Here is a 72,089-nt window from a genome sequence, read left to right on the forward strand (position 1 = left end):
AAGCAACTGCATAATGGCACATAATTAAATTACATTGTGCCAAGTTGAAAACTTTGAGCCATTCATTCGAAGTTGTATTATGCAGCTGTTAATAGCTAACTGCACATAAAATGAAACACTACGGTAAGTTTGTTGGAATCGAGTGATTTTAGCTGTGATTTTAATGGATGAATACAATTTATTTTGTAACAGATGTTGCGGCGTTCAACCTCTTTGCACTATTTTGTGCGGCGCGGCGTTTTCGTTTTAATTTTTATAAGGCTTCTTTTGTTTTTCACTCTACCATTTTTCTATTGTACTGAACTGTCATGATTGCAATTTAGTCGTAAAAACCGTAAAAAGTGTTATAATTTAATGGCACCATTATGTTCTACGAAACATAATTTGGTGGCCCATGAGAGGAAGAATCGATGCATTAAGTAGGTAATCGTCTATCAAAATAACCTCAACAACATTAAATATGTTTTCCTTAGCTTTCCTGTTCCATTGGGTATATCTTTTTTAACTACCTACTATTAGAGGCCGGTAGATCTATTCTCATAAATAAAACACTGGATACTTAACTTTCACATTATATTGCCAAAATTTAAATACAATTTCATCACTTAGCACAAAAGCGCGGGGAGTCTTCACCGCGCGTCCCTCTATTCTGACGTTTGATTCTCGTATGACATTGACGTCAATGTCACTATGACAGTAGCTCATTGGCTATAACAATATCGCTACTGTAAAGCCTATCAAACTACTGGATCTAATCCTAAACTTTTTTCTTCCAACTCCTACTTTTTTATTTTCAACTTTACCTCGTTGAACACGCTGCGGTAACAAAATCTAATCTTTAGAAAACTGACTTCAACTAAGTACCATTAGTTCTACGGCAGATATGACCATTGAACTACGCTTGTTCGCTGTCTTACAACTTCATTTCTTGTTATATCTTATGAGTGCCTTGTATTATAGTTTTCACGATATCTCAGAAACGTTCGGCAATAACTTTAGCCATAAAATCGTGCTCGACTCTGAAATAATAGTCAAATAAAATATGATAGATCCGTCAGGCGGGTGGACCCGCCAGGCGAGTCGGGTACTAATTTGCATGCATCGCATGGGACCGAAGCGGGATGTTCTCTTGGGTATTTGTTTGCAGCGGCTGTTATTTTTAGCAATGGGTTAATTACAATCTCTTGTTTGAATGGTTCAACGATATTTTGGGGGTTGTAATCAGAAAAGGGAATATGGCGTAATATGATGTACTGTTTTCTACCTATTTGAGCGTAGGTAGATAGCTATTGTCTACAAAGATGGATATTCATGTCCTTCTATTATTCTGAGTGTGGGAACACGGAAAGAAATCAAATCTAAAATTAGACAACTATGACAGATTTTATTCACGTTCAGTAATAGGTATTTAGTTAATACATAATATTGTCTATGATTTGATTGAAATTATTATTCTTAAAGGCTCAAATAGTTAGGTAAAGTACAAACCTGATATTAAAAGCGCTAGACTATATTTTCTCGGTTAGAAAGAACTACGTAGCTTAGTAGGTACTTTTCTTCAGCCACACAGCTTTTCGTCACTCAGTTACTTAACCATTTAACAATCGTTATTTGACTATTTAACATCCCTGAAACATTTAATGAACATCTATGTAGTTTCCTCTCCCAAATTACAATCACCAGTTATGAATTCAACGCTCACCTTTGAAATAAAACATGACGGACGCCGGCGCGGAGTTACCAACTAATTTATATGCATCGTTCGGACTGAGACGCTACTGTTTGTAAAAGCCTTTATTTTTAGGTAGTCCGACTAATTTGTACCGTTTGTAATTTTTTGTGATTTGCTTGGGCTTTTTTCTAAAATCTGTTAGCGGATTTTATTCTGCTTTTTTTTTCGTTTTTGATTTTCACTGCCAATGTGTGAGTCGCGTCTTTGTTTTGTGGTATACTTGTATTTTTTTTTTCACTTAACTAATTTAACTCAATCGGTTGTTGTAATATTGTAATGCGGTATCTTTGGTAAAAGTGCTTCATCTAGATTTTAAGTATCTACAAGTTTCATACTCAAGTTTGATACTTCTCTCAATAAAATGTATAACGACTTTGACTTTACTCATATATTATTTTTTATCTTTTCAGGTAAGTCTTCAAAATATTACAGCGAATTAGTGCCAGCGACCGGCAAGTATTTTCACAATTAATTAATTATCATACATCATACATAAATAAACAAGAATCTGCCTTCTTTTATGACATTTTATGAAAATATATCGTTTTTCTTCTTTCTTGTAAAGTTACGAAAATGCAGTTTCGCTGTGTTCAAGTATAAGGGACATTATGTATTTCATTGTCTAGGTATACCTATGCGAGTAGGTATGTGGATACTCTAACCAAATGACATCAAATTAATAATTCAAACGTTCTAACCAAAGCACACTACCTTTCTTCGAACTGTACGCATGACTGATACTCGTACTATCAAGATATCTCACCCACGATCTGTCCTGTTTGTCTTCAGCTTGGGAAGCTCTTGTTAAGGGCTGCACACAGTAAATTTGATCAGGTCTGTCCATAGCATGTCCATGTTTACTTTGATAGGTGGAAACGTGTCATAGAGTAGGGAAATACAGAAACTTCGCTCTACCAAAGAGTTTGAATGATAGAAATAATGCTTCGAATTAAATTTACTGACTGAGTATGTAATATACCTTACTCACAAATCGCTCGTTGAACTGATGGCTCTTAGGACAGAAAAGTTCTCAAGTGCCGACCACGAACCGCAAAACGTAGTCTATGTCCCACTCGGTGGACCGACGACACAGTGAAGGTCGTGGAAAGCACCTGACGGTATTAGCCGAAACGATAAGACACTGAATGAGTCCCAAGTTTGATTTGTAGTTGGATCAACATGTATACAAAATAATGTTTTGGATCAAGCTTTTATTTAAATATCTAATGAGTAAAAAAGTGCACCCACAAAGTGAACCGACGACATCGTAAAAGTAGCAAGAAGGCGCTGGACGCAGGCCGGTACCAACCGGGCAACATGGAAAACATTGAGAGAGGCCTATGTTCAGCATAGGACGTCCTATGGCTGAGATGGTGATGATGATGAACAAAAATATAAATGTTCTACACGAAACATGCTAAGAAGAAATTACTATTAGCCCTTTTTATGTTGTGATTATTGTATACTATGTATTTGTCTTTTACTGCTGACTTCACTAACCCGGCAGAAGTGCTGTGCGTCTAGTTAGCGAACCTAAGTAATTATTTAAGCGGTCGGTGGGTGCACCGGGATTCCAACTAAATAAAGAGAAAGGATCAGAGTTTAAAAATGTAAACTGAAATCTAATCTTGGAGACATTAGTTAGGATTAAGGATTTTAATTACAGATAAACACTGGGAAGAGATTAAATAAGAATAGAACGGTCTCCGAAAGAATATCAACTATTTTTCTGTATCAGATTTCAGTTACGTAAACTTGTAAACATCTGTAACTTTTAATCGATTAAAATATTTATAATATCTTTATGCTTAGGGTGTACAGAAGATATAAATTAATTAAATATTATCACTTATTGAGCCCTCAACAGAAAAACAAATGCAGCGCATGCTACAGACTATGCACTGCATTTGTTTTGCAGGGACATAGCGAAACTATCAATGAAGCACTATTATGCAACCTGAAAAAAAGCTTTCGCAGATGATGCGTTTATTTCTTACGATAGTATCTTGTAGTCAGAGCTATAAACAAATTAGTCTAATTATATAGGCATTAACCATGCTCAATGACCTAATCCAGGTCACCGACAAGTTCCAACAGGTCTCCCGCATCTGTCCTCTAATTAGATGAGATTAAACATCTGCCCGCCTCAGCAATTGCGACCCGTGCGTGTATTACTTAACACCAATTACAGTGTCAAATGGGTTTAGACACCCGATTTGAGTAGCGTTATGTAGCATTTAAAATAAAGAATTGGTAGCAGACAGACATAGGATGGATACGTACTTGTTTCAATTAGGTACCAATTTTTTTTTAAAGATTATTAGCAATTTGTATTGCACAAATTACTGATAGGCCCGTTAGCCCCTCGTGTTAAGCTAAATAAGCTTGTTTTACGAGTGGGCTCACCACAATAGTCGAGCGGCGGTGGGATTCGAACCCGGGTTTCTCGGATCTCGAGTCGGCCACTCCGACCCCTTCAACGTTGGACTATCGTGGTTATAATTATAATTACAAATACATAGTGAAAAAATGATACTATAAGCGATTATTATTTAAATTATAAGAGTGCGTGGACTTTACATGCCTAGCTCGCACTTATTACGTGTCATGTAAGCTATAAATCACTGTATTGGATTGAAAAAGAGGCTGACAAAGGTGACTAAGTTTCTTCCGCCACTTCTTCTCAGCACTTGCCCATGTTGTCCTGAAGTGGTGGTAGGACAAGCTGTATTTGGGACATAAGTGCCCTGGAACGGGCCTTTGTACTGAATAAACTATTTATTTTCATTTCATAAAATATCACAGTGATAATAAGCTTGATATATTTTATAATGAGTTTTATAAAGATATCGTTACGTTAGGTATAAAAGAGACGGAATGAATTTTATTATTAAGTCCAAACACGTGGAACTAAACAGTCTCCTAGTTAAGTACTTACTTGATATTGAAACTTTTTTCTGCGAAAATACGGTTAATATGATAAAATACTTTTTAGCTTGAAGCCTTCGGTTCTTCGTCACTTTTGTCACGAAACTTTCGTTTCCTCAATACTAATTCAAATGTCAAAAAGGTTTGGTAACACGCCATACGTAATTTTATCAATACGTATGGCAATTATTACCAATTTCTTTTTCACCATTCTTATTTGAGGATAACGTTACATTCTTAATTTTAAAACGACTTTAAGTTAAAGGTCAAGTTTATAACTAGCCATGTTTTATATCCTCCCAATCCAAGTATTCCAATAACAAACTGTGCTTAATTAATCCAATAGCATCCGTACTGATCCCAGACGGTTTTTACTGACAATGACAAACGAGCGATGCAACGGCTACATCGAACAATTCCAATTACCCAAAGGTGCTGCAAAGAAGCTAATTGTACAACTTCTCTAATTAAAATTAACTCCGCTGTTATGTAGGGTAGGTAGGGGTATCGATGTCGATGTACAATCAATCGATAGTCGATATTTTGAAGTTCAGACGCATGGCAATTGTTTTATACATAAGAGAGTCACAATTTGCTTTGAAGTACATATTATTTTTGACAGTAAAATAAATAATACTTTTCAGATACAAGTGCCATGTTTCTATCAATATTTTGTATTTGTATTGTTTAGTCTTATGCCTGGTTTGAACCTAACTTTTAAGTGACCCTTATGAAAACAAAAAATCTATTATGTGTCACCATAGCCGTCAATTAAAAATTAGGGATTGGTGGTGAAAACGGGCATTAGTCTTTCTTTTTTGGGATTAATGTAGGTACGGGTATATCATGAGAAAACACAGTAATAAGTATCAATAAATTATAAATGTAAGCCAAAACTTGTCACTATTAATGTCAAAACCTTCTAAAACAATAAAAATGTCGATACTGGTTTTGTCGATATCGACATTTCTCTATCCAGGTGTAAACGTGGAAATATCTTCAAACAACGAATAGTTTCGTGCTCTGGCATGCCCGATTTCATTTCAAAGTACGTACTTTACTAAGAAGATTCGACTGAAAGAACGCTAGTTACTTTTTACTAGTACTACGCTAGAGATGAAAAAAGTTGAGTACCGATGAAATCTTTAAAATTTATTTAGATATGTTTACGGTTACTGCTTCTTAGAATATTTAGTAACAATTTTAAAAGTACACTTCACAGTCAATTACTGTTATTTGAGTACTACTTATTTTTAGTGCTAAATTTTCTTAAAGGGGTTACCTAAAGATTTTTCAGCAATTTTCAGTCTTTTAAATTTCAAGTTATTTACCACGAGTTGAACTATGAAACTGAATCTGCAAAAGCCACAATTATTTCGATGAATAATATAAAAAAAATGGATTATTTTACTACTTAAAAAAAAACATTTGACAATAAAAATCATTCCAAAAAACATCTCGTAAGAAAATTGGTACTAAAACATTTTCCTAAGCCCTAAGCTGTATTTAAAAAGTTTTAAAAGTTTAAGTTGCTGAAAACGACCTGCCTAATATTGCAAATCGTGGAAGCCATAAAAGCAAAGCATCTTAACGGTACAACTCCGGTTAACCGCTCGGAAAATATCTTACAGATTATATCAGTCCATAGCTCAGGAAAAGCAGCCAGAACACTGCCATGTCCTTGGATAAGACTTGGAATTTGACATTTCGACATTTACATGGGCAATGATGTAACATTGCTAATGTCACATTATTATGGTCTAAATTTCATTACTTGCTGAAATAATTATGACATAACGCAACATGCAAGACTAAAAGAACTTAATTAAAAGAGTATGTGAACCACGTGACATGCGGTAGGAATTAAAACAAACTAAAAAAAAAATTTTTTCACTAACCATGACTTCTCTACGCGTTTCTTAATTAAAAATGAGAGTTGAGAGTAAAAGTGGTCTATGACGTTGCACAAAGCTACATAGATTTGACTGATGATTGAGACTGGCTTATATTTTTGTGATGTGTCAACATTCTGTGGGGAATTAAAAGGCAAGCGCGTTCAATGTTCACAGTTGCAACCTTACGTGATCGTTTTAAAGTAAATCACGATTATGTTGTTATGATTGCCTGACAAACATGATAACATTCTTACAAATAATAAAGATGGCGATAAAACTTTGCAGCTTATAAACTGGTTGTACCATTAAAATAAATAAATGCAACTCTGAGCTTGCAGACTTACACCCGTATTCACAAACGATGCTTGCTTAAGTGAGCAACGCTATGCGAAGTCTAACGCATAGCTTTGAATAGAGCTCTGGGATTGGTTCGTGGGTATCACACGTATGAGACCTTATACTTAGTAATGTTTGTGAATACGGGTGTTGGCAGGATGATCAATGATAAATAATGAAAAATAAATAAATGTCTTAAATATTGTATAATGGTCGCCGGAAATACTTGCATGCAAGCAGTACAAGAATAGTTATTGTGGAAATCATTGAAGTAGACGCCATATGGTTGGAACGAATCATAAATTGACAGGTACCTGGCAGCTTATAAAACCTGACATCGAAGAATTGTGACCTGAATCGACCATATTACACGTGCCACTGCCACTTCAATTGAAATCAAATTCCCTGAGAAAAAATAATATCTCCTAATATTACCTACTCCAGACAAATCTTACTACAACGTAACAAATCACACGTCCCAGAGAAGTATGTTTTCTATTTCTACTGAAGCTAGCTCCAGATATTCCGATATACGCGTGTCAATCATTGCCCCGAGACTATAGCATGAATTTTTGATGGGTCGAAAAAGGATCGCGCTCGGCTGTCATGGTGAAGTTTATACACTGAATTATAAATTTATTCGAGCTCTAACTATGAATCTAACTAATATTCCATTTTGGCAGCGAAGTTGCAGCCATGGAACCTAATGTAACTTTGTTCCTGGGGGAAACTCGAACAATGTGATGTTGAAATTATAATTCGTGAGCGAACATTTAAATTCTTCAGTGTTATTTTATATTGTAATAATAGAGGTTAGGCGAGGGAGTTTGCGTAGGAACTTTATTACTATTTTGGAGAGACTTTTGTGCCTACTCAGATTATTAAAATATCACAGAATAAGTCGTGGTAAATTGAAGACAACTTTAACGCCCGTATTTACAAACATTTACTATGAGTTTTCACAGTGCGCGTGGGCGAACCAATTACAGAGCTCTATTCAACGCAGTGCGTTCGATTTGCTGCTCACATAAGCAAGCATCGTTTGTGAATACGGGCGTAAAAACCTAAATTCCGTTAATAATTCACTGAATATGGATAGTCTGTCTACCAGGATGTTATCTTTCAATATTTATCCCATTCATAACTTATCACCGGATCTGACTTTTGAACTAAGCCTGGCGAACTTAACAAGCGTGTAAATTAACCGAATTTGACAGTTGGCTCTTGTAACCGAGATCCGACCTCCATTGCTGGCCTTAATCTTTGCTAAGTTCAACAGTTAACTTGTAACTTTCAATACTTGGGTTATCAGGCTATCTTAGATACGGTGGGTTACCGAAATTCTGAAGGCCAAGGATCAAGGCAGACGGGTATAATGCTAGTATTATGTTGATTGTTACTTGTGTTATTAATTTATCTTCATAGAGTTAGCTTCTTTTTAATATGACTTTTTGCTAAGCATTGCAAAAGGTGCTATTGGATTACTCCAGTTGCAAGACGGTGTGCTATTTTTTGGGATGAGTTTTATTTGTTAAATTCTTAGCTTTGTTAGCTTACCTACACAACAGTTGATTCCGTACCTATGTTAGTCTTGTGTTATTGATGACATTCGATAACGAACTTTTTTATTTTTAAGGCAGACTTTAAATTATTACTCACACGTACCTATTTTTATCTTCCCTCAACCCTACTGTATCCTACTAATATGAATGCGAAAGTTTGGATGTTTGGATGTTTGGATGTCTGGATGGCTGGATGACTGGATGGCTGGATGGCTGGATGGCTGGATGTCTGAATGTTTGTTACTCTTTCACGCAAAAACTGCTGAACGGATTTTGTTGAAACTTTACAGTATATTGTTTGTAACCCAGATTAACATATAGGCTATAATTTATGCCGATCTGTGACACGCTAGTTATCTATGAATACTCTTGCCATTGGTCTATGTTCGAACCGAGACTATAGTCTTCCGGTGCTAAATATTCTAAACCCTGATTTATTCTAATCCAGCCATTTATAACACTCTAAACCTATATTATGTACCAAATACAATTTCACTACCTCGCTCAGTTTAGTTACTTAATTTCTAGCGTTCCACCCGCGGCTTCGCCCGCGTGAAAAAAGGCTGTTTTTAGGATTTACCCGGAAATTATTCGATTTTTTCTCGCCGTAAAATCCCATCCTTGGACTTCGACGAACATTAAAAAAAAAGAATTGGTATAAATGGTCCAGGCGTTGTTGAGTTATGCGCTTACCAACACAATTTGCGATATATTTTTGGGTTATTTTTTATATTACAGATAAAAGATACACTCAAACCAATAATATTGTCAGTGTGTCAAACCAAACACCGGAACAAAATAATGAATCTGACAGTTGGCGCAATAAATCCTTTCTAATAACACCATAACACGTCAGCTTATATGAGGAAGGAGACAAATGAAATCGCGAGATTACAGCCGCGTTCGGATGACGGCTGATTATGATTAATCAATGCCTACAGAGGGGTGTGAGGCGATAGTGACAATAGAGGTCAAAATTGCAAACCTTATAGCTAAAGCACATAGTATTATGCTACTTTTAGCAAATGCCTAACGCGGCGATTGGTTGCTTTGTGATGAACACGTCAAAAGCTCAGCCATTTACGTTACAGAAAATTAATAAATGGATGATTTTCCGACTATAATTTTATAATTAATTAAATCTACAGGGTGTCCCAGAATGGGTGAATCAAACTGATAGGGGTGGTAGCTCTACTAATGTAGGTAGGTACTATCCCAAAAAAATATGAAAAACAATTTTAAGTTCGGATTTTTTTTAAATAATGAGCTCTAAATTCGAAATCTAGGTAGTCATTATTTTCAAAAGTTTGCTTACAGATAAACGAAGCGATCATGTACAATTAATATTAGTAAGAAAAAAGTACAAATAAACTCCAAACGCAGCAATTATAGCCAGATACTTAGGCAAAGCTGATTTATTTTCACTTTTTCAAAAAAAATATTTTTTTGTTTCCCTAAGCGCTTTATTTTTTTTTCATATTTTTTAGGGATAGTACATTAGTAGAGCTACCTCCCTTATCAGTTTCATTCACCCATTCTGGGACACCCTGTATAAGAGTCATCTAAGCCCTCCTGAAGATATTAATTTTTCGTTCTATAATATTATTATCACAGCCCACAAGGTGAACCGACAACCTGATAAAGGTAGCAGGAAGGCGCTAAATGCAGGCCGCTACCAACCGTGCGATGTGGAAGTCATTGGGGGAGGCCTATGTTCAGCAGTGGACGTCCTGTGGCTGAGGTGATGATGATGATGATAAATATCACTTGATAGTAACGGTTGCCTTTACCTTCCGCTCTACCAAGTGCAATGGAATATGGCCCAAACCATCCTTTCAGTTGAAGTAAAGTATATGGCCTTCGACTGTACATAACATGGGTTACTTTGCTTTAACAGATCGTAGAGAAGATTCCCTGAAAAAAAGAACCAGAGTTAAAAATACACATACCGCCCATTTGCGACGACACTGTGACATCTCGACATATACGATTTTTTGTTTTACCGAAATTCTGAACCGCGATCTTGCGTTCTTTTATCTCCAAAAACAGGGTATTTGTTACTCCAAAAACAACAATACTATGAGAGAAAGAGACAAAATATTACGTTATAGCGCTGGCTCGTTCGGCGATCTAGTTGGCTTCGACACTGTGACAGTTCAGTTGCCACCTGCGCTTTGAGATGTGAGGTGCTCTTCGTTTTTAAGAAAAACGTGACATCTCGAGGATACCGCGGTATTGATGACAAAGGTAAGTTTTGAAAATATTTTTATTTTATTCGACAATGTGGCACGTCATACTTATCACAGTGTTCTTCTAAAACCAAAAGCAAAGTAAAAGATAAATTATTTATATGTCACGTTATTCTTGTAAGAAAATCGAAGTATCATCGGGACATCTTAACTAATAACGTTGTAGATGATGAAAATTTTTCCTATATTGGAAATATGTTGTAGGTCATTTGTTGATGTTCTGTTATTGCAGAATACATGTTATTGAAATTGAATGGTATATCTACTTGTCACGTTGTATACGCTAAACAGTAATACTAAACTCCAGATATCATTACAGATGGGGACTAGCAATGCAAAAAAGCAAAGGTTAACATTTGTGGCGATGCACTGCCTGAAGGAATTCCACAACCTAATCCGACAACATGACTAACAGCGCTATGCGAGCGCTGTGAAAGGGTCTCTTTGAGCTACAATAACTTCGGAACTAATATGAGTAGATATAGACTGATAAACATACATTCGTTTTGAAGAATAGTTCAAATACTATAAATACAGTGCAAATAAAACATACTTATACGACTGTCTGTTTTTACAGACACAACAAGCAAAATATTTTATATTATCATACAATAGCCTTAGATTAGCTTAATCTAAGACGATAGCTAACAAAATTATCTATTAGTAGAAGTACGCTAGAATAGCAATGCGTTGGATGACCCCAGATATATATTTATTTATTATTATGTAATTATTCAATGTTACTTAGCTGTATTGGCTATGTTTTGCTTTCTGCAAAAAAAGGTATTTTAATGTTTTAATATAATTACAGATCATCAGCAATTGATGGAATTTTATCGCATCTAGCCCAAATTTACTTTGGCGGGCGCAACATTGTTTTGTATAATAATATTGCAATAGGTATAACTATTGCAGAAAAACTACGCCAATAAAATGGCTACATTATTTATAAAAATAATAGTGGTTGTTTTTTTTCACTATTAATACATTATTTAAATATCTTTTATAAATTTAATTTTAAAATATAAATAAATAATAAATAATAAGTATAAAAAATTAAAACACCCTAAAAGGTACCAAAATGTCGCTTTTTTGCCATTTTATGCGCCGGAGACGGCGATTTTTGCGTTGATAGTTTTAGGATTAAATTGTCATAACTAGTCTGTTAAAAAACATCTATTTACTAACCTAGTAGGTACCTACAATTTTTTTTTCTGCATACATACATACTTAGTACAGTTTCTCTTACTGTGTTTTTTTGTAGTAGTTTACAAGGTTTTACTTTTGAGAGTTTTTCGTTTATTTTGATAAGTATTAGGTTTTAGAATAAGAAAACTTAATGTGAACTTAAATATTGTATGTATACAACTGTCTGTCTACTTAGATAATATTTTTATAAGTGAAATTTAACATGGCAAAGCGAAATATTCGCCTGTTCCAATAATTACCTCATTTTTACTGATTGTAATGTTAGTAAAATAAAATAAAAAATTTCAAGATCAACGTTTTATCTAAATAATGACTTATATAAATATATTTTTTTATATCATCTACAACGTGACAACTGAACTTGCCATCTTCAAAATATTATTTTTTACTAGAATAACGTGATAAGTTGTCTCTTTTTTTTTCAATCGCTATAATTTCATCAATTTAGACGCAAAGTTATGTCTTACTATAAATATTTAAATTCATTAATAGTTAATCTTTAAACGTTTCATACACAATTAGGTAATCCTAACCTTATTTTAAGAGTTATGGTCATTCAAAAGTTTAAAAGTCGATTTCTGTAAAACCACTGTTTTTGATATATCACAGTGTCGTCGCAAATGGACGATACATACTTTCACTAGAATAAATCATTACGAATGTATCGAGGTAAATTAAACTTAAATATTACCTTATTTAGATAAGTACTCGTAAAGCAAGCTCTAACAAAGGGATTGATCAGCTATTACAAACAAATAATAATGTCATTAATAAACAAACAATAACTGTTAACCACTTCAGTAATTGTAGTTTAATCTACAATCAAACAGTAAATGAAAAAGACTAATTAATTCACATTGATGTTAATTTGACCGCGTGTTTATAATGACACGTGTTTGTAATCGTTTAACAATTTAATATCAGTAGCATTTATAACTCAATTAAAACAATACATCAGTATTCAATATACAAGCTATTTGAATATTCGTTGATGAATTCTATAAAGTTATAGGTTTACGCCATGACCAAATAAAATTACTATTAGTTTTACTTATAAATTGAATGCCTTCCTTCCCATCTATATGCGTAACTAGGTATAATATGCAAACGGAAACCCTTTCATGGAAAAAATCTGAATGGATTTTGATGAAACTTAACGTAACTTTGTTTATGAATCATATTCAATTAAACGACTTTATAAATTCATTGTTAGTTACTGAACTGTAAACTTTAAAAAAAGTTAAAGGAACCCTATTACTTTTTGGGTAACACTAATCCAATTATTACATATTTATCTAATTTGGAAAATAATCTCTAAGGCTGGGTTGCACCATCTTACTTTAACTTTGACAAACGTCAAAAATCTGTCAAGATCCATACAAAAACCAGCGGTTATCGTTATACGGTCAAAGAGGTAGTGTGGTGATCCGGCTCGAAGGACCAGGAAAATGTGGTGGACTGCAGTGGACTGTATGCGTTTGTGTGTGTTCGAGAGCGCTGACCGGACGATGATGACTGCCGTTGAGAGCTTGCCCTTACTATGTCAGGCGTAGTAGGTGCTACTTGCAGGAATAAAACCACTATTTCACTTGCTGAGACTTCTCGCGTTTATTATTCGCTTCCTTTTCTCAGTTCTTGCTTCTTCAGATCACTTGTTGCTTGGAGCACTTGTTCTCTGAACTGAACATCGGTGGATTCGGTTTGAAGACGTTAGTCAGATGTTCCGCAAACGCATTGGCCTTTTCTTGGTCACTACGGGCCCATTCCCCATTTGGTAGTTTTATGGGAGGAGACGATTTTATCGGGCGATTCAGTGTCTTGGTTGCCTTCCAGAGCGAGTAGTCCGTGCTGCTATCCGGGGTAAGATTTTTTAGATAAGTTTGCAAGGACTCATTCTCAGCCACCGAGATCAGCTCAGTAACCTTCCTGGAGCAATGATTGAAGTTCCTCTTATCGTCCGGACATCGTGTTGTCTGCCAGATTTTTCTTAGGCGTCTTCTTTCCTTAATTTTGTCTCTAATTAGGTTGTTGTAATGCTTTTTGTGGTGCATTTCTTTGGTGTTATATCGTGTTGAGCTCCAGGCTGCTTGTTGAATTTTGACATTCAATTGCTCTACGCCTTCTTCAATGTCCTTGAGTGACTTTAACGGGACATTGAGGTTTAAGTTTGTGTCTAGGTTTTCTCTGAACTGATCCCAGTCTGTCGATCCATTGTACAATCCCGGAGGACTCACGTTGAGTGCGAAGTTACCACTGATACTTATGACAACAGGTGAGTGGTCGGAAGATAGATCAGCCACGCTTTCAACGGTAGCGTAGTTTCTGGATATGCCTCTCATTACAAAAAAGTCCAGGAGATCAGGGACTTTGTTTGTATCCGCCGGCCAATAAGTTGGTTGCCCGCCTGAGAGCCACTGGATCTGTTCCTTCATCAAAGCCATGTAAAGCTGTCGCCCACGAGGGAGTATCATGCGGGAGCCCCATGCCGTGTGTTTGGCGTTCCAGTCTCCACCTGCAATAAAGCGTAGGCCGAGTGTATCGAAGAATTTGCTGAAGTCTTCATGCTTGATGCTATGCCTAGGTGGACAGTATATTGCTGATACTGCAAGGGGTCCCGTCTTCATCTCAACCGTCACCGACGTCGCCTGGAGGAAATCCTCACTGAAGTGTTCTCTTTCGTGGTGTTTAATGTTGCTTTTTATGATTACTGCGGTACCTCCATGGGAATTTCCAGAAGGATGGTTGGTTAGGTAAGNCCCAACACTGTTAAACCACTCCTAACCTTTTTTATTTCCGAAATCCTATCCAATTTAGTAAAAACTTTCACTTGTGCAAATCGTGTCTACCCCATAATTTTTATTCATTGTTCAAAATATCGTTAAATCATTGTAATTTCTGTTATTTTCAACTAATTAAAGCCAAATCCTAAACACAATAACGTATCGCGCCAGTAGTTTCCCGGTTTTTAGTATTTTTTTGCCGAATATTTCAGTTGTGCCAGCGGCCGACCTCAACGAGCCGGCTAACGGGACATCAGCTGATTCAACGCGTCAACACCGGCTTCCTAGCTGCCGTCGGGGCTGAGGGCGTGAGATAGTATTCTTTTTATTATAAATTTGTGTCTTTCTGAGGCGCGGCTTTGTAATTTTGATTTGAACTACCTCGCATATTTTTTTTATCGTGTAAATTCATTAAACTTTCATAATTTATTAACTAAACGCATTTCAATATCACAATATACATTTAAAAACAATATTTTATTAGTAATTTGACACATTAATAACAAATAATGACTGATCCAGCCACTTTATCACCGCATTTGGCATCGAGGCATTCGATGTCAAAGGATTTATTAGTAAAACGTAGTTCAATTAAAGGGCAAATTGCTAGATTTAGAAATTACTTAAACAAAGTTACAAAGCAGCCCTCGCTGACGACCATTGAGATTGCTGAATTGTCACTTAAACTCAGCAAGTTCGAGGGTCAGTTGGCCAAATACGACGAGCTGCAAACTCAGATCGAATTAATAAATTCTGAAAATTTGGATTTTGAGATGGACGAGCGTGAACGCATTGAGCAAGACTTCATTTTGTGCATAGCTATGGCAAAGAGTTTCTTAGATAAACAAAGTGAATCGAAATTAATAAGTCAAGACAAAAAACGCCGCGAATCTTTATTTTTAGAGGCTCAATCTTTTGACGCAGATTCTAGTGTTCGCCTACCTCAAATCCAAATAGCCAAATTTGACGGATCATATTTCCGCTGGTTAGAGTTCCGCGACACTTTCACTAATTTAATTCACAGCAATGAACGCTTGTCATCTATTCAAAAGTTTCACTATTTGATTTCCTATTTAGAGGGAGATGCAGCTCGTGTCATTTCAAATATTGAGGTGTCTTCTGCCAATTATAATGATGCTTGGCAATTAATTTACCAGCGTTATAATGACAAAAGACTACTCATTAATCATCACCTTAAATCATTGTACAACTTGCAGCAATCGACACGCGAAACTGAAAGTTCCCTACGATTTGTAGTAGATCATGTCACCAAAAACTTGCGTGCCCTAGCCAATCTAGGTCAGCCCACAGAGCACTGGGACACATTAATTATATTTTTTATTTGCTCTAAACTTCATAACCATACTCTCATAAAGTGGGAAGAACAACGTAGCAATTTAGGAGATGTTCCCACCTTAGAACAATTTAAGCAGTTTTTAATTGACCGGGCACACATATTAGAATTTACTAGTCGTAATCAATATAATAATAATTCTAACAACACTAATAATTACGTAAAATCAAATCAAAATTCAAATTTTAATAGCAATAAATCATCATTTCAAACAAATTCACATAATGCAACTTTAAATTCCAACAATAATTATTCACACGTCTGTATTATTTGCAAGAAAAGTCATAAAATATACGAATGTTCAATTTTTAAATCAAAATCAATACAGGATAGGTTAGTAGACGTTTCTAAATATAAATTATGTTCAAACTGTTTACGTCAAGGACACCCGGCCCGCGAGTGTCGTATGGGTCCATGTAGGCAGTGTAACGAGCGACATAACACACTATTGCATTCAGTTGATGCCACTAAAGCCAACAATGCTCAAATACAACCATCGGAATCTATTGTCAACTTCTCTAAAGAAGAAAATACACATGTCATTTTGACTACTGCCCTAATAGAAGTCGCGAATCCAATAACTAAAAAGGCAACTTTAGTTCGAGCCTTATTGGATTCAGGCAGTCAGTCATCTTTCATTACAAATTCATTGCAACAAAAACTATCATTAAATTCTAATCCAACTTCCATCAATGTCATTGGAATTGGAAACAACTCAAGCTCAGTCAATAAAGGCTGTGTTGTTCAACTAAAATCCACTCGTCATAATTACCAAACAAATCTAAATTGCTTTGTTCTTGACGAGCTCACAGGAGTTCTTCCAAAGTCTCCAATTAATTTAAACCAATTAAAATTACCCAAAAATATTAAATTAGCAGACCCTGATTTTAATCAGCCAGGCCCTATCGATCTTTTAATAGGCGCAGATCTATTTTGGGATGTTCTAATATGTCAACAAAAATCATTAGGAAAAAATAAACCGAAACTTCAAAACTCTTAGTTTGGCTGGTTAATTGACGGTTCTATTAATTTATGCATAGGCAATCAACTACAGTGCAATCAATCTATAATCTGTAAAAATAACTCAATTATTAATTTATCATGTTCTTTATCAAAATTCAATTAAATTAAATTAATTAATCACATTATTTATCTAATTTTACATTTGAGAGCATTCGTGATATTGTGCATGCTAGCTCGCATATTCTCCTAGTGGCAGTGAGATAACGATCTGGCCAACAAAAGGCAGACTTGTCTCCCGGAGCACTGTGCGCCAGTGCGTTCGGTGCCGACGCGTGCAAGGTACAACATTCATATCTAAAGTGAGTGTTGCAAATCGTAGGGGACGCGATGCTCGCTTGTCGCAAGTGTTACTTTTGTTTATTCATTTTATTTTAGATACAAATTCATTTGGCAGCTGTAATTGAGTTAACTTACTATATTTTATTCCCCGCTGAGGTCAGCCAGCCGAAATATTCTTACNACTTTTCAAACAAATTCACATAATGCAACTTTAAATTCTAATAATAATAATTCACACGTCTGTATTATTTGCAACCAAAATCATAAAATATTCGACTGTTCAATTTTTAAATCAAAATCAATACAGGATAGGTTAACAGACGTTTCTAAATATAAATTATGTTCAAACTGTTTACGTCAAGGACACCCGGCCCGCGAGTGTCGTATGGGTCCATGTAGGCAGTGTAACGAGCGACATAATACACTACTGCATTCAGTTGACGCCACTAAAGCCAACAATGCTCAAATACAACCATCGGAATCCATTGTCAACTTCTCTAAAGAAGAAAATACACGTCATGTCATTTTGACTACTGCCCAAATAGAAGTCGTGAATCCAGTAACTAAAAAGGCAACTTTAGTTCGAGCCTTATTGGATTCAGGCAGTCAGTCATCTTTCATTACAAAATCATTGCAACAAAAACTATCATTAAATTCTAATCCAACTTCCATCAATGTCATTGGAATTGGAAACAACTCAAGCTCAGTCAATGAAAGCTGTGTTGTTAAACTAAAATCCACTCGTCATAATTACCAATCAAATCTTAATTGCTTTGTTCTTGACAAGCTCACAGGAGTTCTTCCAAAGTCTCCAATTTATTTAAATCAATTAAAATTACTCAAAAATATTAAATTAGCAGACCCTGATTTTATTCAGCCAGGCCCTATAGATCTTTTAATAGGCGCAGATCTATTTTGGGATGTTCTAATATGTGAACAAAAATCATTAGGGAAAAATAAACCGAAACTTCAAAACTCTAAGTTTGGCTGGCTAATTGGCGGTTCTATTAATTTATGCATAGGCAATCAACTACAGTGCAATCAATCTATAATCCATAAAAATAATTCAATTATTAATTTATCATCTAGCTTATCAAAATTCAATTCAATTTACATATTAACTTAATTTATTAATCACATTATCTATCTAATTTTACATTTGAGAGCATTCGTAATATTGTGCATGCTAGCTCGCACATTCTCCTAGTGGCAGTGAGATAACGATCTGGCCAACAAAAGGCAGACTTGTCTCCCGGAGCACTGTGCGCCAGTGCGTTCGGTGCCGACGCGTGCAAGGTACAACATTCATAATAATCTAAAGTGAGTGTTGCAAATCGTAGGAGACGCGGTGCTCGCTTGTCGAAATGTTACTTTTGTNTTTAAGACGTAATAGACACGTCTCATTTAACTGTTTAGAAAATTTCAATCAATACTTTGCACAAGTGGAAGCTATACTAAATGGCCTTCCCTTGTGTCCTTTAACTTCATCCCTTGACAATTCCCTTTTCCTTTCCCCAGGGCACTTCTTAACCAGGAAGACCACTGAATGCGCTGCCGTCACCATCTCTGAAGACTAAAGATGAAAAACGACTCCAGCGCTACGCTCTGTTGGAGAAACTACAACATTTTTGGAGAAGAAGAATCTCTCCCACCTCTCTGTTGGCGTGCTGGGCGAGTAACCAAATTGTATCCTGGCCCTGATGGAATTGTCCGTGTTGCTGACGTGAAGACTACCTCCGGCAGCTACCGACGGCCCTTAGTGCGGCTCTGCCCGCTGCTCAGCGATGAAGACTTCGAGAGTTGAAGAGCTGGAGCCTTCAACCGGGGGGAGTATGTTGCGGCCCTACTCGCGCCTCGTCATATTCTAATAGCAAAATCTACTTCTAATGCAAATGTCACATAACTTTTGTCAGTTAATACTTTATATTGAGAACCATTGTATAAAATCACTTCTCTTTTGGATTCCGATCGAACAACATCAAAATTGTAACGTCTCAAGAATACAACGAAATAAGCAGTTTCCGAGTTTTATTTATAAAATTCCATCGCGTCTGCAAGGCGCGAACACAATGAATTGAGCATTCATAGAGCCTATATCAAAGTAGTCTTCCCCTAAACGAGGGGATTGAAGTCTATTATCATAGAACAAGTTAGTGACGAGTAGTATGGCAATATTTCGTTGGAACGAACTCATTAAGCTGCGATCAGATCGACTCATAATACGCCCGTATTCACAAACATTACTATGAGGTCTCATAGTGCGCGTGGACGCACAGGGTCACACACGAATCAATCACAGAGCTCATTTCAACGCTGTGCGTTCGATTTGCTGCTTCACTTAGCAAGCATCGCGTCGTTTGTGAATTCGGGTGATAGTCAAATATATTTTCAACTTGGTCCTGTGTCAGGTGTAAACAACGCTTTCAGTTATTGTATCGACTTTGTCTCGGTAACATCGTATCCCAACCCTACCCTGACGGGCTGATTTATGCGGCGGCCGATAATGCCGACACCTCCGCTAATGAAATTGTCACGCGGCTAATGCGGGACACGGGACACCCAGGGAATTACTTTATTTATTTATCCGTTTATTCTTTATTGCTATCGGAATTGCGCAAATGGTGGGCATAATGACACGTGGCGTTTCCATCAGTCAAGCGAATGGTTTTCTGCCCGAATTAGTGAACAGAAAATGTTGAAAGCGAAGCAAATATGAAGCTGATAAAGTTATGAAGAAAGATAATCTCTTAACGTCCGATATTAACGTTACATACATTTTATCTTATCTTAATTTAAGACAAAAAAGAAGTATGATCTTCTTTTTTCTCAATATTTTTAACATCTTAAATTAATCACGATTCTAGTCTACCGATTCTGTATACGTAGATTTATCCGACCTATCACACACGGCAAGGAGCGTTCCTTGTGTACCATGGACTTACCATGGACGCTGGTCTTGATTAGCCAGCCTGTCACGGCACGGCGCGATTTCTGTGTATCCAGGATACTCATTTTATGTGTTTAATTGTCACCTGCCATTGGTCCCCTGCACAGCCGATCAGGAGACTCCCCGCGTGTTTAGCTGGCCCGTCACGACACGTTCTCTGTATTATCCGGGATTATCGTCTCGTGTGTAGCCTGTCACGGCGCCCGGGATTACCGGGAATCCCGGGATCTAGGCCACTCGTGTGAATTCCCTTATTTACCAAAAAAGAATTTCGAGACGTTGTTTATTGAAGAAATACTTTTTAAGATCGTGATGAGTTATGTGGGATTTTATTTTAGCACAAAATGAACTATGTAGGAATGCGCAGAAAGTACGTAGGTGTTATATGTTGAAACTAGACAGGCGAGGCAGAAGAAGAATGTTAGAGAAATTAAACCTCAGTTTTCAGCCGAAAGACGTCCACTGCTGGACAAAGGCCTCCCCCAAGGTTTTCCCACAAAGAACGACCCGCATCCAGGCACCTCCCGCGACCTTCACCAGATCGTCCTTTACCGGTCCACCTAGTGCTGTCTTTCCCAAAGTGGGCGATAACGCCCCCTTGTGGGCGCTGCAGGCTTAAAGGGGGGCGGTAAGAGACCCAGAAAAAAAAATCGGGACGTTGTGTAGAGGCTTGGGAGGCGTCATCTACTAGAAGGACTCTTAGACACCGACTGAGCTCGACTCTTGACTACAAAAATGGGGGGCGCTAAAAATAATTTATTATCAAAGTGGGCAGTAGACTAAATAAGTTTGGGAACCACTGACCTAGTGGGAGGCCTGCTCATACTACGTCTTCCGGCTCGTGGTCGCCACTCGAGAACTTTTCTGCCCCAGCGGCCATCAGTTCTACGAGCTATGTGCCCCGCCCACTGTCACTTGTTTATAGCGTTTCTGTTCTGCGGGCTATGTCATTACGGGCTATATTAATTTTAAAGTGACATGTTGTTATGCACAATAATCAAGAACACGAGTAATGATTTTCACTTTATTCTCGCCGTATTTTGATTTTCAGGAACATTACAAGTTGTGCGGGAGTTGATGCCTCATTTACGTTATAAATGTGCTAATCAAGCTTCAGCAAAGTTTGCCTCCAAGGGCCCGGATTTCCGTTGAATAAAATTAACTCGACGTTTGATTAAGTGTTTGTTACAACAAACAGGTAAATCGTGCTTATAGAAACTGGCTATTTTTGTAACAAATGAAGCCAAAAGGAATATTAATATTCTACAGCACTGTGTGCTTACGTTAGGTGCCCCTGGGTCTGCGGGTGTCTATGGGCGACGGTAGGTAATCACTTACCATCAGGTGATCCGTCTGCTCGTTTGCCTCCTGTCACCTGTCCTGTCTGTTCAAAAAAAAGGTGTGCACTGTGCACGCTAACGGTAGCGTAAAAAATGTACATGAAATGTATGACAGATTGTATAACGCCCCTAGTGGTTACTTGCAAGCACAAAAATCTTCATAGATCTTTTTGACGCACTCGCTAGCGATGACTTTTAATGTAAACTCATGGTAAAGCTACTGTTGAGTACCGGCAGTTGGTGGTAAAATAGCCAGTTCCTCTGAGGATACCGGGTGAAATTCGCTTCCACCTTCGACCTGATCATCATTTTCCATCAGGTTAGAAGCTGGCCTAGAGCTTCGTCTTTGTGGATAATGTATTTATAATTACTAGCTGATAGTGTACTCATAGTTACTAAACTCATCACATCATTAATTGAAGACACAACTGCACGCACAGGAAGATTTAATTAAGGCTACTGACATCGCCACCCTTGTGGCGGAGTTTTGGGCTGACACTGTATTGGTTTGTTGTCGACACGACAAGAAGAAGATTGATTGAAAATGTGGTAATTTCAAGGGTACTGAGGCAGTTAAATCTTTCTTTGAGTCGATTCTTATAATAATGCATTAAAAATCTGCCAGTTTCTATTGGAGCGTTATACTTGTTTAGTTATACACTTCATAGAATATTCTATTTTTGGGTTGATAAAAGCAATGCTTAATTTATAGACGTAAACGTAGAATACGTAGGTTGTTTTGACATGATGTTGTAAGTGTAGACTGATGAATGAGGCGATGTTAGGGCTGCCACTTATATGTTTTATAAAAGATCATACTTAAAACAATTATAATTTGTATTTAGAATAGAAATCGTATGGATGTGGTCTAGCCCGACGGATTAGCAAGCTGAAGTGGCAATGGGCAGGGCACATAGTACGCAGAATTGACGGCCGATGGGGCAGCAAGGTTCTGGAATGGAGGCCGCGTACCGGAAAACGCAGCGAGTGACGTCGACCCACAAGGTGGACCGACGACATCATAAAGGTAGCAGGAAAGCACTGGACGCAGGCCGCTACCAACCGGGTAACTTGGAAAGCATTGAGGGAGGCCTATGTTCAGCAGTGGACGTCCTATGGCTGTAATGATGATGATGATGATTTAGAGTAGCTGATTGATGTCTTCTAAATACATAATTATTATTATGATTATTTAACCAAAGGATGTTTAGAAAGTAGTTGATATAATATTGGTATGTAGGTACTGTTACCCTGACTCCACATTGTATATTTTGTGAACTACTAAAATTGCTCACAAATAGACCAATAGCAGTACCATTGATTCCTTAGAATCACAAGGAAGGAAACGAAACCACAGTGATTATCCACCTATCGATGTCAACAACGAATCAAAAAAGTCCAACAAGAGAACTTTATGAAACTTAAAATTATACTTATTTCCAAAACCAGTACGTGGGGTCAAATTAAGGTGAATTAAGGTTAAATAAAGGTGATAGGTTTACTAAACTCAAACCAGACGCCGCTAAGTTAGGTCTTTAGTTACGTATCAACCCTAAACTGTGTAATATACGAGCGCCCATTTGCGGCGTCCACGCTATTTTTCACGAGCGCGTTTTTTCGCAATATTGTTGGATTCATTACGCTGAAAGCCGAGCATTACGTGATAAAGCCGAATCTTGCGCTTACCGCTGGAAATATATTTTAATAACACGAGTGGGGGGAAGGGGGGAAACTCGAAACTGTCATTGTGGCGACAATTTTGTTTTGAAAAGTTTTATCTAACTCCGAAAGCAAAACGGTGCTATAAAGAATAAACCATGGAAATTGTCGTGGAAAGTATTCGGAACCACGCCGTAGACAATTTAAGCCCGCGGGTTTGCTTAGAATTATTTTTTGTAACGAATTTTTCTTATTTGCTATCATCAAATCCCTAATTAAAAAGAAACAAACAAACATATTTTCGACTCGTTAGGTGTTATTCAAGAAGATTGTACGTGTTTAACTATTATTTTCATTCAACCGCTTAGCTAACTTTAAAATTCTATTAATCTGCTACCTAGTTACTTTAAATATAGTAAAGTATTAACCACCGTACATAATTATTCATATTTAAGCATCATAATATTCAACATTGGCCATAAATATTTTTTTTGTCAGCGTTAGAGCTAGCCCCAGCGAACTTAATGAATAGTTTCATTGCTCATAACCTCCTCAACATAAACTTAATCGAAGAAAAACTGCCAAATCAAGCCGCCATTGTTATAAAGAGCACACGCAAGCAAACATTTTGCGGTAATATCGCCTGAAAAATTTTGCAAAGTTCTATCATTTTTCATGCAAAATTACAAAATGAAAATTGACGACTACGGACTTGCTAACTTGAGAATTATTACTTGTTTCTACGTTTTTATTATGGTACCTTTTTGCTGATTTGAAGTCAGTTTGTTTATTAAAGTTGCTAAACTTTTTTAGTGAAATATTCGGCCTGAGGGCTGTGTGAGTTTACATCAAACGTCACTAGTGAGCGCGTTTAAAAAATCTATGAAGAATTTAGTTCTTGAACGTATCCGCTAGAGGTGCTGTACAATCCATCACAATTTTTTTACGCGCTCACTAGTGACAACATTTGATGTAAACTCGCATTAAACCCTCTGATTGAGCTTTGGCAAATGCGAAAACGTCGCGAGATACAATGTAATAATGTATTTTAGTGAACGTAAATAGTAACTATCTAATAAAGAAACATTCACCTTTAATAGGATTTTATTAGGCCATCCGTCAGGCAGCCTGACACCGTCCTTCTAAAAACCGTTTATCTCATTTACTCTCTTTACAAAATTTTTCATTATTCTTTAAAAACAAAATCTGCAAAGTTACAAGATTAAACGACTTGTCAAAGCATGTTACACAAATTGCCCCTAACCGTCATTACAGCTTAAACAACCAGGCGAGCTGGGACGTCCCCAGCTCAAAATTTCAACACCCACTCGAAGCCTTTTAGGGTGTATTTTTCCGCACCTATTCTACGGGCAATTCGCACTTTGTACTCCCCGGACTCTGGACCCTTCTGATAAAAGTACACACAATACTGAGAAACAGTAGACTCAGTACTTAAAAATCAGTAAAAACAAACGCACGAAAATATTGTTCCGAATTCGAAATTCGATTTCAAAAGAAAAATAAATAAAAAATGTACTCGTGTTGTTCGAATTTTTAAAAAGTTTCGATGACCGGCCAAACATATCGATAAATAAATTAAGATAAGTACATTCACACCTATGGAGAACTAAGCTGACAACAGTGACGATCTTTTTCTGCTTTATGTCATATGAACGTCTTAAAAATTAAATAGGATAAAGTACAGGATTAAATAAAGTTGTTTTGAAATGTGTACAAGAAAAAGCTTTTTTGAATTAGGTGCCAACTCTAATATTGGAGATCTGTCTCTCTTGTTTTAATATGGTTTTTGTTTTAATCTATGACTTTGAACCTACTTACTTTTACTATACTGTGGCTTCCAGGACAAACACGTTTACATTCCCCCGCCTTATCGTGGCTCTCATTATAATAAATTCGCGCAATTCTTTGCAACTTCGCGCAATATTGTATTTTTATTGCGCTGGGAATCATTTTAGGCGTAAGGCAATACATTAGGGTGATTGTTTAGGCGATAAAACACGTAAATTATAGAGTTCCTGAATATTCTTCAGGATTTCAAACAGAATTTCATCGCTTTTAAAGTTAGGATACCTAACCTAATAAATAAAGCTGAGGAGAAAGTTGTAAATAACTAAACGTCAAGTAACTAATTTGTAATTTAATTTTTAGGACCTTGTTGTGCTTGTGACCTCCTTGGCCGCGCGACACTGGCCACCGAGAAAATTACGTTGTTTTTTCATCGCTGAATATCGTTACTCTTTTGTTTCTCTTCTCGCTTACGAATCGACCTCTAAAATGCATAAATATTTTCCACGACTCGTTTATTTTGTAATTATTTTTAAATAAATCCACGTTTTTTACATGATCTCAAGTAATGCTTTATTTTTTACGCATCGAAACTACGATAGGTACTCGCAAAATTTAGGCCCATCGACTTACCCAAAATAAACTTTCGAAATAGGACAATCTATTCATGTCTACAAAAAAATAAAAACGTTAAGGCTTGGGTTACACCATCTTACTTTAACTTTAACAAACGTCCAAATTCTGTCAAAATCCGTACAATACACAAGGGTCGTTATAGTCACGGTTATCATAAGGTGATGCAACTCAGCCTAAGCCTTTTCCTAGGCCCAAATCTGTATTACTAAAGTGCACACTATTCATAAATAATAATGTCTCAAATCATACTTATAAAGAATCTCTTGTTCCAGCCATATCACGCGGACGGCGAGCTGGCTACCGCCGGCGGAGAGCTGGCCATCCAGCAGGGAAGGCAGCAGCGGCAGCCAGGCGGAGGACGAGGATGACCTGCCCTATGGCTGGGAGCAGGCCATGGATAGCCATGGGAAGCCTTACTACATCAAGTGAGTACCTACTATTCTTTTATTTGTGTGTGAATGGTATGTCCTAGCTAGATCAATAAATGCATACAACTTAGAGCAGTGGTTCCCAAAGTTGTCTGGGCTACGACTCATCTAATACAAGTTCCCAAACCCGGGACCCACCTACAGGAAATTTCGCCCGCTGCCCAAGCGGTTGGATCGGTAGGGTGATGTGTCGTTCTACAGGCAGGGCCCATTCAATGTTCGCTCGCGACCCACCACTGGGTCGCGACCTATAGTTTGGGAAACCCTGACTTAGAGGATTGCAAATGTACCATAAGCTTGTGGTTATACAAATCTTATATAAGCACTACACGTCATTACGGGTGCCATGGCCCACAACGAGGGTTGCGTTGTGTGTGTACGGGAGTTTATCACCAAGATTGAATTCATCAACCATTTTTGAGCGCACTAGAACCAAACGAACTAAGAGGACTCATTAATGCTTCCGTCAAAAGGATCATGATCAATAGTTATGAGTAGATTATATTATTATTATCTGTTTGCGTTAATAAGGTACGAAAAGTGCATATTCTAAACACTTTCGGACTGATAGTTAACTAGTTTCTTTAAGGTAGTGGAAGAATTAATGCCACCATATTTTAAACTAGTGTTAAGCTTAATATTTTGCGTCTTTAATATTGTGTATTGTTGTCTTTGGTGTACTTAACAAAGGCAAGCAGGAGATATAATAACCCAAGACAATTTCATTTAGACAAAAAATTAACTCCCCCATTTTCTCAATTTCAGTCACGTCAACAAGACGACTACGTACGTGGCGCCCGAAGGCTGCTCGTGCGAGTCTCCCCCCGCCCCCCGGGACGTGGTCTTGGAGCGAGACCCCGAGCTGGGCTTCGGCTTCGTGGCGGGGTCCGAGAGGCCGGTGCTGGTCCGGTTTGTGACCGACAACTCGCCTAGCGTCGGCAAGGTATACTATCCCTTATACCGGTGTTTTTCAACCTTTTTCATGACACGACCCCCCCGACCGTTCGATTTTTTTTTCATGCATTTTATAATGTCGCAAAGATGTTTGTATGGACCGAATACTTCAATCCATACAACATTTGCATAATTAGGGGTCGCGACCCACAGGTTGAAAAACACTGCCTTATACTAACAACCATAAAAAGGAATATAATTGAAAACCTTTGAAAACCAAGCCTTATCGGTGTACCTATTGATCATCCATCAACACAGCGAGTATTTCATACTCTCTACATTTTAGAGCATCTACTGATGCTAATACAAGCTGCGGTGCACGTTGATAATATCAAAACCACACTTAAATTGTCTCTTTAGTTCAGGAGAAACACTTAGAAACAAAACCGGTGTTTTTGTATGGAGTCTGACAGATTTTTGATGTTTTGTTATACTTAGTTAAAATAGGATGGTGCAACCCAGCCTTTAGAGCTCATGTTACGTTAACTCTCTCATATGAAGTGTGTAGTATGTATGTGTGGATAAAAAAAAGAGACACTACACTGTAATACACATCACCACGCTACCATTATAACCAAAGGACCTCCACTACTGGACAAAAGCAAGCCCCAAGGTTTTCACACGGTCTGCCCACCAGATGCTTGCACTGCTTACCAAGACACTCAATAGAGCTTCGATCAACCTCCACGCCTATTAAAAATCTAAAAACTAGCTAAAAGTTTTACCCATACTTATAGTTAAAAAGACACTACACGTCACCTCCTTAAAGCAGGATTTCTCAAACTTTCGGCTCCACGAACCCCTGTTAAAGTTTTCAGGTGACAGTTAATTAAAACCAAAGAAAATAATAAAAGTGATGAAGAAAATTAGGTTTTAATTTCAATAAAAAAGGTACAAATAAAGTGTCAACGAAAAATGTATTTTTAATATTGATGCTAATGCTGATGGTGTGCTTGTTTCTTGTCGCAAATGGAGTCAATATTAGGAGTAATTTTGGACATTTTAATTCTGCCACCGAATGCCCTGCAGTCGAATGTACCCCACTTTGAAAAACCCTACCTTAAATAACTGCAATGTTGCGTTGCCCGCTTCCCGCGACTCACTAGATCGTCCGTTCACCTTACACTTAACTACATCTTCATAATCCCTAATCCCCATTCCAGCTAGAACCAGGCGACCAGATCCTCTGCGTGAACGGCGAGGACGTGAGCTCTGCCGCGCGTGAGCACGTGATCGCGGCGGTGCGCGCGTGCGCCGACAAGGTTACGCTGCGCGTGTGTCAGCCGGCACGGAGCGGGAACCCTATGAGGAGGTTAATAGTATTTCACAACACATTCTAATACAGGTTCCCAAAGTGGGGGGCGCAAAGACCTTTAAAGCGGGGCCATCTGTAAGAAACCTGCAACCGCTGAGAGAATGCATTCCAGACGATACGACCAATAAATAATCTTGACTGGAGGAGGGGGGCGCGGATTTTTTTGTATGGTCGATAGGGGGGCGCGTCTCAAATAAGTTTGGGAACTAATGTTCTAATACAAATCCTGAAAACCTAAACCTTTCAGACTTCCTGTACCATTCAATTTTGAATCTATTGTAGAAGGGAAAAAGGGAATATAAAAAATATAATTGCCAAAGGAAACATCACTTCTATATCGTTCAAAGTGACGTGGCGTCTCGGAACGGAAGAACGGACGAACCTTCCGGAAGGTCCGCGCCGCCCAAGTAAATTTCACGATTACGTCACCCGACCTACCGGTAGGTCCTCGGGAGCTTGAGCGATTTTGATTTATTGCATTCTTAACACTTCTGCTTAGCCGTACACCTACCAATATCTGTAAATCGTGAATCCTACCTCCTCAGGGCAGGCAATTCTGCCCTGTATTATTAATCTGGCAATAAGTATTTTTAACTTTTTTCACTTTTCAGGTCAGCGTTGCTGTCGGCGGCAAAGAGGGCGCGACTGAGGGCTAGGCCTCCGAGGGTCCGGTTTGCGGACTCGGTGCAGCTGAATGGGGCTCCCATGTATCCCGTAAGTCACGAATTGAAGCCTTCATAGGGTCCAATACATGAACATCATGATTTGAACGTTATTCACTTATCGGAAGGTCGAAAAGCAATGAAAATTTTCAATGACTGTGTTGTGCTTTATAAAGGGTTTTACGATAGGGATCACTGACGCTTATTAAACAATACTGATCTTATCATACTAAAGCGTATTCTCTTCGCAAAAAAACCCGGTGACCAACTGACCATACCAGTACAACCAGATTAATTTACTAATTTATAATGTTTGCTGTTAAAGAACAGAATAAAAATAGGATGAAATAAATCCTGCGATGAAAACTACTAATTTTGTCCCAAGTGTTAGAAGATTTATTAGTTACATTTCCTGTTTCAGCCTTCCGCCTTTTCTCTCGGAGACCTTTGCCTACCACCAATGGCGAACGTCCTAAAGGTTTTCCTCGAGAACGGTCAAACCAAGTCATTCAAGTACGACACCACCACCACCGTCGCAGACGTCGTGCAAAGCCTGAAGGACAAACTGTGCATCACGGCTGACGAACACTTCAGCTTAGTTGTTGAACATGTCAAGAGTTTGAGGAGGAATAAGCTCACGTTGTTGGATCCGAAGGAATCTTTAGCGAGGGTATGCTTCATTACTGATAATATTAATAATAATATGTAGTATAAGAAACTAGTGTCTGTTGTTCAACAACGAAGCAATTATTAGTATGTCATCTAGATATATCATTTATACAAAGACCATTATTTCTTCTTAATTTTTCATTCATTCTTTGACGATCATTAATGAATCCAAAACGCCTAATAAAATAGGGATATCCACCATAATTAATTCGATAAATTACAGTAGATCTCTAATAAATCCTAACTAGCATCTGATAATAACCCGTGCCCATATCAATACTCCAGATCGCTGCCCGCCCCGGTTCCCACAAGATGCGTTGCCTCTTCCGAGTGGTGTTCATGCCTAACTCGGCTGCCGAGCTGGCCCAACGTGACCTGGCTGCCCTGGACTACCTTTACATGCAATGCTGCAACGACGTGGCTCAAGAACGGTTCGCGCCGGAACTACAGCCAGATGTGGCGCTGCGGTTGGCAGCACTGCACATGCATCAACACGCGCTTGCTAATAACCTCTCGCCGGCCAAGCTGACTGTTAAGGCTGTTGAGTACGTACCACGTTTAAGACTTTTTAATACTTATACAATACGCGTTTACATTGCAATTAACCAATCTAGGCCTTACTGAACCGACGAAGACCATAAATCTACCGGATGAGTAAGACAAGTTTAGTGCAAGCAAAGTGCAATCAGCGAGCTGGAAGGTAACAGTTGACGCGCCGTAGCGAGATTAGATAAATCAGTATTAAAGGCCTACTATGTCCTATTTTAGGACAAAGAACCATTTATTCATAATTTCAGACCTTAGAATTACTTCTTCACAAATCACAAGTGTTGCTAGAGTTTCATTGATTAACATGAAAAGGCAATCAATTTAGATTACCTAACTTTATTGTTTCTTAACACGTTGAACGCTACGTGGCTCACCTGTGAGCCTAATAAAATTTCTATTTGGTCTTGAGCTTCTAGGGGATTAGAAAAGTTTGTAATTTCACTATCCTATCTTGAGCACCATGATTCTTGAGAAGAAAATCGTTAAAGTTATTGTCGCGGAAGGTCCGATTTCTTTGATGCCAAGTGTAGTTTCTTGGGAGTCAATGGCTTGAACTACCTTTTCAACTTATTTAAGTACTTTTATTTATTTACAATTTCAAAATATCTTATAATCTACACAAAACTTTCTAATACCGAAAACCCCACTTGGTTCCAGAAGAGAGTTCGGCCTAGAGCGGTTTATTCCAAGCGGACTGCTAGAGAGTATGAAGCGTAAGGAATTGCGGCGGTTACTGGCTCACTGTCTCAAACTCAACTCGCAGATGACCGGCAGTCAGAGGCAGCTCACACAACTACAGGTATAAATCTATACTTCTATACTATCTATACTTACTAATATTATAAATGCGAAAGCAACTCTGTCTGTCTGTCTGTCTTGCTTTCACGCCTAAACCACTGAACCGCGTTTGATGAAATTTGGCATAGAGATAGTTCGAGTCCCGGGAAAGGACATAGGATAGTTTTTATCCCGGTTTTTGAAACAGGGACGCGCGCGACAAAGTTTTTCTGTGACGGACAAATTCCACGCGGGCGAAACCGCGGGCGGAAAGCTAGTTAGCAATAAATGGGGCTTTATTTTCATTCTTAAGGACACGGATTTTTTACACGATTTTTGATAAGCTTACCAGTTTTGTATGAAATGTCTTTGAGGAGCCATATAACACCAGCTCATATTACAACTAAATGTAAACATAGGTAGGTACTTGAAGCAATTTGAGTCCGTACACAAGTCAACAGTTCTAAACTGTTGACAGCTGTTATGATTCCTTAGCATTTCACTTTTGGTTGGAAGCTTTATAAACTGCCATAGAACTGGGCTGGCATACATGGACTGTCTCGAGCTCTTCTACGATATCCAATTCAATTTCGCATACATTTCACATTCAAGATTGCGTGAGCAATGTCATGAAATACTCTATATCTGCCCTATAATGTTCTCTCAATGAGGGCTATCGTTTTAGCGCTCACCAGTTTGCGCCACTGTAGAGTAAGGTCCTGTCACTTGCTAGTAGCGAAAACAGTGGCACTATCTGGTGAGTGCTAAAGTGGTAGGAGGACTATCGCAATTGCACTCATCAAGATGGCGCCACTGTAGTGTAAGGTCCTGTCAATCGCCAGGGGTGCCAACTGTTAAGTATAAAAACGATAGCCCTCATTCGATCTCTATCTCCAACACATAAAATTCAAATTCCAGGCGAAGCTGCACTACCTGGACATAGTGGCGGGGCTTCCGAGCTACGGCGCCAAGTGCTTCAGCAGCAGCCGGCCGGAGCGGGTGCTGCTGGTGTCGCCGAGGTTTGGACTCAGTCAGATCATCGGGAGGAACAACTCTGTGGTAAGTTTTTATGAGATATTGAAGATAGAAGTTCAAGTCAGCTTCGGAAAGTTTAAGTTGAGAAGACACTATACTCTTTGTTAAATTTATGTGAGCTATAGTCTGGTCCGTGAGCAATGACCCCAAGCTACCCATCCTTATCGCTCGCGCGTAATTATGTTGCTATCGCGCTCGCACACTCACTGCCAGTCGCACAGTCGCGACAGCAGTATAATTACGCGCGAGCGATAAGAATGGGTAACTAGGGGTCATTGGACAAACTTCTACGTGCTCACGGACCGAGCTTTAGAAGACACCGCTCTGAAGTGACTAGTTTCAGAATAAGTATTCAAATAAATTGGGAATAGGCCAGGCAAAGATTCTTCTTTGCCTGGCTCATTCCCATTTTATTTAGGGTCAGCCCTTCTTAACATGCGTCTCCAGGTAGCTCGGTCCTAGGTCGTCTCCTTGTTGACTTGAGTCTCTTTGAGGTCCTTATTTACTACGGATATCCATATGTCATACGGATATCCATAGGGGTTTAGTTTCGATGTCTATCACTTTTCTGGTCATATCGTTGTTTTTGTTAATTCTTTCCATTCGAAACCTCATACGCCTATACATAGATTTAGCCCTTCCAATTGATTATTTCCTGTGATCCTCACTTTTGTGCGGTACACAGTCAACAGCACATAAAACTAGAGATGTTTCTTTGATGTAGGTACTACACTCAACATCAAATAAACCGCACCTTCCGCGACGCGAACTTTAAAGATTTTCTTCTGACACAATCATGGTACCCCAACAATATTGGTGTTATTTGAAAGCCCAATAAATATCCTTAAAGAAAAATACATTTCATTTGTAAATAAATGATTAACATATACCATAAATGTGACATGAAAATAGACCTCACTTTGGGCTCACCTTTGGGATCAATTAGACCAATTTTTATGGTTATAAAACTAAATAAAGATCTCACGTATCCTCTTTAACAGATGGATAGCGATTAATCCCAACTTAACAGTTTTATTGTCATAAAAAATGGCTATAGCGTAACTACCTATTTTTTGAAGAAGTGACTTTGGATCCTTGTAAAGACACATTTTTGGGGTAAAAACCTTTCCTCTAATGGAATGAAGTTTAGAACTAGGCTTTCAAATGGTACCAACGTTGGTGGGAAGTGGGGATACATACGTTTGATAAATGCTTGTCGCGGGAGGTGCGATTTATTTGATGCCGAGTGTATATTCTTTTACATCTACTATTTACATCTTCTACAGCCTCAATCGATCGCCTCTCTGGAAGAGGTGGAGGGCATCAGGGTGAAGGGCTCGGGCGCGGGCAGCGCGGACGTGGCCATCTTCCTGCGCCGCGACCGCGTGCTGGCGCTGCTGATGGACGAGCGCGACGCCGGCGAGATGCCGCTCGTCATCGCAGGGTGAGCGATGTTGTCAGTCATTGACACAGCCTCAGTCCACCGCCTCTCTGGAGAGATGGACCCTTCTCAGGATGAAGGACGCCGCGATGTTAGTGAGATGCCTCTCGTCATCGCAGGGTGAGCGCTCCCACCGTCGTCTTCACAGTCTCTCAACCGCCTCTCAGGGGACTCCTTAGGATGTAAGACGACTCGATGTTAGTGAGATGCCGCTCGTCATCGCAGGGTGAGCGATGTTGCCAGTCATTGACACAGTCTCAGTCGACCGCCTCTCTGGAGAGATGGACCCTTCTCAGGATGAAGGACGCCGCGATGTTAGTGAGATGCCTCTCGTCATCGCAGGGTGAGCGCTCCCACCGTCGTCTTCACAGTCTCTCAACCGCCTCTCAGGGGACTCCTTAGGATGTAAGACGACTCGATGTTAGTGAGATGCCGCTCGTCATCGCAGGGTGAGCGATGTTGCCAGTCATTGACACAGTCTCAGTCGACCGCCTCTCTGGAGAGATGGACCCTTCTCAGGATGAAGGACGCCGCGATGTTAGTGAGATGCCTCTCGTCATCGCAGGGTGAGCGCTCCCACCGTCGTCTTCACAGTCTCTCAACCGCCTCTCAGGGGACTCCTTAGGATGTAAGACGACTCGATGTTAGTGAGATGCCGCTCGTCATCGCAGGGTGAGCGATGTTGTCAGTCATTGACATAGCCTTATTCAACCACCTATCAGGAGAGGTGGAGGGCATAAGGGTGAAGGGCGACGCGATGTTAGTGAGATGCCGCTCGGCATCGCAGAGTGAGCGCTCCCACTGTCGTCTCCACAGTCTCTCAACCGCCTCTCAGGGGACTCCTCAGGATGTAAGACGACTCGATGCTAGTGAGATGCCGCTCGTCATCGCAGGGTGAGCGCTCCCACTGTCGTCTCCACAGTCTCCCAACCGCCTCTCAGGGGACTCCTCAGGATGAAGGGCGACGCAATGTTAGTGAGATGCCTCTCATCATCGCAGGGTGAGCGAATACACTGTCGTCTCCACAGCTTCTCGACCGCCTCTCAGGGGACTCCTCAGGATGTAAGATGACTCGATGCTAGTGAGATGCCGCTCGTCATCGCAGGGTGAGCGATGTTGTCAGTCATTGACACAGCCTTATTCAACCACCTCTCAGGAGAGGTAGGCTCTCCTCAGGATGAAGGGCGACGCGATGTTAGTGAGATGCCGCTCGACATCGCAGGGTGAGCGCTCCCACCGTCGTCTTCACAGTCTCTCAACCGCCTCTCAGGGGACTCCTTAGGATGTAAGACGACTCGATGTTAGTTAGATGCCGCTCGTCATCGCAGGGTGAGCGCTCCCACCGTCGTCACAGCCTCGCGACCGCCTCTCTGGAGGTGGAGGGCATCAGGGTGAAGGGCTCGGGCGCGGGCAGCGCGGACGTGGCCATCTTCCTGCGCCGCGACCGCGTGCTGGCGCTGCTGATGGACGAGCGCGACGCCGGCGAGATGCCGCTCGTCATCGCAGGGTGAGCGATGTTGTCAGTCATTGACACAGCCTCAGTCCACCGCCTCTCCGTAGAGGTGGGCCCTCCTGTCCAGAGAGGCGCTCCCACTGTCGTAACACAGCCTCTCGATCGCCTCTCTGGTGAGGTGGAAGGCCCTCAGGATGATGGACGAGCGCGACGCCGGCGAGATGCCGCTCGTCATCGCAGGGTGAGCGATGTTGCCAGTCATTGACACAGTCTCAGTCGACCGCCTCTCTGGAGAGGTAGGCCCTCCTCAGGATGAAAGACGACGCGATGATAGTGAGATGCCGCGCATCATCGCAGGGTGAGCGCTCCCACCGTCGTCTTCACAGTCTCTCAACCGCCTCTCAGGGGACTCCTTAGGATGTAAGACAACTCGATGTTAGTTAGATGCCGCTCGTCATCGCAGGGTGAGCGCTCCCACTGTCTCCACAGCTTTAGTCAACCGCCTCCCTGGAGAGATGGGCCCTACTCAGGATGAAGGACGACGCGATGTTAGTGAGATGCCGCTCGTCATCGCAGGGTGAGCGATGTTATCAGTCATTGACACAGCCTTATTCAACCACCTCTCAGGAGAGATGGGCCCTCTTAAGGATGAAGGACGACGCGATGTTAGTGAGATGCCGCTCGTCATCGCAGGGTGAGCGCTCCCACTGTCTCCACAGCTTCAGTCAACCGCCTCCCTGGGGAGATGCAGGGTGAAGGGGTTAAGGATGAAGGACGACGCAATGTTAGTGAGATGCCGCTCGTCATCGCAGGTTGAGCGCTCCCACAGTCGTCTCCACAGTCTCTCAACCACCTCTCAGGGGACTCCTCAGGATGATGGACGAGTCGATGTTAGTGAGATGCCGCTCGTCATCGCAGGGTGAGCGATGTTGTCAGTCATTGACATAGCCTTATTCAACCACCTCTCAGGAGAGGTGGAGGGCATCAGGGTGAAGGGCGACGCGATGTTAGTAAGATGCCGCTCGTCATCGCAGGGTGAGCGCTCCCACTGTCTCCACAGCTTCAGTCAACCGCCTCTCTGGAGAGATGGGCCCTCTTCAGGATGAAGGACGACTCGATGTTAGTGAGATGCCGCTCGTCATCGCAGGGTGAGCGCTCCCACTGTCGTCACAGCCTCTCGACCGCCTCTCAGGGGACTCCTCAGGATGTAAGACGACTCGATGTTAGTGAGATGCCTCTCGTCATCGCAGGGTGAGTGCTCCCACTGTCGTCACAGCCTCTCGACCGCCCCTCAGGGGACTCCTCAGGATGTAAGACGACTCGATGTTAGTGAGATGCTGCTCGTCATCGCAGGGTGAGAAGACTTTACCCACAGCCAGGCTCACCCAGTAGCCAAGGTCACCGAGTACCCAAGCTCATTCAATACTCAATTTCTCCCAAAACTTTAAGCTCCCAAAATCACCCAAGTTCGACGGATTAGCAAGCTGAAGTGGCAATGAGCAGGGCACATAGTACGCAGAACTGACGGCCGATGGGACAGAAAGGTTCTGGAATGGAGGCCGCGTACCGGAAAACGCAGCGTGGGACGTCCACCTACAAGATGGACCGACGACATCGTAAAGGTAGCAGGGAAGCGCTGGACGCAAGCCGCTACCAATCGATCAACATGGAAAGCATTGGGGGAGGCCTATGTTCAGCAGTAGACGTCCTATGGCTGAAATGATGATGATGATGACCCAAATTCACCCTACTCTCTACTCAATATCCAACCAACCATGATGAATACTGAGCTTATCCACCACTTAAGCTCGCCCAACACTGAAAAATAAACCCAATATCTTATTTTGGCCATTCAAATATTAATTGTATCTTTAAGCATATCTCTTGACCATGTACTCGTAACACTGACTATCATAACATTCTGAACATGTTTTTATTTTAACGTTTCAGATACTACCGTCTTGCTACGGGCCAGGAACTGAATGTAGAACAAGAAAGAGAACCTATAACAGAAGATATAGGTATGTAAAATATTGGCCTTGGAACTTTTTTTTTCAATTAGGTTTGTGTCTGCAGTTTTCACACTGACACACCATTCTTCGTTTCAGCTCCACCATATTTATCTCAACACAATGTGGTGCCAACCAAGTGGAGTTATTTACACTTCGACGATCCCAATGTTCTATCCAAGAAGCACTACGCCATCTTCAGCATGCCGCCGCCGTACCACTCCACGCCCGACCAGTCCAGGGCCAGCCTCGACACCAACATGAACTCTATGTCCAACAAAAACAGCAACCATTCAAGCCCCTTGATCGGATACGACTCCAAGGGACTCCTAGGACACGACGTCCACTTCGACAAATGCAAGAGAAACGAAGACTTCAGACTCTTCGATCCAAACGACTCCTGCTATCTTGACGACGGAATGGGCTTCGACCTCCAAAGCGTCCTCTCCATGGAACTCCTAGAAAACGCAACCAACAACCCCAAACTAGTAGAGGCCAAAAACGAGGAAGTGTTGCGAAGAGTAGCAGAAATGCAAAAGCTCGTCGAAAACTCCGAACAATATTTGACTGAAAATTGTGATGTTTTTAATGATGATCCTTATAATGATGGCATTTTAAGAGACGAACTAGTAGGTAAAGAAACGTGTGTAGATAATACTGAAAGTGATACCGAATCTAATAATAGTAGGATGTCCGCGGCTGACGACGCCCCAGGCATACTGAAGCATAGCGATTCTTTATTACTTCTTACGGAAACCATTAACCAAGGGTTGAGTGTTTTGAACGTACCGGAAAATGGTACAGACAATAACAGTGTTCCTCTAACCAATCGCCAGTCTCAAGGCCTCAGCGCTATACTGAATAACTGTGGCTTAACGGACGCTTTATTAGCTTTAAACAGTGATCTCTGCCATTCCGAAAGTGATAACGATTCTCTATATACACCGACAAACAGCCCTATACGAAGACACCAGAATAAGCCTACTAATAAAGTAGTTAGAACTAGTTTCGGCCTGCATAGCCCAGACCCGCAAGACAATAAAGAACCGAACTTAAAAGAATATTTAAAGCAACTTAAAGAAAAGAGCAGTCAAGAAGACGCTAAAGCTGCCGAGGTACCATTTTTTTACCAAGAAACTTTGGTGGACAATGACGCCGAGCTTATAGATTTAACTTTAATACCTCCCCCGCAAACCCCTGATGAACTAGATTGTGCTACTCAAGTGCCTCAAATTTTGCCAGTCGTACCACCTTCGTTTGCTGACGACAGAGAAAATGTAGTACAAAACAGTAGCTATGCTGCGCCAAAAGCGAATACGCTCGAAGAGTTTATTGCTAATGTCACAATACAGCCACCAACTGTCAAAGTGACGCCAGCTATAGAATTAACTCCGGAGGAGATACTGTCGTACATAATCCCTCCTCCGCCTGGCTCAAATTCGTCGACTTTAGACAGAGACCAAGTCAGCTACGCTAATCATTCTCAAATTCTCGAGGCAAAAAATGCTCAAAATACTAATATTGATGTCAAGCCTAGTAATGGTGAGGTAGTGAAAGGTACGTTAAGCGTTAGTGAGATTAGGAATATGTTTACAGCAAAAAGTTTAAGTGATGCTAGAAACAGCCTTTTGCTGAAAGATAAGAGCAAGACTCAAGTTCAGGGTAAGTCAGATTCGCCAAAAGGTAAAAGAAAAAGCATTAGCGAGAAGCAGTCGAACGGGACCGCACATGTGATTGAATATCCTACTGTAGAAAGGAAAGGAATGTTTTCATGTTGTAGCAAAGATAAGAATAAATCCGATGACAGTGATGAGGCTGATAAAGTTGAAGGCCACTTAGAAAATTCAGATTCCATGCCGGACGTTTGTGAAATAAGGCCTCCTCCTCGAAGAAAAAACTCTGAAGTGCGTAAAGCACCCGAGAGACCACCCAAAACGCCACCCGCGCCTGCGCCTAGACCACGATCGAACTCATTCACGTGCCTGAACAATGAATTGAGTGCGGTGGAAATTCCCAATAGTCATTTCAATACGCTGAATAATAGAAAACTTAATTACAAAGTTGTATGCGAAATCAACGAGCAATGTGCTGATCCACCGGTGCTCCCTCCAAGAATAGAGAACAAAGTATTGCCGCCACCGCCACCGCTCCTACTCCCGCCCAAGAAACCGCCGCTACCGCCCGTACCGAGCATCGAGGTTCTTCGACTGAAGAACGCTCAGAAGCAATCTCCCCTAAGAAACTCAGAGCAACGTCTAGCCAGCATCGGCTCGCCGCACTTCCAGCGGAATCTGAACACGTACCGCAACCTCGAAAATGAGAGCCGGATGACCGACGAGGAGCCTTTAAACGTGCGCTCCTCGCAGAACTACAGCTCGATGACTTTGCAGAGCAGGCACGTGCGGTCGCACTCCGAAACTAAGAACACCATACTGAAGAATAAGGAGATGTCGACAGCCTTATCTCTGTGCTCGCCCCAGATGAACCGGCGGTTTAGCAATCGTCCGGATCTGTTGAACGGTGCCCCGACAAATGAGCATAAGGTGTTCAGTCCTCCGCTGGCGGAGCGAAAGGCGTTCCGATTGGAGAGTGGGAGCCCGACGCCGAAGGTTCAGAATCATGTACGCTTCAAAGAAGACGTTGTGGACGACATTCCGACGCCTCCGTCACCGCCAGCGGGGTTATTGGCGGGGCATAATGGCCATGTGCCGCTTGAAGCGCTGCTTCGCAAGACGGAGGCGGCGGTGGACGGGCTGCTGCAGCGGCTGCACGTCGCAGCACAGACCTGTTCGCACCAGCACGCGCACGGTGGCGGAGAAGATATCGACGAAATCAAGTTCCAGGTAAGACATCTTTATTTTACCTTTTCAGTCATCTGTCTCCCGCTTTGCAATTGGGGGAAGTCGAACATCGAGTCGTTCATTATTATAAGATTTTAAACTTTCGCGTTCCATTTCAATTAAAATAGTAAGACACGGGTCTTATTAACGCGACGTTTATTAATGAGTTACATTATGTACGAACGGCCGACGCCGCGAGCCGCCAGTCTGCTTGTGACCACGGCTGTAGCATCGCAGCCGAAACGTCAAGCCGTGAGTACATAATGTAACTCAATAATAAACGTCGCGTTAAGAGCCGTCTTACCATTTTAATCTTCATCGTTTCCAAGACAGTAAGCTGTCCCTGGGACTACTCAACCTTCACTGGTCGGGTTTCTTAGAAGATCAAACTGATCCTGGCTATACAGAATTTGCAGTGGTTTGCTTTTCATAAATTAACGTTATCAGTTGGATCGTGCTGTGTCGGGCACTCAATCTTACAGACAACCCGGAGATGGAATGGAACATTATACAATTCTTTTCCAATTTATTGACAGACTAATGCCCGTTTTCACCATCAATCCCTAATTTTTAAGTGACCCCTATGAAAACAAAATTCCTGTTAAGTGTTACCATAGGGGTCACTTAAAAATTCGGGATTGATGGTGAAAACAGGCATAAGTAACAAATGTACCCTTCTATCATCCAGCGCGCACGCAGCGAGCTGACGTCATGTGCCGTATCCCTAGTGGGCGCGTCACGTGCGCTCGTGGGCGCTTTGGGCGCGTCCGCCCCCTCCCCCGCCGCCTCAGCCGCCCCCGCCGCACTGGCTGACTGCCTCGCGCCGCTACGTAGACTGGCTGACCTCGCACAGGTAAGTTCGTTTCAGCCAAAACAGCACTTGCCAAATGTTGGTCTCGAAGCGCTGGTAGGGCTTAGATTAATAAAGCCTAGATTGATAGTGCACGAAAGGTGAGGCAGTTTTTAGTGAGCCGGAACGGCTCACCCGTAAACGTCACATGAACTGTCAAAGTGAAAAATTGGTAAACACGTCCGCCGAATTTTAATTAATTAAGACGGTTTGTGCTGTGAAAGGGTGTCTAAATACATCAGAAAAACGAAAGAAAGTGACCAGTGTTACATATCATAAATAAGTACTACAATTTGACGCGTATTTTGCTTGAATTTGGCTTTCAAAAATTAAATACGGGAATGATACCAGTATAGCCTGACCAGGAACATAAAAACCCTGGCATAGAGGCGCGTCAATTGCATTTGATAGTGCAACACTGAGTACAGTCGTACCTGTGTTAAATTATTAATAGGCTAACTTTATGTATCAGGATTCAGGATTACGGGCTAATTTGATAATTTCATAAATTAACAAAAAAATATTATTATAGGTAACCTGATTTAAATAAATTAAATGAAACCATCAATCGAGCTAGTAGAATTTATTTTATTATTCATCAATAATCAAATTCAGAACTTGAATATTCAACTGCAATGTCTGCTCATGAACGCTTCAAACTCGGTACTTCTTTCCCAATCCCATAAAATTCAACATTTAGAAAGTAACAAAAAATTTTAAAATAGGTAGTTGAAACAAACCACAGCTAATTTTCTTATTGGACTGTACTATACGATAAACATGTCAGTCAATTTGACAACCTTTGTCGGAAACATTATTCAATGAAAATATTGTCCAAACCCTTAGTATTTCTCTTCGACAAATACTTTAACACATTGTGAACCACTTTTCTTTCACGACTATAAAAATATTTTAGCAATTTAATTCATAAAACCAATTGCGCACATTTAAAATAAACTTTGTTTACACTTTGACAGCAATAGACTGACATGCAAGGTGACATGTCAATGAAGTTTTCAGTTACTGTTGCCATTAAAAGAAATTAGTACCATTAGTTTTCCGCAACATGGCGAGGGTTTTTATGTTCCTGGTCAGGCTATAACAAGAAAATTTATTTCCCAATTGTTCGCCGTACAAATACACTTCCTTTTTTATGAAATCGAGACTTTTAAGTCGATTTATCTTACTGTAATTAGGTAGGTACTTTGAATTCAATAAATAAGTAAGTACATGATGCGTTTTGTTTTTGTTAATTATAAAATAATTAAAAACGTATTAAAAATTTCGCCTTCACTGTCTACGCTCCCCAACAAAATTGACACTAATGACATAAGATTTTTGCCTCACTCTTGACGAAGCGTTTGTATAAAGACTATCCATCTAGGCTTTATTAATCTAAGTGGTAGGGTAAAAAGATTCTTAGACATGTAGAGGCTCCTTAAGAGCAAAATGACGATTTGTAAGAACTATTTATTAGTCTAAACAAATAAAGAAATTTTGACTTTGACTTGGAAAGACTTCCACTGCTGGAAAAAGGCCTCCCCCAAGGATTTCCATAAACTATTCCGGAAGTAGCGGGTTCGATTCCCGCACAGTACAAACATTTGTGTGCATGAACATATTTTGTTTGTATTGGACTGGGTGTTTTCTATGTATAATAAGTATGTATTTACAAAAAAAAAGTATTTAAGTATGTTTATATCCGTTGTCTAGCACCCATAGTACAAGCTTTGCTTAGTTTGGGACTAGAAGCGCAGTGTAAAATGTCTAAGGATATTTATTTATTTATAAAGAGCGGTCCTGCGCCGCTCACATCACAACACCTCCCGCAACCTTCACCAGATCCTCGGTCCACTTAGTGGGAGCCCTGCCCATGTTACGTCTTCCGGCTCGTGGTCGCCACTCAAGAACATTCCTGCCCCAGTAGCCATCAGCTCTACGAGCTATGTGCCCCGCCCACTGCCATTTGATTTTAGCGATTCAGCGGACTATGTATGTCAGTCACTTTGGTTCTCCTACGGATCTCCTCATCCAATATACTCTAGCTAGAAGACCACTACACAGGACTTAAAACTCTATGCTGCACTTGACTTCAACACCACAGAATGATGTTTCTGATACCGCACTTTTAAAACTATACCAAGATTACGGTAAACCACCACGTACAAGTGGTTTTCCCAAAGATGACGACCAAAATAAGGGTCGCTTTCACTGAAACCAATTTATATTTATTTCAGGCGCTTGGCAGACATACCTCAGCGCCTCTCCAAACCAGGAACCTGGTTCTACGAGTGCACGACGTCACGGCTGCCTTCAAAGAGCTGGCAGGCGCCGACATGGCAAAGATCATTCACGAGCACAACACCAAAAAGGCCCAGGGCCAAGGACAAGACACCAACTCCACCCTAGAAGGCCAACTCGCACTCAGAGCGGAATGCTTAGCCAACGTCCTGGCCACGCTGCTTCGAAGCTTAAGAGTTTTTTCGCCATAAAATATTTAAAAAAAAAACTACTGTCACAATGACAGATCACAACCATAGACGTAACTACCCACCACAGAAAAGGCCACCAACCGGCCAGCATCATTTCCTTCGACTAAATCGAGCTATGCAACCGGAACGTAGTGTAAAAATAGTTTTCATTTGTTATTATTAAGAATTTCTGTTGAAATGTAACCGTTACTAAAATGAGACCAAATAAAATTAGGTACGTTTGTATAATTGTAGTTGGCAACACCTTGTGTTAATTTTAGTTGTAGTTTTGTAAATTTTAACATGCGTTAATATTTAAATATGTTGTTAAATACCTGTATTTTTGTCTTGTGAACTTATTTTAGGAATCACTAAAGCTTTTTCGCGAGTCACTTTGATTACCTTCATTCTTTACTGTAGAAGTATTCATAAAATTAAAGGTCTAATGTATAATCGACTATGTTACATATTATGAGCCAGATACATAGTTTTATAGTACACATATATCAATAAAATGGCTCAATGTATTTTGAAATAGATACTTATATCATCACTGTGACTCAAAAAGCGACTATATTGATATCTGGCTAGGACCGTAGTATTTCTTCTGGTCAGAACTTTACATAAGATTCCAGTGTTACCATAGAGGTTAATTTACATTTACCTATACATATCTATTTACATAATTATTGTATATTTCTACTTAAGGGCATGTGATGGCGATGTAAGTCCAATAACTTTGTCATATCTCAATGTCTACTAACCATATCTTGCATGAGTTGTCGTTGATTGCAGTTTGATTATGTTTTAGTACGTGAAATCGTTGTAATTGCCGCGCTGTAAAAATTTGGTGTTGCTAGATGTAAAATGTTTTTTTCTTCTGAGGCAAGGAATTTAGTTGCAGTTTTAAATAACTATGTAACATTTTAACTACGATGTGTGATTTTGAATGTATTATTTTTATAGCCTTATTTTTTTATCTATTGTTTTAAGACAAGTTTTCCGTTGTTTTTTTCTTGTGACAATTTCCATGCCTCAGAACGGATAAAATGTTGCCAGCGCTCGTTTTTTGGTACACACGATGTGCTGATATTATAATATTGGTGCTATTTTGAGGATACTGTACTTTTTTGTATTGTGATCGGTTAATATCCTACACCAATATGATATTGTTTTATCGATAACACTGCACAGTGATTTGAACTACCGAATAAGTATAAATAAGGTTGTTTTTGCAATGCAATAATCTAACGCCTAATGTAAAGATATCTTGCTGTACCTCTTCACCTGCTGAGTACCTACAATTGTTTTTTTTGCTCACGTTCCAAAGACAAGTGGAACCAAAGACAATTTTGTTTCCCTGTTAAAAGTTTTTATTTACATAATAATAAATATTATTTACATTTTTCATTCCTTCTTTGGCTCAATGTTTCTTCTTGTTCTATAGAGCAGATTATACTCGAAATATCGAAATACTAAATGCATAGAATAATTGTTTTAAATGCCCATCTAGTACACATTAATTGTTCAGTATTGTTTTAATGAATGCCTTTAAATATTGCAGTTTATTCGCATTATTAGTACTTACCTATTGTTATTTATATTTAATAAGTATGTTTCTTCGTACTAAACTTTGACGCCATAGTAAAGTTCTGCTTGTACGGAGATAGCTAAGTTTTAGTATAATTATTGAAATGTCGGAAAAAACACGCGTCCTTTATTTATAGATTATTGAAATTTCATAAAACTATGTATAAAACACATAGCTTTGAGTGAAATAAGTACATAATATATTTTGCAACGTGTGTACTATGTGGGCATTTAATCGTTGTAATATAAAAGAAACATAGTTAAAACGTTATATACAAGGTAATAATGTATCACACCAGTTTATTTATTGTTCAAAATAACATAATGCAATGCATTTGATGTAATAAACGATATGAATCTATTTTTTGTTTTAATTTCTTTTGTCAATTTTTTTATCATTTTCTTTTTTTTATCTACACAGGGTAGTCTTATTTCTAGGTCCTATCCACCAAAAATCATCAAAATTCTGTTATTTAGGCCTGTAGCATGTATTAAGATACACAGACATTCGCAATTATACTATTAGTAAGTACTTAGTAGACCCACTAAATTCTAACTTTACAAACAGCTTGTTGCCACTGTGCACAAAATTTGAAGTACCGTGGACGTAGACAAAAGAAATAAAGGAAATCGGTAGAGTTGGCCCTGCGGTAGAGATCTGTGGTCAACTTTAATCCGGTAAGCCTTTAGGTGTTACTTTCATATCAAATTACAGCTCAGAAAAAATAAATTTTATTGGTAAATTTAAATTTTCAGGCGTAGCAAAGAGATAACTAATTTTAAACTGTAAAAATAGAGAATATAGAAAGCTAAGCTAATCTATAGAAGCCAAGTTTTTACAAAAACAGAGTGTAGGGTAATTAGGAAGGTAATGCTCGCCCAGTTTAATCACTCCATTTCTATGAATGTTTTATGGTTTTATCGATCTCCTAAAGTGTTTAGATATTTTCCCAAGAGATCGTTTTATTTCTAACCACCATATATTCTGCGTATTAAGATTATATCATAAAATGTCGCTTAAATGTGTGGCTGGGCAATTAGCGCCGTAACGTAAGCTTGGTTGTCGCCGCCCGGTCGCAACCGGTTGCCCGGGATATCTAACGACCGGTCGCGGGTTCTGGATGGATCGCCTGTTTCTATTGCTTATTCCAGGGGTGGCCAACTTGATTAGACATAAGATCTACTGTTTACTAACGAAACCCTGGGCGATCTATCACTTACGTACTTCTTGAAATCTTAAATGAAACAGCATGTTTAGTAGGTACCTACACAATCATGTAGTATTTTTTGCCTTGCCATGATCGACTGGACTAATATTCGACCGGTTGGCCACCCCTGGCTATTCTAAGAGTATGCATTTCGTTTTCAGCTAAAAGGGACAGATGCACATCTTGTTTCACAGAGTAAAAGATTTTTTATTTGGTTATCGACCCCTAATACCCTGTATTTTAGAAGTCTTCTGAAAAGAAAAGATGCTGAAAGTATCTAGTCTTACGCCCGTATTCAGAAACGATGCTTGCAGCAAATCGAACGCACAGCGTTGAATAGAGCTCTGTGATTGGTTTGTGTGTCATCCTATGCATCCACGTGCACTGTGAGACCTCATAGTAATGTTTGTGAATACGGACGAGTTGATAGTTTGTGTTAGAGTTGATAAAGAAAGTGTGAAATGAAGATTTTAAAGTCAGTCTGAATGATTAACGAAAATATCTCCACAAACAACGCCGCAAGACAAAACTAGTCAACGTCAATGATTCAATAAATAATCTTCATTTGTTTTTTAAACCATGCATTGTTATCATTCAGTAAGCAGTTTATCAATTAAGGCAGGCCTTTTTCTCAGTGTTGTTGAATAAATAGTACCTAGTTATTGTCCCGCGGACCCCTACCCGACTGGTTTTGCGGTCAACCTGCCTTCTGCAAAAAGAAAACGAATCTAGCACCTAGTATTCTGTTTTCCAGTTCAAGCTAGGATATTTGCTACGACCACAAATCTAGTAAGTAAAAAAGTTTGGTCAGAAAACAGAGGCGCTGGATGCAGTTCTACCAACCGGCCAATATGAGAATCATTGGGGGAGGCTTATGTTCAGCAGTGGACGTCCTATGACTGAACTAATGATGATGACGAGAACACAAAATATCTGACTGCAAGGTTGGCCACTAGACACCCTCTCTCCTTTACCAATACGCACTGGTAGAGTATGAGCATACAGATGGAGTACCTTTGCCCTCAAGCCTCTATAAATTGCGTATTAGTGCTGTGTCTTTTTTCGCCATGCCATAGAACTGACTGTTGAACTTTTGTGTGTTTTTTTTACGTTCCCAGAACTTGCCCGTAAGATTAGCAAAGAAAATGAGTTCTAATGTCGCTAATAATATCAAATGAGACAAATAAATCTAGCTTTAAGAAATCTCTAGCCTATATTATACCTATATATTATTATGTTCCTTAGTGAACCTCCTGAAATGATGATGATGATTTTTTTATGTATGACAAATTGACAAGGTATCTTATCTTATCTTATCTTATTTAGGGCCGCGCATGAGCGCAGTGCACGTCGACCCATTAGGATCTTTTGTGCTTCCCTATACCTTTATCCCCCCTCATCCGCAAAGATCCTATCCATGTAGTGGATTAAGAGCTTGGGTGAGAAGGACCTATATTCTTCTGGTGTCGGATAAGCCGACCCCAGGAGACCCATTCTAGTTCTAGCTAGCGCGTCACATTCGCACAGTAGGTGTTTCATGGACTCCGCATGTTCTCCACATGCTCGACAGCTGTCATCCGTAGTTAGGCCCATTTTGTGGAGCATGTGGTTTGTAGTGTAGTGTCCTGTCAGCGCACCCGTGATCACTCGGGCTTGCCTTCTGTTTCCATTGAGTATGAGCTTTTCCCATGATCTTGTGTTTCCAACTAGGAATAGTTTGGAGTGGCTCATACCGTTGGAGCTTTCCCATTCAGCTCTGTGCTTCCTGGATATATATTGCCTCATGGCCATGTGTAAAGTGCTCATAGATAAGGGCACTATCGGCTCTGGCCCAATAGGTGCCGCCTCTGACCCTTGTCTCGCTAGACTGTCGGCTCTCTCATTGCCTTCGATTCCAGTATGTCCAGGTACCCACATGAGGGTCACCCTGTTGTGCCTTCCAAGTTTATTCAGTGCCAAGATTGCCTCCAGAACGAGTCTGGATCCAACCCTCACTGAGGCAATGGCTTTGAGTGCTGCCTGACTGTCACTTAATATGTAAATGTCACGCTTTTTATGCGCCTGTTCTATATTCCTTACTGCGCACATGATTATAGCATAGGTTTCAGCTTGAAACACTGTTGCAAACCTCCCTAAGCTTTCACTGTGCTCAGATTGTTTGGAGTAGACGCCCGCTCCTGTTCCTGAGTTCATCTTGGAGCCGTCAGTATACCAGATCAGGCTGTCTTGTTGACGTTTTAGTCCTCTTTTCCAGTCTTCCCTTGTTGGTATAGACACTTTGAAATCCTTGCTAAACATGTACCTAGGCTGCATTGTATCACAACCCATGTCCATTATTGCATCTAATTGAGGATCGCTCCCCATCCTTGTGTGCTTGGTGCAAGGTTTGGATGTACTCCAAAGTCCCGCCCCCTTCAGTCTGTGCAGCGCCTTCCTTGCATCTACTTCTAGCGCCAAGTGCAGTGGGGGCAATCCCAGAATAATCTCCAATGCTGCAGTTGGCGTAGTTCTAAACGCACTCGTTATTGCTAGGCATGCAGTTCTTTGCAATTTGCCCAGTGCCGTTCTGCACGTCTGTAACCTAATTCTAGGCCACCAGACAATGCTGCCATAAAGTATTATTGGTCTCACCATAGTTATATAGATCCACCTCATCACTCTGGGACTAAGTCCCCATGTCTTCCCGTATGCACCACGACACATTCCCAGCACTCTCATAGCCTTAGCTATGACCGTATCTTGGTGTTTACGCCATGTAAGTTCCTTATCTAGGATTACCCCTAGATATTTCACTTCATTGGTCCAGGTTATCTGTTTACCATAAAGGTAGAGATGTCCTAGCCCTGTTGTATTTCTCATTTTTGTAAATGCAATAGCATTCGTTTTTCCCGGATTCACCGAGAGGTGGTTTTTGTCACACCACTCTTCCAGTGTGTTGAGGGCTCTTTGCATGATGTCTGTCACAATAGTTGGGAACTTGCCCCTTACCATAATTACCAAATCATCTGCATATCCAACCGTGTAGAGTGGTCCTTTGTTAAGTTTCACAAGTAGTGAGTCCACGACCAGGCTCCATAGCAAGGGTGAGAGTACCCCCCCTTGCGGGCAGCCCTTGACAGTCCTTACACTCATGCACTCTCCTTGCAGTTCTGATTGAATAATCCTGCCTTTAAGCATACAGTCTATCCACCGGCATAGAGGTAGTGGTACCCCGTGGTCAGAAGCAGCAGCTCCTATAGAGACGAAGGTAGTGCGGTCAAATGCCCCCTCTATGTCGACAAATGTCCCAACAGTAACCTCCCTACTCTCAAGAGCCGCCTCCGCCCTGCCGGTTACATAGTGTAGCGCAGTTTCTGTAGATTTCCCTGCCTGGTATGCACATTGTAGCTCATGTAGAGGAAATCTTTTTAGTGGTCCTTGTCTTATGTACTTATCTACAAGTTTTTCAAGCGATTTGAGAAGAAAAGATTGTAGACTTATTGGCCTATATGCCTTAGGGTCGTTGTAATCCGGTCTACCTGGTTTAGGTATAAAGATCACTTTGACTTCTCTCCATACCTTAGGTATGTATCCAAATGCTATGCAGGCTTTGTATAACCTGCATAGATGAGGATTCAGAATGGAGATTCCTTGCTGCAAGAGAATTGGGTAGATCGAATCTGGGCCTGGTGCCTTGTATGGTTCAAAGCTCCCGATTGCCCATCTCACCTTAGTCTCATCCACTACTCTTTTAGCCGTAACCCAGTCTTGCTGGCGTCTTTTCTTATAGGANGGTCTCATCCACTACTCTTTTAGCCGTAACCCAGTCGAGCTTGTTTGTTGTTCTATTTTGTTCCTCCACGCTGATTGGATCTTGATCATCGCTTAGGACCTGTGATTCAGGAAAGTGCGTTGCTATCATTGTTTTCAACGTATCTTTGCCTGCTTCCGTATATCCCCCCCTCTCACTCCATACTGTAGTGAGTGGGTTCGCTTTGGTTGTTGACATGGTCATGGTAATTGACAAGGTAGGTATTTGACCGCAATCGCACCTAAGTGAGATGCTGTGTAGGATGGTACATATCTGTCCTGTAAGTGCGAGAGTCGCCTTGAAAATGCCCGGATTATAGTGTTCAGGAAAGACAGCAGCAGGCAGCGAATTCTAGATGAATGATGTTTAAATTCGCTGTTAAAATAGCTCTCCCAGTGGAACACCTCGCCTTCGGCCGCTGCCAATGTTTACAAATAAGGCATGTGATCCACCGGTGATTGAACCCACACTTTTTGCTCTTGCGCAGCGACGACAAAGTTTATGCTACAACCACTAATTTGATGGACACGCAATGAATTATTATAATAACTATACTTTTCTAGGCTGGACTTGTAGACCGTGAGGTGGTTCTGTAATGGCCACAAGTGTACTGAAGATTTGTTACGTTTCAGGCAAAAATGCTGGTATCAGTCGGTTCCGAACAAATTTTAGCCGAAATGAGTAAAAAATCTGTTTTACAAGAAACAACATTAATACTTGCTTTAAAATAATCAACATCTAAATAGACTAAGAACGCAAAATATTGTACATTTTCAATATGATTTGATGAAAAAAGGTATTAATGCATTACGTACCAAAGCCTATTTTTAAAGTTTCAATTTAGTAACAGTAAAGCTGAAACTGGAAGAGAGGTTGAAAATTCCATGGTGTGATAAACGCTTCTGTTGATAATAACTGACATTTTCAAAGCTGATCAGTTTACGTTGGGCGAGGTGCTGATCTAATAGCTAAGGCCCTAGAGTAATGATATCCTCCAGTTAATTCGCTATCACGGGGAATCGAACCGAGACCGTTCATCTTCCGATTCCCATCTCAGATTGAGATCGTCTCAATTATGTAGATATACAGAATATGCAAACTCTTTTAATTGCTAGGAAACTGGTCATTAATATTGATAACTAGTACGAATATAGATCTCTGATCATGGAGAAAACTAGATTAAATTATTTGCCTTGGGGACTACACATACAATTTTAGTGAATTCAATAAATAAACCTAACCAACGAAAGTAACGAAATCATTATTTTGTAGAGTTCTAAACTAATTTGGGACACTCTTAATCTGATCTTCAACAGAAATTATTGATCAACATTTTATTCCTTAGGAACCATTTTTACGCCAAAGAATAGGAATCTGGCTATTTCTCATCGCCACGGTTCTCATCGTCACCTTCGTGGCGAATTTTATTTCTAACTTATTTCAACTTTTTGTAAACAAAAATTGTAGCGCTTGATGTGAAGATTGTATTCTCAGTAAATCAGGCAAATAGTGAGTCTCGTTTGGAAGCTTTAACTTTTTGAATTTTTTGATGCCACGAAAGTGATTCTGTACTTCACAGCAATATTTTTTTCAAACTTTACTACTGTAAATGACTCTTAAGTGTTTATAAAACATATGTTTTGTCTTATTTTCATAGATAAATAGTAATAACATAATATAAATAGGTACCTACTTAAATACAAGATAAAATTTTACCGATTACGCCACCTACTAAGTTACAAGATTCTACGCAATTGGTTTTAAGGGTGACACTGGTGGCATTCTGAAATGCTAAAGAAGCAAAAAACGGATTATCAGTACCTCAATAAAAAAGAACTCTAACTGATTATCAGTCCCTCAACAAAAATATATTTTTTATTTAGGCCAGAGGGCCTCGTATTTTTGTTATACAACTTTCAAGTCAAACTTCAGATTAAATTTATCTTACAAACAGATACACACACAGTCACATATACAGACATGCATACAGTCACACAGACAAACAGACAATAAAAATACGAGGCCCTTATTTATTTATTGATGTACTGATCTCTACTTACCACGTATAATTTATTAGTTATTAAAATATTGTAAAAACATAAACACCAGTCACTATATTTTAAAATAAACCAAAGCAAGAAATCACTTTCGTGGCCTAAAATCACCTTCGTGTATAAAACACCACGAAGGTGATGCCACGAACGTGACGAAAATTTTAGTTTTTTATGAATTATCCTTAAATTTGAATTTAACGGTTCAAGTTGAATACTACACAAATAAGTCTAACATGTTAAGTTTTCAATGGCAAAGTTTCAATTAAATTGTTTAAATTTTAGAGGTAGAAAATATTGTTCAAGCAAGCGACGGTATGTCTATGGATAATCACAAAAAGTTACGTATTTTTTTCGCGGAGCGACGATCGACCTATCTCACCTCCCCAATGGTCGAAGCGCGACTTACGTTAACCGAATAGAACGCTGTGATTGGTTGCTGGTGTTCGGTTTAACGGCAATCTTGTATTATAACTCAAAATTTTAGGTACCTAAAATCGTGTGACCAACGTATTTCGCTTTCCCAATTCAAAATAATTATAAGAAGATATTTTTTTGACTATTGTGTGGAAAGCATATTTAATTACGATGATTTTAGTATATGCTGCACACAAATTGAATGAAAATTGTGAATGCAGTAACCAAATGTTTCATTGCAACCGAAGGTGTGACACGATGAGAACGCGAAAAATGACCCCGTTTTTTATCGTTTCATGTGATTTTTTCGTATTATTTTTGCTTCTATTACGATAACATTTATTTTGTATGTAGCTAAATAGATATTTTATCATCTGATTTCAAAGTTATTGTTCTAACTTATACCGTTTATGAACTATTATTGTGTGACCATCAAATTTGAGTGTAAATGAGAAGTACCCATCTCAAGGCTATCATTGACTTTTCGCCTACTTTCAGGTCAGTTCTATCTCTACGTCCAAATCAATCAAAATAAGATCTTAAAAGTGTAACTTTTGCATAATAATAACATTAAGGCCCGATTCAACCAAACTTTTATCCGAGGTTAACTCTAACTTGGAAGAGGCCTATGTTCAGCAGTGGACGTCCTATGGCTGAAATGATGATGATGATGATGATGATGATAACTGGCACATTGACAGTTTCAGTAAGTATGGGAAATATTTCAAAATGTCTAATAACTGACGAGTTATTCTGAGATTAATATTTACTCTTGATTGGTCGAATCCACCCAAAGAAGACTTGGTGTTACAGAACTAATAAAATGTCTAACTAACATTTTTGTATAACTAGTAGTTGTGATCACAAAATACTAAAGTATAGCGACCATTATTCCAGATATAGTGATCATTTTATTTTAATGTCCATTCTCCGCCCAACACCGCCACAATTTGCCTTCCTTATATTGCAATCACATCGTTCTTCCATGGTATGCTCAGTCGTTATTCCATTACAAAAAATGCTTGGAAAAAGTCATTTCCAGACACGCCCAGCAAAAACCAAGGATTCTCATTAGACCATAGCGTCTCAAAGTTTTTTCGAACCCTTAAATAATGGCGCTTGACGCCCGAAGTAATAAAAATATAGCATAAAAAATACCTACGCCCTTTAGGGGTAATTATTTCGTAAATAATTAACATTGGCTTTGTAGCTCCTTGTCTTTGCCTTGTACCTAACTTTATTTATATTTGCCTATTCAACTATTTATGTCGTAAGATCTATTTGATGAAAAGTGACTTGACCTAAACATTCAAATACCAAGGTATGGAGTGGACAAAACAAATTCACACACGAAATAAAGGGAAAAATTGCAACTTCTTCCCCAAATTCTGAAACACACTCCCGTTCTGTTGGTCCTGAGGCTGACAACAGTGACTAAATTTCTGGCGCTGCTTCTTTTCAGTCCATTTATTGTCCTGAAGCAGTGGTAGGGTTAATACTGGGACGTGTAAAAGTGTTTTTTAAAAGCCCATTTGCAAAATAAATGAGTTTTTATGAGTTTCGACTAAAAAAAAAGCTCAACCTTCCAGCCTCAAGTTAGAGAACCAGTGACCATAAAATTCCCTATTTTACCGATAGACAACTGATGAATTAAGTCAGACGTTAGGCAAGCTGTACATAATTGCTGCCCCATTTAGCGCCCTATAATGAGGTCGCTAAAGGTCACCGATGGCTAATTAGATGGTAAATGTCAGCCGCAGACGGACCTTTGGAAAGGTCACGTGAATGACTACCTCGACGTAGAAAGTTTGCATGATAACGGCTTTTTATTTGTTGATTAGTGCAAGTGTGTCTTTGGCGGTGGCTATGCTTGGTTAACGTTGAGAAATGTGCAGGATTATACACCAAAGTTCTGTTTTAAGTTTAAAGCTGAACTAATTTTGATGGAACTTTTATACATACAGATGGGTTAGACATTATGTAGTTAGGTGATGCCATCTTTGTACTTAAAAGTTTAGTCTGAGCAAAAAAATAATTGAAAATGTAGATAAATGTTTCAGTAATAATAAAAGAGTTTCAGAAGTTTCTAGATGACAACGGATCTAGCTAAGCTTCAGTAACAGGCGCTAATTAATTTACATGAAAAATGTATAATAGTCTGCTGTGCTGTATGAAATTAAACAATGTAAATACGAATGGTTTTTAGAATTTAACTATTTTGTTAAAAAAGATACAGTTGTGGGTAGAGTTTAGCGCTGTTTGCTTTTAGTTAATTATAATCTCCAGTATGTGCTGCGATAGAGTTAGGCTGAGTTGCACCAACTTACTTTAACCGTAACTGTAACAATAACCGGTGTTTTATGGAGTTTGATAGATTTTTGACGTTTGTCAAAGTTAGCCTAAGCGCAGACCATCGATTTTTCGTCGGCCGATAGTTTAGTCGGGCAGTTGATCAGTATGGGCATGTATGGAAGTGTGCACATTACACCGATTTGATTTGGCCGATTCTTCATATAATTTAAAATCGGGCACAACTATCGGCCAACTAAAATCGATGGTGTGCGCCTAGTCTTAAAAATATTATGTCGAAACGTGATATAGATTTACGTTTTGATCTTATTATTGAGGGAAGATTTTATTTTGATTGCATACCTTTGCGCAGAGTTAAGCTAATGTTTATCCCTATTGAAAGTTTTAAAATTTAAAATGCAAGCATAATTTACTAGTCAAGGCAAGAATAATTACGCGTAGTTATGTAGATAGAGTCGGGGTCTTGTAGTCATAAGGACTTGTATTATTTAATAATAATGCGAAATAAAACCCATTTAGACTATCAGGAATAATTTCAGGTACCAAAGGTTGTAAATAATTATGTAGGTACTACATGAAATAATAAATAGACGATGATGACCGCAGTGACATTATTGTTAAAAAGCTCGTTAACTTCGTTAAGGTAAAATGATTAAATACTTAGTTAACATTTTCACATTTCACCTTTAATTACACTATCATTATAGACTTAACATAAATGTTATTAAAACTAAATGATTTATATTCATGTATTCATTGAAAAATTGTACCCAAAGGAGCATTCCTGAATCGATTTTTCTAAAACAGCGACATGGATTACAATTTTTAATTAATTTCCAAACAGGCACGTCTGCTTTTTATAGTTCCCATGGGATACGCGAGGCTCGTAGTTAATTCAGCCATTTCTAAGCATGGGCGGTTTGAAAAACCTAGACTCGCCTAATCCAGTCTAAACAGCATATCTGAACCTCATGACCGATGTCAATGAATCCCACTTATTTTATCGCTAACCCGCGAGTCTCTAGCGCGCATTCCTCGGTTCGCTCGTGTTAGTCTTGAAAAACTGCATGGGAAACGTTCGCGGAACGTATTTGCAGCGCGTTTTGAGTCTTCGTGACTGGCTATTAAATTGGAAGTCTGTAAGTTAGGTTGAAGCGAACGCGGCGGTTAGCGTTGTGTTCTAAAGGGTTGTTGTACGGGGGATTGGCCGTAACTGGCAGGGGAGCGGGCTTAGGAGTTGCGGAGTGCGGGGTCCCGTGCATGCAGCCCGGACCGGTTTCTAATCGCCGTATTCGCAGCGATCGGTCGCCGAGAAAAAGTTAGTTGAGTGCATTCAGGGGTTTTAGTTCGAATGCAGCAGCCGAAGCCGGGACCTAGCGCGGACAAATCGTTCAGTTTCATTCCGACTTACCTACGCTTGCAATGTTCCTTTCGCTAGAAGAGATGAACGATTACTTTACAGAAAAATCAACTCAAATCAATTTTAAAACAGCTTCCGTTATCTTTTAAGATTTTTTTTACTTTAGATTGTTATTGTAGACACACAAAAGCAATATGGAAAGTTGATTACTGACTGAATTTTTTAGAATGACCGTTGGTTGGTACTGAAATTTTAATAGACTGAAAATGATATAGCGAATTTAAAATATAGCTATAGTTCTCACTTAGTAAAAGACTGCATGTTATATTTTTTCAGTCTTTAAAATAGGAATTGTCGAATGTGTATGATAAGCAAATTAAAACGCAACCCGATTAATCAGCTTTCGCTTGCAGTGGTATCACCAAAAGAGCTGTAAAATCATAAAATACTAGGCGGTAAACACAGAAAAAGGAAAAAGTACCCTACACCGTGCACCGTGAAAAAAGTTCAGCAATTTCCAAATTGAACCCAGGCGAGTTCCAATGACCAGTCAGCACTTTTTTCCAGGAAAAGCTTAACACTACCAGAATTTTAAACTACATTAGGTACTGGCCGGTATAACACTCGACGATAATGCAAAAAAAGTAAAAATCATGAAAAAAGTTCGGCTGCGTTCCAAATTCGAACGCAACGGACGCGTCTGTGGTCAGCACTTTCGCGCGCATCTCTCCCAAGGACACGGGCCGATAAAAACATGGCCGCGCCAAATTGAGCAATAATCATAAGGTGATGGCAGCTACTGGATTCGGGCGTGGATTTGTTCCAACGAAATTCTAGGTTATTGCAGTTCAGGACAAAATGGAAACGAAAGTTCTAAGTTGCTATCTAAGATAGAGAACATAATTCTAGTCGCGATTTTTTACTTTTACAGTCGTAAATCACTGCTAAATGGAATATCAAAATTTGATTTAAGTAGGTATCATACAAAACACGTTAACAAAGCTACTTAAGTGTTGAATATGGAGGGAACTATAGTATCACCCTGATTGTTACGAAAAGTATCGCTATGCGTACTTATGGTAGCTCGCGAAGTCTGTGACCGCAGTTACTAAAACTTACAATATAATTTTAAAAAGCCTATGAACAAGAACTAGTTCCCATATAAAAATATGTTGTATTTGCACGAGAAACACCCCTATCGGATGATAGTTTTTTTACATAACTGATAGTTAGCAAACATCGTTTTGCTTCATGAATATTCCTTTGGCCTCAGACGTCCAGCTCTTGATTCAATTATCTCAAACGCCTGGTTTAATTGACTAATGCTGGCTAGGTGAGGATAGTAAAACTAGTCTTAGGACTAGTTGCTCTCAAAACTAGTAATTTAACCTAACATAGTGCTAACAATAGGTAGGACACAACTACCAATTGAGATGCCTCGTTTTATAAGTAGTCAAGACAGTCCCTAGAACCTATCTTTGAAGTTACTTGTGAGTTCGGTTTTTGAAGTCGACTGATGATTCTTGAAATATTTTCAGATTCCTAAATACATAGTTATATGAAGGCGTTAACCTCCTAAATTATACATATAGGTTTACATGAGTTTTCATGACGCACAAGATTAAGTTTTCCGTAATGCTATTTTTATGTTTAAAATTTCCCCTCGTTCATTTAAAAAATACTCGTATTGAATAAAAATGAAGAAATGCATTTTATAAAATTCTGTAAATTATCCTTGCAAGACTAGCTAACTTGAACGATTCTCTCGAATCACGCGTCTACCGCAAAAACTAAGCTGCGTGGCTCACGACAGGACCACTGCCAATCGCGATGACAACAAATCAAAACTGGTCACTGGACTGCAGCCTTACGCATTGCCATCAACGCATCCAACACTGGCTTTCCACCAACCCTCAACCTAAGCGCCTTGTCGACATCCATTCTAAAATCCATCTTAGTTATAAGACTGTGAGTCGGAAAACCAATGGAAATAAAAATGAGTTATAGCGTTTTGTTGCGTGGAACGACTCCTCAGTAGCAAGGCCCTAAGTGAACAAAAACCATAGGAGACTGGCGACATTCTTGCGCTCGCGCAGCCTCAGACATTAGGGACTCATCTGAAGTCTAAACGAATGGTTAGGATTGTTCCGAGACCGTGGTATATGGAGGCCATTTTACTTTGATTCTCGTAAATGGGAATTCTTTGTTTTTATAGCTCGCAATTGTGGAATATGTTGGAAATGGCTTTTTTGGCTTTTTATTGGAAATCTATTTACGATCGATGCGATAAAACGATAATTTCTGAACACATTGCTATGTCTGGAGAAAGATTTAACAGAAGTTTTCCATCAGGTAGTTTTTTAAGTAAGTAAAACACTTTTATATTAGTATTAGTACACATCTGCTGTTGAAAACTCAAAAATCAATATTAATGATAGAATTTACTCGTGGAACATGACACCAAAATAATATTTTCAGAAACCAATGCCGAGAGCACAAAAATTTCACCGCCTTAACTTATGGTTACAAAAGAAATAAATCGCCAGTGAATATTAAGTTATCTCACAACCCATCAACCGAGGCTACCCTGGGACCTACCACTGTATCTTACGGCAGCGTAATATCATCCTTAATTTCATATTTCTGCATGGAATTTGACGTATTAACTATATTCTTTAGATCCAGTTTGACGATCATGGTACGGGCGTAAGAGGTCTACCCTGTAAAACTGCTTAGTACAACACCACTTTTCTCTCTTTCACTCATGTTTAGATCAAGAAATTAGTGAGAGAGAGAGCTATGAAAATCATTTTCCGAAGTAGAGCCCCAGGTCAACGCCCCCGTGTAATTGGGAGTGGTGGGTAGTTTGCAAATAGCTTGTACGGGGAACGAGCACTCATTAAAAATAACCGAAAACGCAATTTAGTCTAATCATCTAAGAAATAACTTATTTGAGGTGAGCATCAGGTTATTCACAGTTCAGGTGAAAGGAAAGTTTGCAAAGACTCACCTGATGCAGTTCACCTTTGTGGAAAAATATAGCACTTACCTGTAACAAAAAAAAAACAAATTAATTAACATAATTGCATAACCCAGGGGTCGACTGGCTGAGAATGCTTAAATAGCATTAAGTCCACCTTTTGTACTATTTTATTGTGCAATAAAGTTTTATAATAATAATAATAATTTGAGTGAGACAGCAATAGCATATTCTGGAACAAGGTTCATTATAAAGGATGAAGACAAAATAACTATTGATAATTTCAGTTGCTGAATCTGAATTACTTAGTTAGATAATATTGTGCAGTGAATCGTCAGATATTATAGAAAGTGCTGTAACACCACAATATTTAACTCATATTTTGAAAAGTGCCGTTTCGTTAATTCCTATTGGTCTGGCGTGTGATTACCTAGTTAGGTACTGAAATAAAAAGTTGAACGATAGTTATAAGTAGGTACTTAAGCCCTTCACCTTTTCATCTTGCTAATTTTGACTTAAGTGGTATTATTAGTACTCAAGCCATAAAACACACCGCATTGTTAAACTTTTAAATTAAGCATGGTCATGTAAATACCCAATATAATATAATTGGGGTACTTAGTTCAACCAGGCCTGTTCATCTCCGCGAGTTTGCATCGAAAACAAAACACGCGCGACTACCCCTCCTGAGATACCAAATCGACAGGACAATCACGAGCGAGTATTGACGCACGCACGTATTCTTTACCTATTTGCATTGTTCGTTCGTTCGTTCGTTCGTTCGTTTCAGCCAAATGACGTCCACTGCTGGACAAAGGCCTCCCCCAAGGTTTGCATTGTAAAGACAATAAACCATATGTAAAAACGGTGGTGCAATTAATACTGTACAGTATTTTTTAACTGCCTGAATAATATTAGAAACACAAAATACATATAATTCATGCTTATTCATGTATTTCCTCCGCCATTTTTCGCAGTTTGGCACCTCACGTCACACATCATTTTACCGAAGTCAGCCCTATGTCTTCGGCGCAGTACCGATCACTGACGTTTGTCAACAAAATGGTGCTCGACTCTTGAGACAAGCTAAATTACACCATATTGTTAACGACATTGAGCATACATTTTTTTAAATACCTTCGCGAAGAAAATCTTCTGTACGAAGTACTTATTATTATTCTGTGGTTCAACTAATAATAAGAATACGAGTGAGCTTCCAGCTTCCTTCGTAACTCATACATTTTTTTCTGCGCAGAGCTAGGTCCAATTTAACCTGCATCTAACCAGGGATCGCGACAAGACGAATGGCCAGCGCTGCCCATATATGGCACTTGTCAATTTATCGAACGCATACGCAGTGCAGTGGAAGAGGTTGCAGTGGGCACACTGCGCAAGAGTTGGGATGTGTGTAGACATGGATAGAGTAGTTTAAGGCTGAGTTTCACCACCTTACATTGACCGTAACTGGTATTGTTTGTGTGGAATTTGACAGACTTTTTAAGTTTAATGTAAGATGGTGCATCCCAGCCTAAGCTTGTAGATGAGACGTCATTACACATCCATTCGTCAACCCTCGGCCAGTGATGTGGTCTAGTAGAGTTTGACCCGTGTTTGATTGTCAAGCAGGCCATCTAAAATTAGATAAGTATGTAACTGAAATAATACCGTGCTTCACATCTCTTTCATAAACACATGGCAGAACGTTATTAACAAATATTACGTAACCAATGGAGTGCATTCGATTTTATGCCTATGATTTTGAAAAAAAGTACAGATGCGATAAACAAAACGCAGGCAAAGACGCGGGTAAAAGACTAAAGCAAAAACCCTATCTCAATTCCATTATAAATATTTACAGTGCCCTCACTGTATTCGTATTGACTGTGGCTCTCCATATTTCGCGTTCCCGCGCAAACGATCCAAAATGGCGGCTGCCTCGCCACTTTTGTCCTTTTTGTCATGTGTTTTAATACACTTAGTTTATTATTAGATCCCATGGGACAATAAAGCCTTAGATATCCAGGTTACTGTTTTTATTTCTGCAGACCTGTCAGCCAACTCCTATTGAACTGAGTTAAACTCTGTTTTTGCAATTTAAATTGTAGATATGGTATTACAAAGTATAATAAGTGTTTACAAATGATAATTCAGCCATGGATATTCCATATGGAATGGGAACGATTCTCACTTTCAGTTTCAATGGCGTTACGATACCATATTTTGTCATTTTATGATAGGTACCTACCCATAATCGTATGATACCTACCCATCTTCGAATTCGAAACATTTACTAGCTTTACTGATTAGGTTTATGTAGGTAGTTATGGTAGCTTTGACAATCGCGGGTAGTCGAAGCCGCGTAGCTTCACCGGACCAAGAATATGCAAAATAGAATCTACTTACCATCTTGGTCTGAGTCTGATTTGTTCACGACAATTCCGCCCTCCACACAAACCCTTCGTCATAGTCCATTGGATACTGCCAACCATCAGGCCCTACGCCTCACAAACCACAGATCACAATTGACGCCTGCCACATACTTCCCTACTACGTGGATGGTCTACATCCTACTGCAGGTTTATTTTTATAATTTTTGCAAAGGTAGATCGCACCGATGTCATTATAATTATGACATTTGACATTGCTTTTTCTTAAATGTAGTTTGCGACAAAGGCAAAAAGAAAATAGACAAACCATATTTTGGGCACATGAAATTCAACCTGAAAATCCCGATTGCAAAATTCGATAAGGATTTTCAGCAGTGCTTATGGCTAAAAGAAAGATCATGATGATGATGACAAACAGACATAACAAGTCTTTAAAAATCACACGATATCAATTTGAACTAACATGAGTTGAAGAAAACTTAGAAACGAGATCCAAGATGGATCGTTAGATGCAAGAAACCTGGAGCAAACCCGCTCGCTCGAAGGCGGCGCTCGCGCATGCATTATTGAACGCGCGACAAACTGTAGTCCGCGCCACTAGCAACTGGCAATTTTGGAATTAAAGTGTGATAAAAATTTAGTACTCAACAGTCCTACAATACCTTTTTAACATTAAGTATCTACTTTATTTTCACCCGGTTACTGAATTAAGATTTTTAGCTCGAGCATGCTCAGTTTCTACTTACTAAGTACTAGCTTTCCGCCCGCGGGTTCGCCCGCGTGGATTTTTTCGGTTTTTTATATAACCTATGACACTCAGCAATAATGTGGCTTTCTATTGGTGAAAGAATTTTTAAAATCGGTTCTGTAGATCCCGAGATTACCCCTTTCAAATTAACAAATATACAAACACACAAACTTTACCTCTTCATAATATTAATAGATGACATCCACTAAAAAGGTAATGGTAGCAGGAAGGCGCTGGATGCAAGCAGATACGTACCGGTTATATGTATAGAAATCATTGGGGGAGGCCTATGTTCAGCAGTAGACGTCCTATGGCTGAAATGATGATGATGATGAATATAGACTGAAGTGCATCCTTATATGGAAAATCACGCTCAAGTTTAAAAGTTACTTTGAAGGTTACTTAAATCATTAGGATAGTGAGGTTAGGGGGTTAGAGAGCTCGGTGTCACTGCTGACTTTATTTGTAATATTGACAGTTTCTCTTGGTGCGGGCTTAGGCCTCTAGTGATTCACGCTGCTTAGTGCACGCACAGCGCGCACAATATCGTGGCAACAGGTTGTAAGATAACCACTGAGTTCTAAACTAGCCAAGTGCGAGTTGTACTGTGGTTGTACTCGCAATAATAAGGCCCCGTAGTGTAAGATCCAAAAAATCGTCAATTGCTCTTAAAGAGCGTAAAGGCTCATTATTTCTTATCCTACTAGCAGCGATTCGACACAAACATTTGGCTAGTGCTGAGAAGTAGCGCCGCAATAAACTCACGTCACAATTTACTGTGAAGTGTATGTATATGTAGTGTAAGTTCACCAGTTCGGTTAATTTATGCCTTTATTCTGTAACGGTTCGTTACACGAAGAGTAACAAAATAAAGTAAAAGTTAACAAAAAAATAAAATTTTAATTATAACTAAAAACTAATTAAAAATATACTTACTTACTAAAACCTTAATGACAAAAATAAAATAATTATAAACAAAAACTTATACGTAAACTCGGGCGCAAATGACGTTTTAAATATCTGTGAGCGCGAACGATGAGTGAACGAAGTGGAAACAGGTTCGCCCCGGTTTAGAATAAACCGTCGAAACATCGCGGCGGAGTCCGAGCGAAGTTATCATAACGCAAGGACGTACGGCTTTTGTACTAAAACTGCCAAGTCACGACGAGCTACGAGTCGTTAAATTCACTTTTTAACAATTTCTACAAATCTAAGTTGTGTTGTGTTACCCCAATATCGGGTGAGTGTTGTAAATGATTTTTAATTTTAGTGCTTAGCTAGTGCTTAGTAGTAAGTACCTATCTACTGTTATTTAAAAAAAAATTTCAAAGATAATTGAAGATAAAGTATTTCTCATTCACGGGGTACCGAGCACTATTTTAATGGATAACGGACGTCAATTTACCAGCCTCACGATGAAAAAATTATTTGAAAATTATAATATCCCAAATGTTTTTTATACCCCTTTATACACCCCACAAATAAACACAGTAGAACGTTATAATAAGACTATAATGACGGCAGTTTCTACATTTATTGACGGCGACCATAGGGTTTGGGACTCTAACATTTCCAAGATTCAATTTGCGTTAAACAGCGCCGTAAATGAGGTGACAGGGTTTACACCATCATTTTTGGTCTACGGGCGCGAGCTTGTTAGCTGCGGTTCACATTACGTGGACTCGGACCTGGAAAACCAAATAATTTTCTCTCCACGCGATGCCTACGCTGAAAACCTTGGTGTGTTGCATAAATTATTTGACAAAGTACAACTGTCATTAATTAAAGCACACTCAAGAAATAGTACTAACTATAACCTTCGCCGTAGGAACGTGGACTTCAACGTGGGTGATATCGTTTGGAAAAGGACCTTTTACCAAAGCGACAAAGACAATAAATTCTCTAAAAAGTTAGCCCCTAAATTCTTAAAATGTCGTATTGTTACAAAAAAATCGAAATTAGTATACGAACTTGAAGACATGGCAGGACGCAATTTAGGTACCTGGCATGTAAAAGATTTTAAGCTAACCTAGAAATCAGATTGCTTTAGGATTAATGGATTTTTTTAGAAAAATCCTAACCTAAAAAGGGGGGTATGTAACGGTTCGTTACACGAAGAGTCCTGGTTTCGCACTCAACGTGTTAATACTTATTAGAGGCCATAAAAATATATCTATCAATTTTGTGAAAAAAATAATTGCGTGAACCGCTATTTCGCTACGATGCGCCCGCGCCGCCCACTGCGCTTCCTCAGACTTCCGGTCCGATGATAATCGATCAAATTATGTTATTATTAGGGATGTTTCAAAGTTTTAAATTCGGCAGTAAAGTTCGGCTTTGGGTCGTATAGTTCGGCGCAATGAATTTTAACTTATTTCTGAAATTGCGGTTTTTAAACCCTACTTTTTATGTGAACCTGGTGCCATAATTATACTTAGTACTTACACAATACGATAACCTTTATTAAATCAATCAAATCCGCTTGCTCTTACTAAAAACAAGACGTGTTACTTGGTTATCCATTAATCATCTATGCAACTCTTTCCGCTGTTTGATAATAACTAGGCCCTTCTTCTGGTGTAGGTATGTAGCCATATTCTTACTTATGCAGTGATCAGATAACCGAACATGATTTTATACCGTTTCTGAATTATTAACATTATGTCATTAACAATAAGAATAATTGTTTGCATTACTTATTTAAAAGAAAATTAGCTTGTTTTGACAATAAATACCTACCATCGTCCTTTGACTTAAGTTTCGGCCGAACATTTTCGACCAGTGAGGTTCACATTCGGCGTACGAGACCCACATTCGGCACAGCTCTAGCGATATTATACAACCTGCATGGTCAGGGCCCATTGGTTTTTCGATCGTTTCGATTATTCACCGTAATAACATTGGTTACAGTAAATGGCTAAATTGTATACACAATAGCATTCAGATGTTACATCCAGATAAACATTCGATTATGGCGAAGTTAAATACTGAATTATTTAATGATTAACTGGCCACCTTTGCAGGGTGAGAAACTACTCACCAATTTTTAGTATACACGACTTAATTAACTTTCAATATCTTATTTCTCCGTTGTAATAATTGTTACCTATTTTCAGTAGTAGTATATTTTTGGCAGTTACACCTACACTATTTTTTTGTAGTAAGCGCCAATAGTTTTTTTAATCCTATGCGAGGAAACGCTTGGCCTGCATTTCACCTGATGGAAAGTGATGTTCAGGCCGAAGGTGGAAGCGAGTTTCCCCCGAAATCCTCAATTACAGAAACCTGTAACTGCAAAACTAGAAAAATACTAATTTCAATAGTTCTATTATAATTTCTTTCAAGTAATTTCAGTGAACCTACATATACAAGGTTGCAAATGGACGGTTGTAAATATATTTTTCTTATTCGTATCCTCTTAAAAAACATTCTACGTGTGTTACTTAAAAATTGTTACCCACAATAGATGAGCAGACAATCGATTGAATACTATCTGTGGGGACCTATAAGTGGTTATCAAGTGCTATTAATTGTAAAATTTAATTATGTAAACCCTGGTCTTCCTAATATAAATAAATAAATACTAATTGACTAGCGTCGGTAACATACTAATTGAAGTACAAAGGGACTCTACATAGTTTCAGTACTTTAACCCGTCCAAGAAAACTCTCATGATTATACTAAGCATCTCTTGCGCGGTGTGAAGCAATTTCTTTCTGTGACATCAGACTGCCGCGGAGTTGTGAACTCGAAATGAGTTTCAAGTTTTGACCACAGTATAAAGGAATAGTAGAGCATCTTCGTAATAGTGTAAACTCATGTAAAAACGCGCTACAATAACTAGCAAGACTACCATCTTATCTCCTTAACCTATAGATCTAGATTTCTAGACTTTTTAGAGAGCATTCGGTTGTGCCTACCTACCACACGCTTCGAATTTTCTTGTATCTATGTACCTACTTATTTTCATTCGAAAGAATCGGTTTGCTTAATCATCATTCATGATGTGTTCTAATCTGCCTTTCATAGACTTCCGAACTGTTGCAAGCGGTCTACTTTCCAATCAAATTACACTCCATCTTGTCAAAAACCATATTTTTTTTGTCATCTGCGTTTCTTTCTATTCAGCTTACCCACCGTAGTTCTTTTTCACTACTATTTATATGCATCGCTCTGGTAAGAATAGCGACCTATTTTGTGGGAGAAATATCCACAATGATATGAATGGGATGATGTAGGAAACTGACCTACTGACCACAAATATACTGAAAAATTTGCTACATCTAGCAGTCGCATACATAGGTATACGCATTTCTTATCTAGAAGATTGTAGTACGTAGTAAGAAAATGTTCTTCTTTCCCCTATACTATGCGCGTTAACCCTGTCGCTGCCATGTGCACTGCGGCGGGGGTCCATTGTGCCACACAACTGGAGGCGTGATAGCGCCCCGCGGTTCAAATTTGTCCAAAACGTTGCGAAATTGAGTACCCTTAATACACAGTTTTGGAGGGTTAGTTTTTGAGTATTTTTAAAGGGTGTTTTGTATAGATATTACATTTTATAACTTGTTTTCACTGGTGCTTTTGTTCGTTATTATTTTTCCCTGTTTAGTACTACGGGACTACAGTTTTCGTAGTAAATTGAAATGTTTACCATGGAATTGTTGAATATTATATTAGTTACTTTCAAGTATCAGATATAGTGCAGGCTTCCCACAGTAAACCAAGGATCTACTAAAGATCGCGGGAAGCACCTGGATGCAAGCAGCTCAGAATCGCACCTTCTGGAAATCCATGGGGAGGCATCTTTCCAGCAGTGGACGTCCTTTACTTGAAATGATGACGATACCGATATTTTCATGTATGTTAAATTCCTCAAAGCGCACCCATTTTTAAGCGCATCTTTTAGGTAAATGAGTTTAAGGAAAACTCAGCCTACATAAATTAATCCAAACGTTAAAGTCTTTTGTAGTTGTTCATAATACCTACATTTCTTCTCAATCTATACGAGTACAAGACGGCAAACCTTATACACCGTCTTATTCTCAAGCCATCTCAATCACAACCAGCGTGAATACATCGTAATAATAAAAATCACACTTCAATCTGCCGGAGCGCTCTCGCGACCGCAACCATTGTCCGGCGGTGTAACAAAGAAACGTCAATGCTCCAGTGCTGGTCAGTTTGCTGAAGGAAGGTATTATGAAAGATGGCCGCCACAAAATTTAGAGTAAGGTGCATAAAAATATTTCTTCATCATTTATGTTTCAATAAATAAATGTAGAATAAGGTGCACAATAATATTTCTTCACCATTTATGTTCACAGCCATTCAAATGCACTTACTGACCCACTTTTTGTGTTAGTTCAGTTCTTAACTTTGACCATTGTAGTATTTGACAGTTGCATTTAATTCGACAATGACCTTGTTTGTCATTTTTTTAAATATTAAATTGCATCATTGGAGATTTTTGTTGTATTGTAATATATTTTTTATTAAATTTAATTGAGACCAGTGAGTTTTTCTATAAAGAGATTAGCGACGAGTGGATTTGGAAGCGAAGGTAAACGTTGTCTTAGGAGTGTGAATTCCTGAAAATTTCCATTTTCTTGTAAATTAGTGACTGAACAGTTTTTCTTATTTATTTAGACTCATTTAATTTATTTAGTCTCTCATGAAAATCAAAAACAGTATGGCAAAATGAAGTAAAGGCCAGTGTACAAGATTGGTGCTGATACGTTTGCAGAGCATTATAGACTTGTGGTTATTTTTTCCGAGTATCGTATTTTATACTTATCTACATGTAAGTACTATAACTATAATGCATCTACATCGACACCTAATTTCAGAGAAGGGACTGAGGCTTTACATAGAGTTCGTACAAGGCGGCTTAAATGGTCTTTATTATTTCTAAAACCTGCCATGAATTTTCAGGAAGTTATGTCGATTGTATTTTTAATTAAAACAGGGCTTATGTTACATTCTACAGTTTTTTAATCGTCAGATATCATGTATTTATTTAACAAAAGATGGTGAACGTTTTCGATGTGAAGAGATAGAAAATTCCGCCCGACAAATACTGAAATTATGAAAGTACTAGCGGCCGCCCGCGACTTCGTTCGCGTAGACCTCATTTTATCCCCGTTAGATATCATGTTGATTGTTGATAGATGGCGTTTCACGGCTTCCCCCGAATGAATATTTACGAACGTCATACAGTAGTTTGTCCAGCGCTGTAGATTTTAACCAATGACGATAGGTAGATGGCGCTTTTTAGACACGTCTTATTTATTTATTGAAATTTATTTGTCACATATCGTCATAAGTTAGCCTATATGTTAATCTGAGTTATAAACAATAATACTGTTAAGTTTCAACAAAATCCGTTCAGTAGTTTTTGCGTGAAAGAGTAACAAACATCCAGACATCCAGACATCCAGACATCATGACATCCAAACTGTCCTTTATAATATTAATAGGATTTTATCACAAAAAATAATATCTACAACTCTATAATTTTTTTGACGATCGTAATATTTGGACTAAATATTATGAAAAATAAATGGGACTCGTTGAACTTATGAACACGCACGAGCACAAACATTGCATCAATCTAAAAATAAATGATGCGTTGACACATTCAATATCAATATTTAATGTCAAAATGATAACGCGTTAAAAACTGATAAGCAACAATGTTTTATCGTACATCTTGCATGTTTTTTGCGATGTTAACCCCCCACGTGCGTATTTAGCGTAGGCGACAGATTCGTGGCCCATCGCATCAACCGCCGCAGGGGCGAAGCGGGTGCCCGCTCAACCCTGAAATGAGTTCGGGGCGTGGACTTAGTGCTAGCGGGTCTTTTAGACCCGGGAAAATGTTTGAGATGTGTGGTTTGTTGATGACAAATGGTATGACATGCTTGTACAAAATGTATTGTTATCAATATAGACTGTGATAGCAATATTAGCTTTTTAATTAATTTGTAAGCTACAACTGACGAAGGCGGTGTAGTATAGCATTCTAATCATACAACATATTTAAATTTATTACTATGAAGTGTTCCGATGAAGCTTAAAAGCTCGAAATGCATTCCGAAGTCTGACTTCTAAATGCTAAAGAAATAGTATTGGTTATTTAATATAAGTACTTTAAGTTCATTTAAAAACCTACGTCTTCATTATATTTTTAACCAAGAGTCGTCTCGTAAATTAAAAAACAACCTTTTATACGTCAATTTTACCAAACATTATAAAATCAAATAAAAAACAGCACCGAATGACAATCACCGTGACAAAAAAGCTAACTACCCAAACTCTATCAGTGCCACCCCGTTAGTATCTGCGAGCCCCCGGGACGTAAACAGCCCTGTTTAAATTAGGATAGGCTTCGTGTCTTTGGAGTCGCAGTGGCCACGACAAAGCGTCTCGTACGGGTCTGATGTACCCGCGACGTCTGTTGAACGGTTAAATTGATAGGATGTGACTGTGGTAAGAAAATAAGACGGTAGACATACGACCAGTAACACTTTAATTTCTAGGGAACTAAAGATTGTATAATATTTTTGTTTCTCACTTTTCTTGAAATTATTTACTACGACCCCATTAGCAGGCTTCACCACTATTCATTTCATGTCTCTTTTGCGCAGATAGCAATCGAAAACACGGTAATTAACGGCCTGAAATCTAGAGTATTCTGACACACTCTTCTTAGTTTTTTTTTTTACAAAAAGTGCCTACTAAATCATAAGAATTTGTATCTCTTACTTGGGAAATGTTTTGTTTTCTTTACAAAATTTAATGTGTCCTTTGATCACCCATGGATAAGAAGTCTACTTTGGTAACCTAGGTGATCTTAACATGGGTGATCAAATGACACCAAATTGTCGCCTGGAGACCACTATGATCCCCTGGGTGATCAAATCCAGGTGATCATAGTGGAATAGACCAAAATAATACCCATCAAATAGAACTGCCCATTTATAAAGCATCGTTTAGTTCTAATAACAGGGTGACCAGCCGTCGGTCTCTCAAATTGTTCATACATAATAGTGCGTAATCAGCACGGACGTGTTAACTTTTTATCTATAGATCTACGATAGCGCTTTTTGTAGGCTTCTAAGGAAGATTCGCGCCGTTATAAAAAGTAGGTTGTACCTAGTTTTCAGATTGATATTGGTGCATTAGGTGGATGTCCTGTAACTGAAATGATGAATGTAAATTCTAATAGAGCTTTCTATCATAATAATGATTTTATACTGGGTGGCCAGGCAGTTGACATTCAAAGCTAAAATTTAGATTCCTTACATCAAGGTGTATCTAAATCACCCCCATGTATGTTCTATGATTTTGCTTAGTTTAGGAGATAGAGCTAATTTTGTGATTTATCCTTATCCTCACCTACGGTTGGTTTTTAAATTTGGCTTGGGGGCCATCCTGTATAAACCATTCGCTTGACTGGCGATGGACTGTACATGACTGTACTAACGACTGAGCTGTTTTGGCAGAATTTTCAAGCGACTCATCAATATCGTGGGTTCGTGACTCATTTGAGGCAGTTGATTTTATTTCTGGATCAGACTTTTGGAACTAGCAAAGTTTTTGAAAGTAATTTTCGCAATCCTTGTGACACATTCACTCTTCACTCTCGCAGTCGCCTCAATGAGTGACTAAAGTTATTAAGGATATTAATTTTGCCCATTAGCGGGCAATATCTTAATTCAGCGCTAAATAGCTGGTACATAGAAGTCTTAGCTTACATGATTGGACACAGGCTGCACATTGAAGGAACTTTAGAGCCAAAGCACACGATGCGTTGCGGCGCCGCACCGCAAACATATCGCCATATCGCGCATGTGTCCTCCTCAGCTATTTCTATGTAAGACAACGCAGCGACACCGCTCCGGCGTCGCACCGCCACCGTAACGTACCGTATGCTTAAATCTCATAAGCTTTAAAATAAATCAAGCATTTAGGATTTTCCTCGCCAACCTTTCTTAGAATTAGGTCATACGCGTAAACCAAACCAGCCGTCAAGTGATTATTTGACCGGTTCCGTGGTGACCGATTATTATAATCGGCAGGCCCGGGTGTCCGATCGTAATGGTCGTAATCGCCCGCTAATCGGCCACAATTTACGAAATTGTCGATCCGTGTCGGCGACTGCGCCTGCGCCGCTCGATCGAGTGATGCGCTCGATGTAGATTGATCGATAAGACATGTCAATTTGTAATGAGTTGTACCACACGATATTTATTTAAGCAAATTGCAACTTTTATTTTCGATTATGGCGTGTGCTTTTCAGTTGACGCATCTAAAATAAGGAAGGTCTACCACCTGGCTTTGTTATTAAATTTGAAGCTAAGTAGCTCTATCTGGCGATCGGTTTCTGTTAAAAATTAATAAAATTTGAAAGATCGAATCGATAAACTAAAACAATTCCACCAAACACCGACATCTGCGGAATAGAGTTATCGATAATCTCATCTCGACCGCATTGTTTGTAACAAATTATATGAAAAAAGATGTAAAATTGGCAGCGAACCGTCGGCTAACCCCCGTATTGATCACAATAATCGATCGTGTGCCGAGTAATTGCATCGGATCGACCCATTATGTCATTATAGTAGCCAGACCGAAACAATAGATTCTGCAAAAAATATAAAATCCACCGTATTTCTATCTGGCTCACGATTCAAAATTGACCAAAGAGTTTTTGTTACAATACGTCGTTTTGGTTGTGAAAAGAAAAAATAATCGTTTTTAAATTTGGAATTTTATAATAAAAGACAATAGAGTTCAGGTTAGTTCGGAAATAGGTGCGGGTAAGTGTTCCAATTTCGAAATTGGCGGTGATCGGCGGCGGGCGCCTGCGCCTGACGTCAGGACATGACAGATGACAGCACCGTTTTGGGTGAATTTTTAAATAAGCACCGGGTTACGCCAGCGGTTTAAAAGACTAGTGATAAAAGGCAAAATAAGGAAAATTTTAATAAATAGTTCGTTTTCGTTTTGAAGAATTCTTTTCATGCGTGTAGGTAGAGGAAAAAGCCACCTACGT

The 72,089-nt window shown here is 39.3% G+C and overlaps 2 protein-coding genes and 1 long non-coding RNA gene across 3 annotated transcripts; 2 read left to right on the top strand and 1 right to left on the bottom strand.

Annotated features, from left to right (window-relative positions):
* The first annotated feature begins 10,663 nt into the window (after nt 1-10,663).
* Nucleotides 10,664-11,547, top strand: LOC114364211 (uncharacterized). Its single transcript, XR_003656834.1, has 2 exons — nt 10,664-10,700; nt 11,022-11,547. It is a non-coding gene; the product is annotated as an uncharacterized LOC114364211 (long non-coding RNA).
* Nucleotides 11,548-15,200: 3,653 nt separating this feature from the next.
* Nucleotides 15,201-45,118, top strand: LOC114364216 (uncharacterized). Its single transcript, XM_028320239.1, has 14 exons — nt 15,201-15,487; nt 25,993-26,160; nt 26,929-27,106; nt 28,281-28,429; nt 29,044-29,146; nt 29,516-29,764; nt 30,049-30,308; nt 30,970-31,111; nt 32,008-32,148; nt 33,411-33,568; nt 36,969-37,039; nt 37,127-39,870; nt 40,556-40,720; nt 42,955-45,118. The coding sequence occupies exons 1-14, from the start codon at nt 15,201-15,203 to the stop codon at nt 43,207-43,209; spliced, it is 5,070 nt and encodes a 1,689-aa protein (XP_028176040.1). The 3' UTR covers nt 43,210-45,118.
* A 2,247-nt stretch (nt 45,119-47,365) lies between these two features.
* Nucleotides 47,366-49,843, bottom strand: LOC114364189 (uncharacterized). Its single transcript, XM_028320209.1, has 2 exons — nt 49,789-49,843; nt 47,366-49,727 (listed from the first exon to the last, which is right to left on the bottom strand). Exon 2 carries the CDS (start codon nt 49,161-49,163, stop codon nt 47,373-47,375), a length of 1,791 nt encoding a protein of 596 aa, XP_028176010.1. The 5' UTR covers nt 49,164-49,727; nt 49,789-49,843; the 3' UTR covers nt 47,366-47,372.
* Between the last annotated feature and the right edge of the window lie 22,246 nt (nt 49,844-72,089).

Source organism: Ostrinia furnacalis, unplaced genomic scaffold (assembly GCF_004193835.3).
Source record: "Ostrinia furnacalis isolate ACB-3 unplaced genomic scaffold, ASM419383v2 OfSCF7365, whole genome shotgun sequence".
NCBI lineage: Eukaryota > Metazoa > Arthropoda > Insecta > Lepidoptera > Crambidae > Ostrinia > Ostrinia furnacalis.

Bases quoted from the DNA above. Each gene is read 5' to 3' on its own strand.
- LOC114364216 (XM_028320239.1), top strand. From the start codon at position 15,201: ATGACTGATCCAGCCACTTTATCACCGCATTTGGCATCGAGGCATTCG. The intron at 29,765-30,048 runs GTATGCTTCATT...TCAATACTCCAG, and splicing joins CGAAGGAATCTTTAGCGAGG to ATCGCTGCCCGCCCCGGTTC. The intron at 33,569-36,968 runs GTGAGCGATGTT...TTAACGTTTCAG, and splicing joins ATGCCGCTCGTCATCGCAGG to ATACTACCGTCTTGCTACGG.
- LOC114364189 (XM_028320209.1), bottom strand. From the start codon at position 49,163: ATGCTTAAAGGCAGGATTATTCAATCAGAACTGCAAGGAGAGTGCATG.